This window comes from Benincasa hispida, chromosome 3 (assembly GCF_027475165.1).
Source record: "Benincasa hispida cultivar pf3 chromosome 3, pf3_genome.v1.1, whole genome shotgun sequence".
Lineage (NCBI taxonomy): Eukaryota > Viridiplantae > Streptophyta > Magnoliopsida > Cucurbitales > Cucurbitaceae > Benincasa > Benincasa hispida.
This window is the reverse complement of record NC_143480.1, coordinates 17,634,003-17,706,091: the sequence shown is the minus strand read 5'-3', so window position 1 is coordinate 17,706,091 and position 72,089 is coordinate 17,634,003. Positions and strand designations below refer to the sequence as shown.

Genomic DNA, 72,089 nt, shown 5'->3' with positions numbered 1-72,089 from the left:
ATGAGATAATGAATCTCCTTCTTTTTGCCACCGAACTTCCCAATCAAATTCGAGAGCGAGATTATGAGAGAGAGCGAGAGTTTGAGAGAGCGAGATTTTGAGCGTGAGCAATAGCGAGATAGCGAGATTTTGATAGAGAGCGAGAATACCGTACAAATTTCCCTTTTTTTCCTTTTTAATTAATACACATTCCACCTTCTTCTTTCTAATCCTTTCTTTTTTTAAAAAAAAATCCATTTTATAAAAACAATTTCTAAAAATATTTTATTATTTTATTTAAATTCTAAAAAGAATAAATTAAAAAAATAATAACTCATAAAAATAAAAAAAATGTAAATTAAATATCTCATTTATATAAAATAATTACAAAAATCAATGTGTCCCATAAGGCGGACGTCGTCGATTTTGAGCTGGTTGTCGTCGTCGGCTTCGAACTTGAGGTTGCTCGGATTCTTCTTAATGTTGCTCTAGTACCTCTGTAGGCGCTTCATAATATAAATATTCACTATGCTCTCCACGACCCCGACCATGTCCATGCACGTATGAAGACGAAGGACCAGCCTCTGAGTCATAATGTCCTGAACCAAATGCCGGCATCATCGTCATCGAACTAACATAATCAGTTTGACTCTGCGTCTGCATCATAGGGGGCAACTCTTCCACATTATGTGCAACCTTATCAAACTCATCCTCTTCCCGAACAGGTCCTCTACATCTAGGAGCTGGTGGAGGAACAATAGGTATATCGTACATATAATGAATTTCCTCCATATAGCTTTGGTTGTCACTACATATAGCAAGAACCTGGTTCGGATCATTCGCAACCTCACGGGGTCTACTGTTGTTCGATCTATGTGAATTATAAAACAATTAGACAATATTTAAAATAAATTTAAATTAAAAATAATTAGATAATATTCATTCATTTACCAGATGACCCACAACTGCTCTCGGACGAGTGACGTAGCGCCTTGTGATATTATTATACCAATGAATATATTCTTGAGTGACATCTGTATCAAACTGTTCAAGAGAAACTCCCACTGCAATAAACCTTGCACGATAGTGCCATGCACTACCAAATGTGCGACTTTTTCGAACCAATCTCCAGCCCTTAGGTCAATATCATACAGTACGGGTTCAGTATAACAAGGCGATGGGACATCCTGCTGAAAACCCAATTGTCTCATCACCTTGTTTGGAAGATGTCATTCACCAATGTGAAAACATATGAGAGGACTCACGTCCGCCATATGTTTTGACCATTCATACAAAAATTAGGCAAAGTATGCATAATAATTTTGTACGGCTCCCAAATAACCTGAAACACAAAATATTATATTAAAGAATATTAAAGACAAATACAATAAAAATGTGAATAAAATAATCAATTAGGTTTAGTGTAATGCACCTGTTCAGGTTGAAGCAAATCAAACATGTATCTATACTAGTTGACTACATGTGTGGCTGTCCTAGTCACACAAAATTTGTCTCTCCACCTAAATTTTTAAATTGATAATTTAGAATTTAAATTAACTAGATTAGTGATATAAAAATTAAATTGAATTAAAACAACATACCGAGAACCGTAGGCTCGTCCAACTAACTGAGCGTCATTAACATGATGTAGTTGTGGAGCCATTGTTGGAAATCACTCCCAAGCCCATAGTTGCAAAAGTATGAGAGGCCCAGCTATCTCTCGAACCTCAGGTCTTGTTACTTTGCATAGTTGTCTATACAACCATGCCAAGCATGCTCCACCCCACAAATATCGCCCCGCATCATGGAGGTTAGCTAACAGTGGCAGGAACATCAAGTGAACAAAATGACTTGATTTATCTGAAAACGGACTTTCACCCATCATTTGTAGTATATATGTTCTCGCATATCTTATGACGGTTTCCTCGTATGCATCATCTGTGAGTTCACGAAATTGTGTTCCTAACCATATTAAACTCAACCTCGATCCTTTAATCTTGTCGACAGGTGAGGTCGCACCGAGGTACAATTAACAAACTTTTAACCAGTCATCGTACATCACTTCGGTGATTGGCTCACCGTCAACAGGTAACCCTAACAACACTTCTATGTCTTGTAGAGTGATAGTACACTCTCCAACAGACATATGGAATGTATGTGTCTCGGGCCTCCATTTCTCGACCAAGGCTGTGATTAGATGCCAGTCCAACTGAATAAATCCTAATCTGGCAACCCCATAGAATCCAGATGTGCGCAGTGGCGGTGATATTCGAGGGTGGAGCGGGATACTGCACTGAAGAACTGCCTCTCGACGTCTGCAAGATATTTCTCTAGTAGTACGATCTCGCCATACAACATATGATCGATGAATGGACTGGTCATACAAAACATCGGGATTAACAGGTCCTGGGTTTAAAGCCATGATTTGAAAATATATATATATTAAAATTGACTATAATTGAATAGTAGAGAAAAATGTGAGGGTAAAGAATAATGTAAAAAACTCACGCATTGCTCTTTTCTCGAAAAACTCACGCTCCAATGCATCCCTTATTTCTTCTCTTCTTTTCTCGAAATAGTTCACGCATTTGAAGAATGTTATCTGAGTAAGAGCATTTATAGGCAACATTCGAGCTCCTTTGAGGACTTCATTTATGCACTCTGATAGATTTGTCGTCATCCACCCATATCTGAATCCTCCATCATGTGCTTAAGTCCATTGCTCTAAATTAATGTTGTAAAAAAAACTCAGACAGTTCCGATTTATTCCTTTGATATCTTCAATTGCTTTGTTGAACTTTCGAATTTGAAATTGACACCCGGCACGATAAACATAGTTTTTTAATGAATTAAATTTATAGTTTTTATTGAAGTTGCTGACGATATGTCGTAAGCAGAAACGATGGTGACATTTTGGTCCCGTCCAACCATTTGCTGGGTTGTTCACTGCTGCAATTATACAAGCATGTCGATCTAAAATTAAACACACCTCTTCATGTGTTACAATTTCTCTCAGGTGTTTCATACTTAGTGATCTCGAACAAGCAATCATACCGAGCGGTACTGTTCATGTAACAAGTGGCAAGCATTCGACATTCCATGCTCGCATTTTATGGCCGTTTGCTCACATTTTAACATGAACTACAAAGATTTTATTGAGGACTACTACAAATTGTCAACAAATGCTGAATGTTACTCTCCTCAATTTCAACCTGTACGCATGAAGATTACTGGATCACGCACCCTAATATGCCCGTCTTACATCCTGATCCATGAGAAGATCTGGTAGACCAAAAAGTTAACGTTATTACAACGAGATGGATTGAACAGAACCAGCCATTCGACAACGATGTGGATTTTGTAACCAGTTAGGACATAATTGAAGGAAGTGTCCTTCGTTACTAAGACGGGCTCCAGATAGTTAGGGATTGAATAATAAATAATTTTTTTTTATTATGTATTCATTTTATTGTATATTCAATTTTTTATTATAATTTAGTGTATATTCTTTTTTTTTTTTTGTAATCAATAAAGTTTTATATTATAATAATCTAATATATTCAATTTATAGTATAATAATCTAATATATTCAATTTATTCAATTTATTGTCTAAGGATTATTCAGTATAATAATCTAATTTATTCAATTTGTTGTCTAATGATTATTCAATTATAGTATAATAATGTAATATATTCAATTTATTGTCTAATGATTATTCAATTATAGTATGATTATTAGCTCTTTTTTCTCTATATATATATATATATATATATATATATATATATATTTCTACGAAAAGTTCAAATAAAGTGAAGACTCTCGCTCTCTTAGTCTCACTCTCTCCTAAGATCTCGCTCTCTCAATCTCGCTCTTTCCTAAGATCTTTCTCTCACTCTCACTCTCTCCTAAGATCTCGCTCTCTCAGTATCGCATTCTCCTAAGATCTCGCTCTCTCTCAATATCTCGCTCTCTCTGTTATTGTTGTTATTTTTCCATTAATGATTACTAGCTTTCATTTCTTCTGGAACAATCACAAACACTTTTTTTATTATGGATCTACTACCATAAACTCAATGCGTAATCTTAGCATTCAATGTGTGTTCTGAATAATCTCATTTTTCAATTATTCAACCATTTCATTTTACCAAGTTCAATGTTAGTCAGATTAGTCAATATAGACTACATCTCGCTCTCTTCAACATTCTCGCTTTGAATTTCGCTCTCTCCTAAAATCTCGCTTTGAATCTCGCCCTCTCTTAAAATCTCATTCAACATCTCGCTCTCTTCTACTATCTCGCTTTGAATCTCGCTCTCTCCTTAATCTGCTTCAGCCCACTTATCTCCTTAATCGCTTTGAAGTTTCGACGTGTGTGTAACCTTCTACAACCTAATATACAAAATTTTGTTCGTAGACAAAGCTAATTTGGAATTGTCTTTCATTCCAAGACATAACTTGTATCCATGCACTTCATATTCGCCTAGAGTTCACTCCCAGAAATATAGTCATCCCCACCCCCTCACGTCAATCCCACAAGCCTCCGTCTAATTCGAAATGTTAACAAAATGCATAGGTTATTAGAAACAGCTCGAGTACACAGATACATATAGTATACCATCTCATTACTTTATTTCCTCTATGAAGGAAAAAGAAAAGTAATAAACCTGCAATCTTGAGGATGGATGTGTGTCGAAACTTCAACCTTCGACAACCTAAGTGAGATTCGCGAGATTTCCCTTGTCGAGGGTTGAAGTTTCGGCCTATGTATTGTTTTCAAGTTTTTCTTTGTTCATCGAGTTCTCAACGTTCGACCTCCACATTAGTCGAGTTCTCAACGTTCGACCTCTAGCCTCGAACTCCCAAAACAACAATATTTTTCTAATAAGTTTCAAAACAACAATATTTTTCTAATAAGTTTTGAAAACAACAATATTAATATTAAAGCATAAACATCTAATAGGCATTTATTTTCTATAATATTTATAATACTCCCCTTTAAATGCCCATTATATATATATATGTGTGTGTGTGTGTGAAATATCTCTCATTAAAACTGAAAAAATCCAATGGAAAAAAAAACCCTAATGAAGAAAAAAGAGTACAAATTTCATATAATACATACTCCTAAAAAAACTACAATATATTTGTTTTCCCTCGTGAAAATATCACTTAAGATCTCTCTGAGTCGCCGCATTTCAATGTTGTACACCAATTTTTCAAAAGTTGCAGTCAGTAATACCTTTGTAAATAAGTCTGCCAGGTTATCCTTCAAACAAATTTGTTGTACAGTGATGTCGTCATTTTCTTCAAGATCATGAGTGTAGAAAAGCTTTGGTGAAATATACTTTGTTTTATCTCCTCTAATATATCGTTATTTGATTTGAGCTATACAAGTTGTAACGACCCGACCTTTTGAGTACTCTGATAAGCGTTGTTGCTCATAATTACACATTTACATTCAAAACATTTTGACCATTGAGGAAAATAAATTTCATTAAAATAATAAATACAGTTTTCCAAAATAAATAACAAATAAGTAAAACCTTTGTTCGGGGCCCCTAAAATAATGGAAAAAAAAACTTAAACAAATAAAATTTTGACCAACATCGAGTTTCAAATCAAAACTTTTAAATAGCTTGAAAACGTAAACTGAGTGGAAGCGATTTACATATCCCATATGACATGATCACAGGTTCCTCTCGTCACCCGTCAGTCCGTTCCTATCCTTATCTGAAAAACATAAATTAAGAAGGGTTGAGTATAAAAATACTCAGCAAGTGATCTCATTACTGTGATCAAGCTATGCATCCACGAGTCTCGTGGCTCATACAACTACATCGATTTTTTATGATGAAAAGAAACCAAAAGACGTACTGTCTTGCCTTGACACGTATGTCTAGTGGCTTGTAGGCACACTGTTAAACATGAAAATAACATGAACGTGAACTCATCGACTCACGCATGTCTAGCGGCTCGTAGGCACACCGTGAAACATGGAAATAACATGAACGTAAACCTGTCAGCTTATGCATGTCTAGTAGCCCAGGCACATCGTCAAACATGAATAATAACATGAATGTAAACTTGTCGGATCACGCATGTTTAGCGGGCCGTAGGCACACCATCAAACATGAAACATGAAAAAATAATAACATGAACGTAAACCTGTCGGCTCACGCATGTTTAACGGCCGGTAGGCATACCGTCAAACATGAAAAGTAACATGAACGTGAACCTGTTGATTCACGCATGTCTAGCGGCCTGTAGGCACACCGTTAAACATGAAAAATAACATTAACGTAAACTTGTCGGCTCACACATGTCTAGCGGCCCGTAAACATACCGTCAAACATGAAACTAAACTGTCGGTCCTCTGAAATAAAACATGCATCAAGCTGAGACAGTAAACTGCCCTATTGGTCTATTCATGCATTACATACATAATTTTAGTACTGATTAGAAATTCAAACATACTCATAACTGTCATGCAACAAGTATATCTCAACAACAAAATCATGCTTCCAGAGTCCATTAATTAACTTTATAAATCTAATCTAAGCCGCCTGACACGAAGACACCGGTAATAGTACCACTTACCTCAATTTGGTCACAAAAGTCCAGGCAAATAATTCCTTAAAACCTTTGGAATCTTGAATCAACCCAAAGTTGTGGCCTGGTCCAAGACAATTCCAAAACTTGATTCAATTAGCCAATCTGATCAAGAATTAAATCCAAAATCAAAATGGTCTCTAACTTTATGGTCAATGCCTCAAAACTTTCAAATCTTGAATCTAAATTTCAGGTTACTAATTTAACCCAAAATCAAATGGGTGAATTTCACCTCCTAAATTATAAGGAAAATAAGTCTTACCCAAGGTTTTTCTCAAGATTTCGGCAAAGATCGGGTAGTGGTGGCTGATAGTGCATCGGCTCGTGGCTACCATAGATGTTGTTATCGGACAACATAAATTGTTTAGGCTAGCGGCTGGTAGTGAGGGTTTTGCATAAGGAGTGTTTGTGAGAGTGAGAGAGAAGGGAAATTTCTAGTTTTGCATATTTTATTCAGTAGCTATTATGAACAAAAAAAGAGCATAAAACAATGATCCAACCGTTCAAAATGAAACTCTATATGTCTCGAATAGACTTAACAAATTTGAGTCCGATCCAACGGTTCAAACTCCAAAGATCAACAATTTTGTGGAAGCTGTCACTGAAAAACCGAACTGCTTTCTCCCCAATTTTTTTTTTGCTTCTTTTCACTCGCATTTAATTTCAAAAAAATCTCAATTCTTTTATTTTTTTTTTCAAATTTTGAAAATATTAATAAAATATTTTATTACAATATCTCCAAAATTTTCAAAGATTCTATTAAATTTATAAATCAACTAACTTTTCAATTTATCTTAATTTAGGCTTCAAAAGGAAGCAAAATTCAATATTGTCGAGATAATTAATTCGAATATCTAATTAATTAAATTCAATTTAACCAATAAATTTTTTTCAATTATTTCAATTTAATCCCAATTTTTCAAATGAAAGGGGAATTTAAACTCAATAATTTTAGATAATTAACTTAAACTTTCCTGAAATTGGGGATGTTATACAAGTTGTGTTGTTTTTGTATAATACTGTTGGGAGATTTTTATCAGAAGACAAACCATACGTTTCGTGAATGTGCTGAGTTATTGACCTTAGCCATATACATTCTCAACTAGCCTCGTGAATAGCAAGAATTTCAGCATGATTTGAGAAAGTGGTTGTTATTATCTGTTTCACCGATCACCATGATATAGCTTAGAATCTATATAACCAACTAGATCAAAATTTGATTTATTTGAATAAAACAAACTCATATCAATCGTTTCTCGGAGATAACGAAGTATATGCTTGATTCTGTTCCAATGTCTTTTTGTCGGAAAATAATTATATCTTGTTAATAACTTTACTGAAAATGCAATATCTGGTCTTGTATTATTAGCAAGATACGCACCAATTGCTAAGATATGATACTTCAGAACTTCTTCATTATCTTTTTGAGGTCGAAATATATCTTTCTTTATATCCAATGAATGGACTTCCATTGAAATATTTAATGGATGTGCTTTGTCTATATAAAATATTTTCAAATTTTTTTATGTATAAGTTGATTGGTGGATAAATATTTCATCTGCTAAATGCTTAATTTGCAAAACAAAGCAAAATTTTATTCTTCCGAGATCTTTCATCTCAAATTCTTGCTTAAAATATTCTATTGCCTTTGAAAGATCTTCAGGAATTCCAATTATATTCAAGCCATCAACTTATAATAGTAAATCCTGGTTGTGATTTGTTTATAAAATCAGATGAACATATTGGATTATTTTTATATCCTTCTTTCAATAAATATCCACTCAGACGATTGTACCACATCCGTTCTGATTGTTTCAATTCATATAGTGATCTCTGTAACTTTATTGAATCCATTTCTGGGAATTTGATGTATATGTTTCTGGTTATCTTAAATCCTTCTAGGATTTTCATATAAATATCAATATCAAGAGATCCATATAAATATGTTGTGACTACATTCATAAGATGCATATTCAGACTTTCATACACAATCAAGCCAAATAAATACGTCTCCTCAAAATTAATATAAGGTCTTTGTGAAAAACCTTGACCTTATGAAAAACCTTTTGCAACTAGTCTTGCTTTATATCTTGTGACCTCATTATTTTTATTTTTTCCCCTTACAAATGCTCATTTGTATCCCACAGATTTAACACATTCTGGTGTTTGGATTACTGGTCCAAAAACCTGACATTTTGAAAATGAGTTTAATTTTGGCTCGATTAGTTCTTTCCACTGAAGCCAATCTTTTCTATGTTGACATTCTTCAATGGATTTTGGATCAGGGTTCTCATTTTCAGATATAATATCAAGATGAACATTATACGCAAAAATGTTGTCAATAATTTAATTAGTTTGATTCCATCTTTTTTCTATCATGACATAGTTTATTGAAATCTCATTATTATTTTTAGGTATTTCACCTTCCTCACTAGTCATGTCGAGGATTTTTTTTTTCATGAGTATTTATATCCTCAACCAAGTCTTTTTTACAATTAATTATTTTTCATTTTCGATGATTTTTATCTTTGGAACCCACAGGTCTACCACGCTCTGGCGTGTTCCAGACTCATTAATGATAACTTGTTGTGTTGGGATATCAATTTTTTATCGAACATTTGCAGCTGATATATGTGACTTAGTTGCTTTCTTTGCATCTGATAATTGATTTGTTATATTTTGCAAATGAATTATTTTCTAAACTTCAAGTTCACAATTATCTGTATGGGGATCTAAATGAGACAATAACGATGCATTCCATGTAATTTCTTATTCTAATTTCTTAATTCTTCCCCTAATATTGGAAAATTTGTCTCATTAAAATGACAACAAATCGCGCAGTAAATACATCACTTGTCAAGGTCAAGATATTTAATAATTGATGGAGAATCATATCCAACATATATTCCTAACCTCCTTTGAGGACTCATGTTAATGCATTCTAGTGGAGCAATTAGAACATATACTGCACATCCAAAAATTCTCAAATGGAAAATATTTGGCTCATGACCATAAGCTAATTGTAATGACGAGTATTTATGATAAGCACTAGCCTAATGCGTACAAATGACGTTACATGCAAAATAGTGTGTCCCTATACAGATGAAGAAAACTCAGCTCTCATAAGTAATGTATTGCAATTAATTGCAAACGTTTTATAAATGATTATGCTAAACCATTTTGTATATGAACATAAGTTATAGGATGTTCAACACTTATCTCAATTGACATATAATAATTATCAAAAGTTTGGGATGTAAATATACCAACATTATCAAGACGAACGGTCTTAATTGTATAATCAGGAAATTGTGCTCTTAGCTTGATTATTTAAGCAAGTAATCTTGCAAATGCAGAATTTCAACTTGATAATAAGCACATTGTGACCATCTATGCATCTATTAATACAAAAAAAATATCTAAATAGTACATTTGGTGGGTTAATAGGTCCACATATATCACAATGAATTCGTTCTAAAAATGCAGGTGATCCAGTCCCTACTTTAACTGGTGATGGTCCAATTATCAATTTTCATTTAGAGCAAGCATCACATAATAGTTCATTAGATTGAAGAATCTTCTGGCTCTTCAATGGATGTCCATTTGAATTCTCAATAATTCTCCTCATCATTATAGGACATGGATGACCCAATTGATCATGCCCAATTGTAAATATGTCTAGATTCATAAATTTTAGGTTCATTATTGCATATGTTTCAATTACTCGTATATAAATATAATATAATTTTGAAGATAAAGTAGACAACTCTTCCAATATACGTTTTTTATTTGAGACAGTGGATATGATATATAGATATTCCACATTATTCTTCTCAATATGACAACTATTGCAATGTATATCTTTAAAACTTAGAAGATTTATCTTTGATTGACTAAAGAACAATTCATTGTCAATTGTAAATTTTGTCCCTCTAGGCAAAATAATATTTACTTTTCTAAAACATTTGATCAGGTTTGCAGAATATGATATCGTATTAACTTTTGCTTCCAACATTGTTAGTTGGGAAAAATACTTTTTATTTTTTTACTTGTAAGTAGTGTATGTGTAGTTGTACTGTCTGCCCGACATAGATATTCTTATTGATTTTTAGTCACCCAACATATAAAAATGACTCAGGTTTTTTCATTAAAAGAAAATAATTATAATAAGAAAAACAACTCTTAAAGTATACAAAAGTTACTAAAAAAAACACAAATATATATATATATATATAACAACAACAATATTAAATCTAAATATTCTCAAAATCAAAAGAAACACTTGATGTTTCATCAAATTACGCCAATATTCTCTTCAGGAGATTTAAAGAAGTCTGCCACATCCAAAATTTTTATATGGGAAGGGTCTAATAGATCATATCCCAATATATAAAATTTTCTTCCACATTTTCCTTTTTTCCTTCAAGGAGGCTTCATAGAGGTTAACTAAGTGTTTTGACATACGTCATGTATGTGACTAATGCCTATTCATTCCACATCATAACCATTTATTTTCAACACTATTTGAAATCTTATCTTATGAAATTTCCCTTTGTGATCATCGTTTTGCATAGTTCATTTGAAATTTGAATAATTAGAGCGACCACCACGAAAATAATAATTATTTCTTCCTCTATCACGGTCATGACCTCAACCACGACCACGACCACGATCACGACCTCGACTACGATTATTAACATTCACAGCATTCACTTCAAGGAATGGTGTCGTTCCAGTTGGTCGAGATTCATAATTTTTCATCAATAGCTCGTTATTTTATTCGGCCACAAGAAGATATGAAATTAATTTATAATATTATTTTAAACCTTTCTCTCGATATTGTTGCTGCAAGAGCATATTCGAGACATGAAATGTATAAAATGTCTTCTCTAACATATCAACATCAGTAATTTTTTCTTCGCATAACAACAATTTCGAACTAATTTTAAATAATATGGAGTTGTAATCATTTACTAATTTGAAATCTTATAGCCTCAAATGCATCCATTCAAAACGAGATTTAGGAAGTCTTTCAAAAATTTTCACAAGATACGAGAATTTTTTATTGTCAGATACTCAATTTTCAATCCCTCGTGGAGATGATGATGTAGGAAAATCATAGCTTTTGCTTTGTTTTGACTAGATGTCGTATTTCTTTCTTTAATAGTCTCCCCACATAGCATTCAAATGGATTTCGACATCAAGTACCCATGACAAATAAGTATTTCCGTTAATATCAAGGGCGAAAAATTCTAATTTTGTGAGATTTGTCATGATAGCACTATCATAAAATATTGTACTTATGTTAGAAATTTAATATCATAAAATATTGTACTTATGTTAGAAATTTAATAGATATTGAATATGCAAAATAACATTAAATTTATTAATTATAACGAAAAGGAAAAAAACCAACATACTTTTAGGACCTACCTTTAGCGGAAAAAATGAGAGGAGCTCATATTGATAACGTGTTGTCAATTTGAGAAGCACAATAGGAATACGGATGGGAATAAAATATAATATTAAAACAAATATAATATAATATAATAAATAAAATAAATTAACAAAATAAAAAATGAGAAAATTCTCAAATTTTCCCACTTCCTCGAATTTTTTTGGAATTTGTCCTGTATGCTTTTCAAAACCCACAAAATGCCAATATTTATAAGTAATTTGACAAGTAGGAGGTGGATTACATGGATATTAAGAATGAGTATTTACAAGATACATAGATAATATTTTAGAAAATGGGGGCATGACACATGGTTGTGGACATTAAACATAAACATCTAATGGACATTTATTTTCTATAATATTTATAATAAAAATGAATTTATGTTACATGCATGCCAAGATTTGCTTATTTCTAGGTTATACTTATATATTTATCAATGTCACAAATTATAAACTACATAGACTTTAACTTTTTTTTCTAAAGAAAAAAAAAAAGACAAATATCAATTTATAGAAACTTTTAGTGTTGTATCAATTTAAATTCTAAACTAATAATTGTATCAATTTATCTTAGATTATATTCTTCTTGTTAAACAATATATGATTTTCTATTTTCATAAAATAATAAGGAAGATATATAATAAATCTATGTAGTAATGATAACGTAATAAAGGCTAAAAATTTTCCATTAATTACCTTCTTTTGTAATAAATATTATAGATTCAAAGTAGCGTATAAATATCACACTTATCTTTCTATACACATAACGATATGCAAAAACATATTTCTCTCTCCTATTAATTTTATTCCTTTAATTCTTTTATGAACAAGTGGTCAAAGAAATGATGTTCTTCTTTGTTGAGTTTTGAGCTCAACATTTTAGTGAGAGTGATTTGAGCTACACAACATTCTGATTTGAGATGTTGTATTTTGGAGGGGATAAACTAAAAAATATTTGTAGCACCAACAGTTGATATAAAAAAATTTAATACATACCTTAGAATGCGTGAATCTCCTTAAAAAAGATTAGATTTTCGTGCTTAGCCTAATTACTTAGACTATGTTTGATAACTATTTGGTTTTTTATTTTTTATTTTTTAAAAAATAAGCATATTTCATTTATATTTCTTCATTTTTCGTAAGTACAATAGTTGAATTCTTAGCCAAATTTTATTGGTGAACAACAAACAACAAATGAAGAAATTTGGAAGTGAAAATAGTGTTCATAAGCTTAATTTTAAAAACAAAAATAAAAAATAAAATGGTTACCAAACAGACCTTAAATATTTCTTTCTCGATATTTACTCTACTTTCCTTTGTTATTTAAGATTCCTCCAATAATCTCCATTTTGACCTAAAGTAGTTAACTCATCACCTCGTACACTTTTTGTATAATAGTGGCCTAGTGGGAAGCTTACCTCTAATTCCCCTCCCTTAGAAGTGGAGAGCCAACTAGCCCGCAAATGCTCTATAAAAGGAGCCATCGGATCTGGACATGATTTCAATAATTTGTGCAAAAAAAATATGTTTTTAGTATAAATTATTTGAATAATTTAGATAACGAAAAGTAATTTTTTTAAAAAAAAAACAAAAAATCAAGAGCATTTAAAAGATAATTAGTCTAAACGTTACGTTATTTTTTTTAATAATTTATCTTTTGTCAAAATTAAAAAAATATATATATTTGTCGCAATTAAGAAAATAAAAGAGAAGAGAATTACACATTTTTTAAGAGTAACAAACTTTTAAAATGTCACTGTCATTATACTGAATATGTTAAATGTTTAATATAGATTTTCCTTCGACTCTATTTAAAATTTTAAACTAAAGTAAATATAACCTTTAATTTAATTGACATAAAATACATACATTACTCTACATATACTAAAAAAATTAGATATGAGTTGTCCACTCCTAATTTAATTATTTTATCCTTTCACATAATTTTTAAGTGGGTTTTTTAATACAATAATTACAGAGATAAGAATCGAACCTCCAACATCTAAGAAATAAAGTTATATCAATTAGTGTTTTCGAACCCTCTCTTTTAAATTAAGAGTGTATGTTCCCGCGCGAATCTCGGCAATCACTTGTTCTGATTCTACATATTGATCGTTTTGAACTAAAAGTAAACTTTTTGGTGGAATAGTGACGTTATGTATAATATCCTCACTCTCAATAGTTACATACAAGTCTATATAACATAAAAAAGCAGGATGCCCATGGCGTGTACGTGTGGGATGAACCAAATCCTCATTGAATTTGATTTTGCCATTAGAAGGAGCTCTGTTGGGCTAGCACCTTAATAATATGTAAATATGTTTTTTTAGATATTAGGTTTTTAATTTTAATGACTTAATTTGTATTAAACTTCAAGATCTAAAATTTTATTATAAATATCTCTCTAATCAACACCCTCAACACAAAATTTTTAATCTTTTCTACTCTTTACTTTCTCGCATTTCTCTTGCTCCATTAGCCAAAAGAAAGAGCTGCTATTTATTATAGAACTTTGAACTCAAACTTCAAGCACATATCTTTTAAAAGAAAGCGAGATATTATCCCTATCCAATCCTATTTTAAAAAGAAAATATTTGTAATTATTTTTTCATATATACTAAAATTATAGATTACAAATATTAATTTGATTATTCATTCAATTTTAAGTCATGCACTTTCAAATGGTCTAATTTTAATCCATGTACTCCTATGAAATCTTGAATATACTCTAACAAATTTATTGATGAATTTCTCAAAAAAAGAAAAATGTATATGAATATTTTAACAATAAATTTTAAAAACATATTCACGTATTTTTCTTACAAGAAAATTATTATTATTATTTAATTAATTTTGGTAAAAGGTTATGAACTAAAATTGAACATTTATAAATACGAAATCCCAATGAAAATCCAAAATAGTATTTTGACCAAATAATAATTAGGAGAAAATACATCCTTGATTCCTAGATTTTGGATCTAATTTCTATTTGGTTCTTAAGTTTCAAAATATCAAGTTTTGAATTTTGTTTCAATTTAGTCCATAGATTTTAAGATTTATTTTTATTTTTTATTTTTTACTAAAAACTCATTTTCCGTCTTTACTGTCAATGTATTTTAAGAAATTTAAAATAATTAAACGAATTATAATTACTTAAGTTTCATTATTTTTCATTCCATTTAAAACTAAATTAAAATTTCATCTCATAATTAATTTAAACTAATTAATAAATATCAACGTCTTTCTTCAACAATTGAAATATATTATTTAAAACAAAAACTCAAATCTCATAAACAAAAATCATAATATTTTAAAATTTAAGAAAATTATAATCGACATCAATTTAATGATTAAATATGTAAACTTTATAAACTTGGAAAACAAATAAAAGCTAGACTAAAAAATTTAGGGAAAAAATATTTTTCCATAATAATTATAATGAAAATGAATCCAAGATTTTCCATAGAAAACGATTAGACAGAGAGGCTCAATCGACATGGACTTCGAAGTCGACACCGTCATCGTTCACATCCACTCCTTTAGAACCTTCTCTTTTATTTTAAGTTTTTAAATTATTATTTTTATTATTTTTTTAAAGACTTTTAACAGCCTGCATCTACAAGAACGGAAAAGCAATAAAATTGGATAAGCCAATTGCTGAGTCACCATCTTGTAGCGTGGGCCCACACCTAAAAGCCAAGGGCTTTGTATTTAACCCAGACAATGACAACTTTTAACTATGGTTAAATTTCTGACCCAACCCCGGTCCCACTCATTCCTCCACCCTTCTTTTATATAATCCCCATTCGCTCCTTCCTTCTCCATCCAAATATCCATCCCCAAATCGAAAAATGTTATCTGCCTCTTCTCCTCTTACTCTTCCGCCTCTTCCGCTCCGATCCTCCCCCCGGGAATTTACACGTGTCAGATTCCGGCCACCGCAGGCCTTCTCCTCCACCGCCACTGCTTCTTCCACTGCCTACGCCTCCAGAGAAGACACTGCCTCACCGTATCTTAACCTTCAAAGAATGGCTTCCTGCACTTCGCTTTACGAGGTCCTTGGAATCCCTTCCGGAGCTTCTTTTCAGGAGATCAAATCCGCGTACCGACGTCTTGCCAGAGTTTGTCACCCGGACGTGGCGGCCGTCGACAGGAAAGACTCCTCGGCCACCGATTTCATGAAGATCCACGCCGCGTATTCCACTCTGTCCGATCCTGAGAAACGCGCTGATTACGATCGGAAGCTTCTCCGTCGGTTTCGTCCTGTGGCGTCGGTGCGGATGGCTTCTGGTTTCACTGGATACACTCGCCGGAATTGGGAGACAGATCAGTGCTGGTAATGAGTTGACTCGCTGAGTGATTGAAGTCGAAACTGAAACGATCGGAGTTTGTGAAAAGCTTGAAGCAAATATGTGATCAGCGAAAATTAGGGCTACATATCAGAGAGCGCCGGAATCGGAATCGGAATCGCTGCTTTGATTTGTACATATAACGAAATAATCGAACCGGCGCGAATGATTTGAGAGACTTACTAGGATGTTGATGATCCATGGAGGGCGGAGGGATCGAAGCTTTTCTGCAACTCACTGGAACTGAACTAGTGACCATTCCCTTGATTACCTTGAAAACGAGGGAGATTTACTTCCAGATCTTCAAGAAGAAAATTCTAGTTCTCGAAAAATCAAAATCACCAAGTAAAAATCAGAGGAAAATTCATATATCTTTTCCTAGTTTTCCTTTGGTTATCTGTGTTTTTCTTGGCCGTGTACAGTTCCGATTTCAACGAAATAAAATAAAAAAACTCAAAAACAACATTCAGTTCTTTCTCTGCTTTTTTTCTTTGCTTTGCTTATCTGATTAAACAGATAAACGGATAATCAATCATGATTAAAAAAATTCTCTGTTTGATCCACATCTTGTTATATTTTCATCTACATATAAAATTCTCAACCGTGTCAGAAATCAGAAGAAATTTAGAGGAGAAACAGGACAAATTATTCTCTCTTATCATTAATAATCTTTGTTAATCAATCATTAAATTAGGAAATTAGAAGATAGAGTCCCCCATTTCCCTTACCAAAAAAGTTGAGGACAGAACAAATGGGTAAAAAAAAAGGAATCTTCCAATTTTGAAAGACAACTCTGAAAAGAAACCCATTAAGCAAACTGATTAGCAGACAATATTTTCTTAAAAAATTTGCTTTGTCTGATGTTGTGTTTTTTTTTTTTTTTCTCTAAAAAAGATAAGACAGAATATTAGGTTCATAGATTGAAATTGGGATTTTAAAAAAAAGTTAATTCCTGTTTGCTGGAATATAAATTGAAATTGAAATCCAAAGCTGGGGACAAAAATGAACAAGTTCACGTTCATACTTCGGTTTCAGGAAATCTTTCAATTGTTTAAGCACACAGTTTTTCTCTTCTTTCCCACCCCCCGTAAAATGCTTGCGTTAAAGTTCACATTTTTAAGGCTAAGTTCCCTGAATCATAGCTTAGTTTATGAACCTTATTATAATAACGTTTCAGAATTATTTTAATTTAATTCTTCTGAGACTTGTTAATTTGATCTTTATATAATTTTAAGAGCATTGGTTTTCGATTTTATGACTTGATCAACCTATACAGTTATTTTCGATTTTATAAATGATTTATTATTGTATAATACTGATTATATAAGCACATTAAACAATATAAAGTAAACAACAAGAAAAGGGACGCAGAGTCCCTTATATATGAAACCGTCATTCATCAGAGGCGAGCATGTCCACTGTGAAAGTTCGAATGACTTCTTTCTGTAATTTTGTGACAGTTTTAATGTTATAGATTCTTAATGATTATAGTCTTATAATCATTCGACGGTTATAGATCTAATGTTTTAAAATCATACAACTGTTATAGATCAAAAATAATTTTAGATTTAATACATTTTTCAAATTTCTCGATCATCTTGGTCTTATCTAATATGTTTACGGTTGCTTTTCTTCCTTTTGAATTTGCATTTGATCTCTGTTTTGTTGTTATCCTAGTTGTGAGTTTTGGTTTCTCTTCTCTGGCTTTCTTCTCGGTGTTTTGGGGTTTTATACATTTATGTTTTAATAATATCATCTATTCTAAAAAAAAAATTCTCGATCATTCTAAGCTCATGTCGGCAACATAATATCATCTATTCTAAAAAAAATTCTCAATCATTCTAAGCTTAGGTTAACAACATAAGATTTTTCATAACCACCTAAATAGAGATTTTTCTTTCTCTCTCTTACTTTTTATCTTTTCATTTTATTTCTTTTTCTTCTTTGTTGATATTGATTAATTTATTTAATTTTTATAAATATGTTTAAATTAAATCTGTAATTGACATATATAATTAATTTTATTAATAATAATGCTAATATAATAATTTATTCTATTACTATGAAAAAACTATAATATTTTTTAAAAGAATATGAATAACCATAATTATATTTGCTTAAATTATTTTTTACTGATAATATATATTAACATCATAAATTATTTATTAAAATTAGTAATTAGACTTTAAAAATATTAATTAATTAATTAATAATAAAATAAGTTAGTTTTTTCAATTAAACAATCTGGTACATTTGTAATTTCTAACCTGATTTAAAATCAATTAATTTATCTCAAAAGAAAGTAGATAAATTAGGCTGAAAATTGAATGGCTGTCTAAGATAGAAGTAGAAGAGATAGAGTAGCACAGAATTAATAATGTAGGCCAAACAGGAAAAGCAAATGACGAGTAAGATTAGATGATTTGATTTGGTTACGGAAAATGAAAAATCCAATGACCAATCAAATCAAGCCATGTGGACAGGCCGGTGTTCTTGTCAAATACACAATACACAATTGACCTAAAAAAGTCAACTTTAAAGGCTCCATGCTTTGGAATCAAACAATAGGACTAGGAGTAGAGCAGTAGTGGGCTCCACCCTCCACGTCGGAACACAGTGATTTATGGAAGAAAATAGTTGCCATGAGTTCGGAGGAGCTTACGGTGGGGCCGCCGCCTCCGCCTCCCCCTCCGGCCAGTTTGGCGGAAAAAAATGAGCCATAGGATTTTCAAATTTGATTTTGGATTGTTCTAAATTGGAATCCATCACTTTGGTTATTTATGATTATTGAATGAGTCACCGACACTTGGAGATGAGAGGCTTTATCTTCTTATCCTTATTCTAGAATCAAACCCCATCGGCGTCGCGTCGGCCATCCACATCCATATCTATACGTTCAAACTCTTCTTTTCTTCTTCTGTCCTGTTATTTCTAGAAATTCAACTTTTACTAATAAATATAATACAATGTAAATAAATTTACAAATATAGTAAAATTTAGATTTTAGATCATCTTCTCACAATTTTTTTTAGTACAATAATTGTGAAGATAAAGATCAAACCTCACATCTCTAGGATGAAAATTTATGCTAATTAGCGCTAAATTAAACTCACTTTGGTCTTTTGGAGGATTTTTTTTTTTAAACCTTCCATTTCTATTTCATGCATAAATATTTTCCTAAATATCTCTCTCTCTTTTATCAAACTTAAAAATCAGTTTTAAAAAATTAATTCTATATTTAATTTTCTCAAATATAAATACACATACAAATATATAAATAATTAATCTTTAATAAATTTTTTAGGAAAATTAATTGTTTTTAACTTTAGTTTTATTTATATTTATATAAATATAAATACATCACTAGCCTCAAACACCCCATAAAGGTCAATCTATAACAGAAAAATTGAAATCTAATAGTCGATATCAATGTTAATATTTGATTAATATTTGAGTGTATCTCAAAATATATTTTTTTATGCAATATTTACTAAAAGGAAAAAAAAAAAAAAGAATTTACTCAAATTATAATAGAACATTTTGTAAGGATGGACCAACATAAATGTTGTCGAAATTTTTTCTTTTTCTTCATATTTTATTTATTGGTTGTCCTACAACGACAACTTGGACCTTCGGAGTCTAGATTTCTTAGGCCAACTAATCAAGCTTCTACTATGTCTCAAAATTAAGAGGAAAGAAAAAAAAAACAAAATATCTAAATGAAATCCTTAATCTTACTAATTATAGATATTTGAGGAAGTTATAAGTTATAGAAATTGAAATTTGTTTTTTCTCAAAAAAAGAGAGAAAAATGAAATTTCGTTAAAACTTATTATTAAAAATTAAGTCTATAAATATTTCGTATCCTTATTTTTTTTAAGAGAAAATTATTTACCATCTACTTTTTATAATATTTACAAAAATTAAGTCAAATTTTCAAAACTAAAAAAGTATTTTTTAAAAATTTGTGTTTTTAAAATTTGATTAAGAATTCAACTATATTTAAGAAACATATAAATGATTATAAAAAAAATAAGAGAAAATGTGTTCATATTAAAAAACTAAAAACAAAATCATTACCAAACCAAACCTAAAATATGGAGAATCTCTTATAAGTTAAATGTTAATCTCCATGACATTTTGAATAAATAAACATGTTTGCAATTTTCTTTAAACAATGGGATAATAACAAGCTGCATATGAAAATGACAGTTTAAAAAAATAATTCTTGGATTTTTTGAAATTATTTCAAGACTTGACAAAGGAGCAGCCTCAGATTATACATTTAGCCACATAAATATTTTTATTTTTATTTATTTATTATTATTATTTTAAAGCTAACCACAGAAGTAAGGCACTCTGTTTTTTGTGGAAATTTTGCCAAAACACACACCCACAAGGTTGCTCTAATTGGACAACTTATTCCATTTTGTTCATTTGGGTCTACAACTACAACTCATACTAGACTTTATTGCTTCCTTCCAAAATTATATGATTCACTCAAATCATTAAAAATTTTCCTCTAAATTGGACAATTCAACATCTATCTTCTGTATTCCTTATAAATATCTATAGAAAATTTTAAAAATATATATATCATCAATTAATTACTCATATAAATATAAATACTAATGGTAAGATCTATAAATTAGTTAGAGAGCGAAACGAACTTGCTTATCAATTTTAAATATTTTATAGATTAATTGATTTACATGCATATGTCGTTATCGATATTTTATTGATATATCCATTAATATGTAGTAAAATTTATTTCAATATCATTATTGATATTTTAATTCTTATAAATAACTAATTATTATTATTTTCATCAATGGGAAAATCTAATCTATTATTTTCTAAAATTCGGAATTCAATGCTATTTTATTACTTATAAGTAACATCTCTTTCATCTATTTTATTAAGAGAGAAAACTATAGTTTTGGTTTCTGTTCTATTTTTCCTTTGAATTTAGTCATCTCTCGTAAAAAGATGAGTCTAAAATATTTTTTTAGTTCAATATTATGTGGAGTGGGATATTCAGACCTTTGACCTTTTAATAAATCGTTTATACTTTATATTAATTGAGTTACGATGATGTTGGAAAAATATTTCTTTTTTTATTAGGGAGAGATATATAGATTATCCATCAGGAATAATCATAATTTATTATAATTTTCATCTCTCTTAGCTCTTAGGAGATTGGGATAATTATTGATGCTACCTATTCTCTTGTTTTGTTTCTTCTTTTCTTTTTTTTCCATAATAAAAAAATAAGGCTTATGACCTTTTATATATATATATATATATATATATATATATATTATAAATAGGTAGGACGAACAAAAATTAAGTGCCCTTTTCAACAAGACGACAAACAAGAGATGAAAAACATCCAAATTTCAACTAAACATTTGTTCGTAGCGTACTTAGCAAGACAATCAACAATAGAATTACATTCTCAATAGATGAATTTAAAGGAAATAGGTTCAAATTTTGCACTCAGCCTCGAGACTTCCTCAATACAACATTCAATTTCATTAATCTGTCATATGCTTTCTATCGAAGAGATTGAATGTTGGAGATAGTCTGATTCCACAATAAGATGAGAAATTTGGAGGGAAATTGCTAATTTCAATCCTTAATCACTACAATGATTTATTATGCAGGAAGAGAACAAATCGATTCGATATTTTGAACAAACATAGCAACAATATCACCAAGAGAATTTCGAATTGTAGCGTCTAAACTGATCGGGGAAGACGAAGAGATCCACGCAACATCGACACATAAAGAATATTTTTCAAATGAAGGAATGACCTTAAATATCTGTGACATGAGATTAAAGTCAGTATTAACTCATAAGTTAATAATTGACCCCTGAAAATTTATATCTTTCCCACTCTTGTGTTTTATTTATTAAAGAAAATTGTGAAATGGGCCTTTTCATTGTTTCGTTGGGCCTTTTCTAATTTTGAAATGGGCCGTCGCAAAAAGAAAAAGGCCCAACGAAACAATGGAAAGACATAAGTGGGCTGAAAAAACTGAGCCCAAATCTGAAAATCCAACCGTCCCATCCCAACAAATGCAGCGTGACAGGAAAAAGAAATCCGACACCACCTCCTTCTTTCTCTAACATCATTATTAATAATATTATATTATGAGTGACACAAATAAATCAATGTCGTCAATAAATCCCAAATATTAATTTTAATGTTTCTAAAAATTAATTGCCAGAAAAAAAAAAAAAAAAAGAGCAAAAGGGGGTTTTGTAGGGAGCACGAAGCAATAATGAAAATGCCAGGTTGGTGATTAGCATCAGAATCCAATCAGCTACGCAATTATCGGGCAACTTTGTCCCTCTTTTGCTAGCTTGCATTCCTACCAAACACCCCTTTACGTGTGGAAGTTGGGAATTTATTATTATTTTTTTAAAAAAATAATAATAATTATGATTATCATTTTCATAATTTAAAGTAAAAAACAACTTTGTTCATAGTTGCAAGTTGAATTGTTATCTAATTTTGAGATGTTTACTTATCTAATATTAACCTATATTAATCGAAAGACTTTTCTGATAAATTGGATTATACAATTGTTTAATAAAATTATATGAAATATACTAGAGAATATCGAACATACAAAATATTGACATGTTTACATTTTTTATGGTAAGACGTTAGTTTTTATTTTTAGTGTTGGCGTCCTTGCCACTTTAATTGTAGGTCTGGACATTTGTGACCATTTTTTGTATAAATTAGTGGGTTGAATCTTTACATTTTTGTTAGGAAAAAAAATTAATTAAAAAATTAATCCCATTAGTTATAAAATACTAGAGTATTCATAGTTAAAAATATATTTTTAGGAGTTACTACGTAAAAAAATTGATTTAATTATTTTTATATATTGAATTAAAATTAACAATTTAATTTCGATTTATATCTTAGAAATTTTATTTCCATAGTGTTAAAAAAATATTTTTAGGAGTTGTTTAGAATAAATTATTCAAAACAATAATGAAATTAAATAAATCAATATAAATATGTGTATAATAGTTGTAACATAAAATTTAAAGTTAATAATAAGTTCGGATTGGTTCAGATTATTTTAGGTGAACCCATGAACCAACTCAACCCACAAAATTTTTATTTATTTGAAACCAACCAAACCCAAACTACACGAATTGGGTCAGGTTGATCAGTTTTTTGGAATCATCGGATTTTTTTTAACACCCCTATAAAATACTATGATTATTTGATTAGAATGGTTTTTTTAGAATGGGAGCATATGACAAAATTTAGGGTTTAGTTCTGAAAAATGGCAAAATAAGTCAATAATAAGATTTATGGCAACTCATACATGCACATAACCACAAATTTCTAAATACATGATTTGTCATTGTTTTATAGTTGTTATTGATGAAACTACAAATACATGGTAAATATAGAATCATAAACAAGGTCGAGTTCTATATACAGCGTAGTGGCTGATTTTAACTGCCCTCTTGATCTTCTTCATATAGTTAACATAATCTACATATTTTATTATTAATTTAGATTATGTTTAACTATTTTCGAATTAATCTCACTTTAATTAAATATCCAAATTTTTCTACCAAATTTTATATTTTAAATTTTCATAAATTATCAAATTTCATTTTATCTAATCAAATTTTAAATTTATCATAATCTTTAAATTATTTTTCATAATTTTATACATATCCTTAATAAATTAGCTGAATATTTATCATATTCTTGAAGGTTTAATTTGTTTTATATTATTTTAACGATTTGGGAAAAAAAACATTCATCACTATCGTAAAGAAAATACCCATAACTTTTATTATTCACACAAAGTGTTTATCGATTTAGGTTTTCTTATGATTTTTTTCACAAGCTATTGTTTTTGCTATGACTTTACAATTAATTAGACTTATCTTTTCCTTTTTTCCTCTTTATTTGTTCTTGTACGATGATTCAATCTTCTTTTGTTTCATTATTATAATCAACTTTCTTTTTTTTTTTTTTGCCAAATAAGATGAAATATTGTTCATTTGAGATAATCAAAATTAGACACTACAATAAATCAAAACTTCCACGATTGCGGGAATGCCGGAGAATTGAAGTTATGATTTTTGTGTGGTCGTTGACTATTTTCTAATGTAACATTGCAAATACACCACATTGAATAATAATTCAGTAGAAACAGAACTTCTCTCCAACCTTATGACCACATTATTATCAATTTTGGTTTATCTAACTCTTTTTCAATTGGTTTAACTTTTTGTTGCCAGATTTAGTTATATAATATTTTTTCATTAGTTTAAACATCAATTTAAAAATGTAATATAAAGTTAAACGTATTTCCAGTTTGTCCTCGATGAGTTATGAAAATTAACTACACATACAATGTAATTGTAATATGAAGATATGCGATTTTAATATTCATTTTTCGTATTTACAGATTTAAATTATAGATTCTCCTAATTTTTCTTCAACAATATCTATTTGAATCTATATTTTGTTATCAGATTATGTTTTAACTTTTTTTTAAATTATTTATTTATACATTTTGTTATTATATTAATTTTTTGTGTATATTATTCATATTTATATATCTATTTATTATTTTGATAAGATTTGATTTATATTATATTTTTTTTTTAGAAAAAAAAAGCCTAACCCTTATTTCCAAAATTTCAATATATTTATAATTTTTGTGAAAAAAAAATTAAGCACTTTCTTCCGTCCATATTTAAAAATATATATTTTTTAAATAATTATAATTCTACTTTACCTCCGTTTATTCCATCATTTTACTTCTCTTTTTCATATTTCTCATTTGCAGCAAGCTTGTAGTCATGACATCTCCACAAACTCTCTTTAAAATCTATGCTAGTATATCCTCCTCACCACAATCGCATTTTGGGTCATCTTCTTTAGAACATTCCATTATTTCTTCTCTCACCATCACCCTCTTTGCTACATTTCGGTTTGTATGACTGTCAAATCTTCTTTTGCTCATTATTGATCAGTTTTCTAAGTAGCTGCATGCGTACAGACATACCATCGTGGTCATCCATTGAAGAAGCAGTCGCCAATTGTTTCTCGGTGAGACCCATATTGGTGAGTTTTTAGATTTTCAAACCGTTTATAAGATTGACGGTGCTATTTGTTTCTTAGTTTTTGGTTGAGATTGTAATTTTTTTTTTGCTTTTAGAAGTTTAAATGGAGTGTTTTTGAGTTGTTTTTGAAGCATTGTCTATTTGTACCCAATTTGTTAGTCTTTGGGGTAGTTTGGTCATTTTCCAATTTGTATTTTCTATTATTTAATTTCATTTTGCTATTTTTAAAATTTTGAAACTTTTTTGATATTTTTTCAAATGAAACTTTAAATTTTGCTATTTCTCTTGTCGGTTTTTTTTTCAATATTTTGTAGGTATGGTAGTAAAAGTAGGCCTTAATCAAATGGTATAGCGCCGATCTTGGACTATGTATGGGCCTATCGGGACAAACGCAGGCCCAATAACAATGTTTGGGCTTAGTATTGTCATCGTGGCTCATGAACAGTTTCCAAATTTCTAGCAACGTGCACGTGCGCACGTGGAGGCTCTCACCAAATGAATTTAAAAACAAAGCAGAGTGGGGCCCAGGGGTGTAGTTAGGTAGACAAGAATGCTTCTTCTGTGCAAGATGCTGACGTCAATAATAAAATTGGGGAAAAATTAGTAACGACCGATACCGAAGTTATGACTTTTTATTTCTTGATGGCTTTGCGTTTGAGGCATTGATTCTTTCAAAATTCCAGTCCATTATAATTATAATAATAATTTTTTTTTTTTAATAAAAAAAAACCACTTTGTTTTTTAAAATTTTATTTTAATAGCCATCAGCGGCCAAAATGCTAGATTACAGTAATAAATAGCAAGCTATTTGATTATAGTTTAATGCTGAATAATAAAAAAGGAAAAGAGAACAAGTTTTTATGTAGGGTGAAAGTACATATTGACTCAATTTTTTATTTTTATTTCAGAAAAGATTGACTCAATTTTAATATATAAAATCGAAAAATAACACCTCAAATGATACGTTTGGAGTACAAATAACTCAATTGAAAAGACCAATTGATTTAAAATATAAATCCTAATCTTTACTTGGAATTTTATATCTAAAAAAAAAATCTCAATCAACTCAAATTTCTAATTAGTAGCCAGCTCGATTTGTTTTTTTTCCAATAACGAAGAAAAAACAAAAGTAAACTCATTATGTATAGCTTTGTAAAAACCATGCATAAAGTCAAAATTTAAGCTCGTGTCTTTTTCTTTTTTTGAATTTTTAAATGAGTTCAACAAAAACCATTTTAATTGTCTAATAAAATTTCAAAATTTCAAAATATTTAATAAATCTTAGAATGTTTAAATTTATTAGACTTATTCAATTTTTATAACCATATTAAACACACAATCAAAAGACTAAAAAACCATGAAACATCTAAAAAGCTAAAGTCTATAACTTACTACCCATAAAACTAAATCTTCATGCATGTACTAACACTTCTAAAAGCTTGAAAATTTATCAGATTATTTCACACAATCTATCTAAGAAAAAAAAGGTAAATATCAATTTATACTCATGAACTTTAGATGTTGTATCAATTTAAACTATAAACTAATAATTATATCAATTAAAACCTTGAACTTTTATAAGCATACCAATTTAATTCTTAAACTCTACATACATAAATTCATGGTTTAAATCGATACACTTAATAGTTTGAGGTTTAAATTGACACACTTATAAAAGTTTATTAGTTTATGATTTAAATCGAAACAACTCCTGATTTTTTAAGGGTATAAATTGGTATTAATAAAATAAAATGAGGTTTGCAAAATTTACTGGGGTTTGTTGCAACTTACAACTAATTAGGTACACTACACTCCTACCAAACATAAATGTCAAGGGATTTATAGTGAATAAAAATTAAAAAAAAAAGAAAAGAAAAACAAAAAAATGGTAATTTAAAGCAAGTAAGAGAGGTGTGTGTTAAGAGTTGACGTGACATTGACGAAGGGTAGGAACATGGGGGCGGGTTTTGAGAGCCAACGGCGATGGCTCGGCGGAAAAAAGGTAGCCCACGGGACCCATAATCCCCCTTGTTTAGCTACTAAAACATGACACCATTTTCTGTTCACTTCAATTATTTTGCCCTTTTGCTTTTTCTTCTCTTTTATTTTTGTACCAAAACAAAAGTTTTTAAAGCCACAAAAAGCCATTTCCTTTCCTTAAAGCCTCTCCACTCTCTCCTTAGTAAAGGCAAAGACATCGAATAAAAATATATAAACCCATAAAAATGGGTTCCAATTAAATGTTCTCTTAATAAAACACAAAATAAAAATAAAAATGAAGAGACAACCGCGTTTGACCTTTCTCAAATTCTTCTAACATTGCCTGCCCTGCCCTAGCAATTTTTCTTCACTTCTTCCACCCAAAGCGTCAAACAAATCCTTCTGAACTTCTTCTTCTTCTTCTTCTTCTTCTTCCGTTTTTTGGGTTGAATTTCTATCCCTACCCATCTCTTCTGTTTTTTCTTTGCTCGATCTGATTTGGGTTTTCTTTGTTTTGCTTCCATGGCGGAGATCAAGCTAATCTTGGCTCGGCCGATTCAATTGGCTGACCAAGTTACTAAGGCGGCCGATGAGGCTACCAGTTGCAAGCAGGAGTGCGCCGACCTCAAGGGCAAGACGGAAAAGCTTGCTACTCTTCTCCGTCAGGCGGCTCGAGCGAGTTCCGATCTCTACGAGCGACCGGCTACTCGGATCATCAACGAAACTGCACAAGCTTTAGATAAAGCTCTTTCGCTGGTGCTCAAATGCAGTGGCAATGGTCTTATGAAGCGTGTTTTTACAATCATCCCTGCTGCCGCCTTCCGTAAATCCTGCTCCCAACTCGAGAATTCTATCGGTGACGTCTCGTGGTTGCTTCGAGTTTCTGCCTCCGCCGAGGATCGTGGCGATGAGTATTTGGGTCTTCCCCCTATCGCCGCTAACGAACCCATTCTAGGTCTTATCTGGGAACAGATTGCTATTCTATCAACTGGGTCGCCGGAAGATCGAGCTGACGCCGCAGCGTCGTTGGTTTCTTTGGCGAAAGACAGCGAGAGGTATGGGAAACGGATAATTGAAGAAGGCGGCGTTGGGGCGCTGCTGAAATTGCTGAAAGAAGGTAAGGTCGAAGGTCAAGAAAACGCTGCAAATGCAATTGGGCTTTTAGGGCGTGACCCGGAGAATGTTGAGGCCATGATTCAAGCTGGTGTCTGCCAGGTGTTTGCGAAAATTCTCAAAGAAGGTCCGATGAAAGTTCAAGCTGTGGTTGCTTGGGCTGTATCAGAACTCGTTTCTAGTTACCCAAAATGCCAAGATCTCTTTGAACAACACTATATTATTCGCTCCCTTGTTAGCCATCTTGCGTTTGAGACTGTTCAAGAACATAGCAAATACAATATCACTGCCAATAAAACCACATCGATCCATGCTCTGGTAATGGCGAGCAACCAAAAAACGAATAATCTGTATAAAGCTGCGGATGATGATGATCGACAGCTCCATAGTCGGATTCTTCATCCGATGGGAAATCGAACCCCAAATCAGATGCACGCAGTGGTTACTAACACTATGAACATGCTCTCTTCGGTGCCGGCCACAACAGCAACTCCTCCACAGGCAAGCCATAGCGAAGGCCACAGCGTTAGCAGCAATGGAAAGCATATTCTTCCACATCATTCCCCTTATCTTCACCATGCTCATTCCGGCCCCAGCACGAAGGGCAGGGAACTTGAGGACCCGGCAACGAAAGCCAAGATGAAAGCCATGGCAGCTAGAGCCCTTTGGCAGCTTGCCAAAGGGAATTTGACAATCTGCCGTAGTATTACAGAGTCAAGAGCTTTGTTGTGTTTTGCTGTTCTACTTGAGAAGGGGGAACAGAATGTGCGGCATAACTCTGCAATGGCATTGATGGAGATCACCGCCATGGCGGAGCACGATCCTGACTTGAGAAGATCCGCCTTCAAGCCGACTTCGCCCGCTTGTAGAGCTGTTGTGGAACAGTTGCTGAAGATCATTGAAAAAGAAGATGCCGATCTCCTCATCCCGTGTATCAAATCCATTGGACATTTAGCGAGGACGTTCCGAGCAACCGAGAAGAGAATGATCATCCCATTGGTGCAGCTTCTCGACGATAGAGAGCCCGAGGTCTCGAAGGAGGCCTGCATTGCTCTCATCAAATTTGCCTGCACAGAAAACTTCCTCCACATCAACCACTGCGAGGAAATTATAGCTGCAGGAGGGGCAAAACACTTGGTCCAACTAGTGTACTTTGGGGATCAAAGTGTTAAACTTGATGCCGTAACTCTATTGTGCTACATTGCCCTGCATTTGCCAGATAGAGAGGAGCTTGCTCGGGCCGAGACGCTTCCCGTGATAGAATGGGCGTCAAAACAATCTCATTTGACGCAGGACGAAACACATGAAAGACTCTTACATGAAGCTGCAAATAAGCTAGAGCTGTTTCAATCTAGAGGTCCAAGAGGATACCATTGATTTCAATCATTCCAGGCAAGGTTCTAATCTCTTCCACAGGTTGAAAATTTTCCATTTTCACATATTATTTTCATTCGAGTGTACGTATTAGATTCGTTTTCCATCCATAATTTGTTCAAAAAGTAATGTAATAATTTAGTAAAGTTGGTTGCTTGCTTCTTTGTGTCCTTCATCTGCCTGTCATGGAGACAAAGTTTACAGGTTTCTCCATGGTTGATTTCAAATGATCATATACCCCTTTTTTTACTGTTTCTTGTCTCTTTTTCCTTCTGGTTTGTATATAGAATTAGATTGTATCATTGGAACAGCTTGGTGAAAGGATGCTGCTGTCCAGCACAAAAAGGTTGAATCGAGAATGACTTTAACAAAGCTCATCCGAAAGTGAAGACATCCCTTTCCTTTCTAAAACTTCATCACAACCATTCAAATTTGAACGCTAATATGAATTGCTTCCAAATTCTTTACTTCATAAAGATTAAAATATAGTGTTTTTCATAAGGTTTATAATGGAAATAATTCACTTTTGAGTTGGTAGAAGATACTGTAGAAATAATTTGAGAGGTTTAATCAAATTTAAGAGGACCAATTTGGGAACCAAATTAGATTTAGGTATCTAAAATAGCAATTTAACCAATGATAACAATTGCTTTCCTAAATTAGTAATTTAATCAAAGTAAAATACAATGACAATCTCTATCCGTCAAAGCAATCATTTCGACAAAGCTTCATCACTATTAAATTCATATCATCACTTTATTAACTTCTTTTATTTTTATTTTTATTTTATTTTATTTATTTATTATTATTATTTTTAAATTTATATCATCCAAAGCTTCACCACTACTTTGGATGTACATGTCAAGTAATTATTACTATTTGTCTTTTGTCAATTTATTTCTTCTATGTTTCACTTTTTTTTCACTTTGTTAAAAAGAGAACGATAGTCCAACAAAAAAAAAAAAAAAAAAAAAATCCAATTCGTTTTCACACCTAATTGTATTTGTAAAAAGTAAAATTAAAAGGAAGTCTTACTCAGTCAAGTCAACGACTAACTTGTTATAAACTTATAACAATCTCATTTGACCACATATAAGGTTACGTGTGCGGAGGAGTAAATCTTGGATGTAACATCATACAACTCCTTCAATCATAAAGAGAAAAAGATTTATCTTGTTTTAGAAGAAAATGGTCGCCACATGACTTGTGATTGAACATTTGAATGGACGACATACAAATGGGTGTATCTCGGAATATATCAAGTATTTTTCTTTACCTAAAAGATAGAGATTTTGAGGAAAATTGGAGCCGAAAAGGGGTATGGAATTGGAAACCCCACCTTTACCAATAATAATAAATTGAAGACAAAGGAACAAGTCATGTGGAATGATTTGAAGCCAAAATTGGTTTAAGACAGTATGGTCCCTTGACATTTCACTGTGTTTGTGTGTTTTTGCCACTGTACTTTTATAATTGTTAAAGTTTAATATTTTCATTGAGTCTTCACTCATAATGCACATTGTTTTGTGTAATGAGTGAGAGTAAGGGTAAAAATTCCTCATCTATTAAACAACTCAGTTTTATAGTATTGTGGTACAAATTTGAGCACAAGTATGAGAAGGAAATCATTTGGAATAATTTCTCGTTATTTTCGTTGTACTATCATTTATGATTTAACTATTCTTTGTCACATATATGTTTTCCACGCAAAAGAAACAAAAAACATTCAATTAAAAGACTTCATTTTTCATGAAATAGATGATAAAACTTATTGTCAACAGTAACTGTCTTTTAGTCGTTGTTATAAATAAATACAAAACCAAATTAAATAATCTTTGTAAGATATTTTGTCATTTAAAAAATTATGCCTATCAAACCAAAGTTGCATCCAACTCTACCAATACATTTTTTTTTTTTTTTTAAATATTTTAAATATCAATTATAATCATTACATCACATCTTGATGGTGGATTCAATATAGTACCCTTCCAAATTTTATTGTTTTTAGAGAATTTATAATTGTGAGCTTTGTAACTAGCCCCCACTTCACATATAACAAAAGCAATAATTTTGACATTTCAAGGGAACAAGTGTGTATATAAATTATATATCTTTGAAAGTGAGAGAAGAGTGAATCCCATGGAATTGTTTTAGTTGCTATTGCCCACAACAGTTCACTATTATTGAACTAAAAGAGAAGGTTTCATAACTATCACGTAGACGGAGTTTCTTTAATGTGGTTATCGATGTCTTTTACTCATTTCACTCTGTTTTCTTAACTATTTTTTACTCAAATATCTTTTGACAATAAAATGACATTTTAGATTTTATATCGTTGTTCTGTGTGTAGATTTAACTTTCTCCTTTTAAATCATAAAGTAGTAAGTCAGATGCTCAAATCTTCTCTCGTATTGAACTAATAAAGAAAGAAAGAATTTTTTCTGATATATTTGGTTTTATTTCATTTTGAATTAATGGAGCTTTATTTCCTAAAGGTTTCAAGATTTGTTTTTTTTTTTAAAAAGGGTAACAAGAAAAATAACATATTTTAACTTTTCATTTGGACAATTAGCATACCTACTTTTCATTTGTAAAAATAACAAATCGGAATAAAAAATAATAAATAAAAATTTAAAAGCCCAAACTACCCCAAGACATAGATACAATCCTCAATAAGACAAAAGTTTAAATACACTCTAATTATATACATCCAAAAGCACCAACATGCCTTTAAAACCCACTACAGATTTATCTTCCCCAAAAAGCTAACCCTACACTCTCTTACCTGTCATTTCCTCTTCCCCATTCTTCCATCTTCAAGCTTCTGCACCATAGGAAGTCCACAGGTGCTCTGACCGTTCTTCATACAATTATTATCTTGAAGTTGGTCTTTCTCTGACCATCGATAAGAGGTGCTCCGACCGTATACATTCGAGCTGAACAAATTAATGGATTAGGGTTTCGACGACAACTCTCTGTTCTTGAAATCTTCAAAATTTGGAAGATCACTAAAACAAAGGTTCGACATACATACTCTTCTCTTTAAATGTACATGTAGGATTTTTTATATTCAAAATACCTAATATTTGTTATTATATATATTTTTTAAAAAACCAGATCCAGTTCAATTTTTAAGGGATCACAAACCGAAATTGAATTCATTTTAAAAAAACATCTTGTTTATGTTATTAAAAGGGATAGTAAAAGAGAAGGCAAAACATAATACGAGAAGCAGTGACCGATTGTGTGCTACAGGGATAATCACTACAGGAAATCTGACTTCTCCCAACGTCACATTTTGTCGGAAAAGTGTGAAAAATTCGTCGGGAGAGGATCTCCCGATGCAAAAACGGTCATCGGGAGTTTAGTCGGAAGAAACCCGTCGAGAGAGGATCTCCCGACGCACTTTTAAATGGCGTCGGGAGTTAGGGGGGAACTCCCGATGCATTGTAGTGCGTCGGGAGTTCCTAGAACTGCTGACGCCTAATATATGGCATCGGCAGTTCCAAGAACTCCCGACGCACTACAATGCATTGGGAGTTCCCCCCTAACTCCCGACGCCATGTAGGCGTTCGGAGTTCCACCATAACTCCCGACACCGTTTTAAAGTGCGTCGGGAGTATTAAAATTTAATATATCGTTTGTAATTTTTTAAAATTTGATATGAAAACCTGTAAAACATATTATACCAAATAAAAATTCACATAACTAAAAAATGAAAATGAAGTCCATTTTATAACAAGTAAAAAATTACAATATCCAAACGAATCGATACTAGAAATTACAATATCCAAACGAAGTCGATAAACATTCATATCACAAACACATAAAAGAAGTAAAATAAAAACAACATCTAGAACACTTCTCGAACACAACATCTTCAACAATTGTCCCAACTCATCTCCGAACAACATTCTACAATAAAACAAAAACATTGAAATGTTATATCGATAAACATCCACAACACGTTCCAACTCCAATACGGGTGGTAATGAACATCAAAACGAGTAAACAATGACCAACACACATAAAACTCAAATTTATCCCTAAAATGGTTTAACCCAAATTTTAACCCCCCCCCCCCAAATTAAACTTCGTAAAAATTCATAAATACAAAAAAAGTTAAGATAATGAAAAACATAAGAGAAGAGGAAACTCACAGAAAGCGAGAGGCAAAGAGATTCAGGGAGAGAGCGAAAGGAAAGAAGAGAGCAAGAGGCAAGGAGAGAGCGAGATACAGTTGAATAAAAAGTAAAAAAAAAAAAAAAAGAAGTTATGATCCCAGGGAAGGTGAATATGCAGTGTGTCAAGAGTAGGTTAGTCTTCCATTAGGGAATCATGGAGGAAGAGAAGCGAAGACAGACTCAAAACAATAATGATAAGACTCAAAGCTCCCTCTTGACCAACCAACTCTTTCATTAAGGAGAGGCGAGACTTGAACCAAGGCCTTACCCATTTAGTGGATCATGCCTTCGTCTCCGTAGTTTTTGGTATTGAAGCCTTCCATTTCTGCTTCGCCTGCCTTTCTTCAATCTGATTCACAACAGAGAAGATTATCACTGCTAGCATACAAGAAGAGAGCGAGAGGCAAGAAGAGAGTGAGATACAGGGAGAGAACGAGAGGCAAGGAGAGAGCAAGATACAGGGAGAGAGCGAGAGACAAGGAGAGAGCGAGATACAGGGAGAGAGCGAGATACAGTTGAATAAAAAGTAAAAAAAAAGAAGTTCTGATCCCAGGGAACGTGAATATGCAGTGTGTCAAGAGTAGGCCGGTCTTCCATTAGGGAATCATGGAGGAAAAGAAGCGAAGACAGACTTAAAACAATAATGATAAGACTCAAAGCTCTCTCTTGACCAACCAGCTATTTCATTAAGGAGAGGCGAGACTTAAACCAAGGGCTTACCCATTTAGTGGATCATGCCTCCGTCTCCGTAGTTTTTGGTATTGAAGCCTTCCATTTCTGCTTCGGCTGCCTTTCTTCAATCTTATTCACAACAAAGGAGATTATCATTGCTAGCATGCAAGAAGAGAGCGAGAGGCAGAGAGAGAGCGAGATACAGGGAGAGAGCGAGAGGCAAGGAGAGAGCGAGATACAGAGAGAGAGCGAGATATATCACTCTTCAATAGGAGGCCCTTCTATAGAATTGGTTGGCTGGGATAAGGCCACATCACCTGTTGACATGGGTTGGTTGGGCTTGTTTTTCTCTGTCCTTAATACAAAATAGCCAAGTTCAAGGACAAGACGGCTGCAATGAAACTCTACCCACCCCCCACGACAAACATGGAACCTCTTGAACATAAAAAACATACAAAACGAGTAAACAATGACCAACACACATAAAACTCAAATTTGTCCCCAAAATGGTTTAACCCAAAATGGTTTAAGACATAACTAAACTTTGCTACCATAACCGCAGGATAGCAATATATTAGACAACTAAATAATGTAGTAATCATACCTAATTTGATGGGTCTCTTCTATGTGATCGTACCATGTCTTCAATCATTTTTTTCATTTCTTCCATTTGTCTTGCATGATCCTCTTGCATTCTTTTCTGAAAGTCTTCAAGTTCCTTAATCCTCGACTGAGACTGTTGGAAATTGGCTCTCAATTCCTCTATTCCTGCCTCCGTTCCTTGAGTAGATGACGAGCTTGATGAGATGCTACTCCTTCTTGACTTAGGCTTAGGGCCCTAACCTAGACCTTTTGAATATCCGAGTCGTCTACCCAAAACCGTCTCACAGATTTCATCCCCTGTTAGTGGTTGAGAACCTTCTAGAGTGGGGCTGGATTGTAATTCCAACATTTGATGCAAGACATAATAATTAAATGGGTAAGAATGAGCGACTAAAGTTAAAAGTGAAAAAAAAAACACGATAGTAAAGCAAAAAATGTTACATGTGCATTTTCAGCTGCCTCGTTCACAAACTTGCCACCTTTAGAGTGTGTTTCCCTAAATAGGTCAACACGTCCTATTTCTCGACCCTCCTTTGCCTGCAATTGTGCCTGAATTGCAGAAATGACTTCGATCCACCTACATGGTCGAACGGTAATTTCTCTCTATTCTTCCTGTTCGTCACAGACATTTCCTATATTTGAAGAAAAAAAATATGTCAATAGTGTGATGTATTAGTAAATGCAGCAAATGATACACGCCATAAATATTGTACCTAAAATGCTTCACTCTCGAAGCGGTCACACAAAAAGTACCAATCTTCTGACCTATTTTAAAGCTAACTAGGCAAACTGGCACGTGCTTGCTGAGGATCTCCACATTTTCTGTAATGTATGTGCAAACCTTCTCTAAATTCTTTGAAGGAGTTTTGCATTTGATGTTCTATAAAACGGTTAAGTCGTTGACTGGACAGATCAAGTTCGAAATGAGCCTACAAAAGAGGGAGGGAAGAATTAGCATAGATGATGTCCATGACTGTAAAAGAATAAACTTATAATTACTTACCAATAATTGACTTTTAGCCAATTCTATGAACTCGTTTGGAACCTCAGCAAAAGTACGACAACGTACTGAAAATGTAGATCTCACAGCGACGTCGATCGCATTACTAAATCGTATCGAATGTTGAGATATCAATTTCGTCTTCCCCTCATTTATCACGATTGTAATTCTCCCATGTATTTGGACGTATCTTTCCAACTCGATGTTCCACGAATGCTCTCATTTCTTCCGATTGGATGCTGAGCTACTATTTGAAGAATAAAAAATTTAAAACAGTTTATGATGTATTTCAGTTAACAGAATATATTTCAAAATATACTAACATGAAGTATCACCCACAGAAGATACCGTGTTGTCTAGATACAACTCTTGGAATTCTTCATCAGCCTCTCGTTACCTATTAGGGGTTGACATCGTATCTATACAAACACAAAAAAGAGAAAACAATATTAAATTAACAATAAATACGTGTAAGCTAGAGAAAAAGAGAATTGAGTAGATACATCATTAGTCATCATCGTAATCTAATTCAAATTATTCATCAACACATGAACTGTTATTGGGAGATAATTATTCTTCATCAACATCGTTTATGAAATCATGATCGCCATGTACAATAATTGGTCTTTCCACAACTGTAGGATCAACGTCAACTCTGCATAAAGTAACCTCCTCAATGGTTTCATCCACTCGGATGCCACCAACAATTTCTAGTAAATTTAGTTGTGCGTTTTCAACATCATCCACTTCCGGTACATCCCATATTCGTTTATTTTGGACTACTTGAACAAATTTTCAATTGCTACCATGTTTGATGTCATCAATGTAAAAGACTTGTCGTGCTTGGATAGCAAAGATGAAAGGCTTGTCGACATACCAAAAGTGTGATATATTGATCGATTTGTATCCTAAATCCACATGTGTCCTATTACTTTTGTTGTTATCTGTGTCAAACCATCTACACTCTAACAAGAAAATGCGTCTTCTATTCGCATATTGGAATCTAATACTTTGTCTACAACACCGTAGAAATTATTATCCACTTGTGTTCTCACTGATCTCCCCGGCCACTAGGACTCCACTATTTTGTGTAGCTCGACGATTATCACGCTCTATAATGTGAAATCATACCCCATTAATAATGCATCCATTGTAAGAGTGCACCTCAGACGAAGGTCCCATTGCAAGTGAAAAGAAATCATCAGAGATATCTTCTCTCTCGCACTGTTGTAGAACCTGATAATTACTTATACATTAAAAATGAATACGAAAAATGAATCATCCCTCAACTGTTGCCTACAAAATGACTATGTATACCTAAGATTTGAACCAATCGGAAAATTTGTGTTGATGTTTTATATATAAGTCAAAGGCGTTTTGAGCTTCACGACGAATTAACCTCAAATGTTGCCTACAAAATTGATCATTTAAATGTTATATCAAAGGAGATACCCTAAAATTTAGAAAAGGAAAAAGTTTGAAACGTACTTCCGATAGTCTGTTATTTCTTTACAGTTGTTGAGAATGTACCAATGTGCAATATGTTTTTCCTCCACTGATAGCGTCCGTAAAGTTGATACCCCTAATGGTCGTACCCTCTGCCTAAATAATTCAAATTCACCAAATATCTCATGATCGGGAATGTTATCATCATTTCGTTCATCTCTATTGAATCTCTTTCAATCCCACTTAGATATCGCGAACAGAAGTTCCATGATTCATTCATTGTATATGCTTCCGCTATAGACTCCTCAGGACGTGCTTTGTTCCGTACAAATTGTTTTAATGTTCGTAAACTTATTTCAATAGGATACATCCAACTGTAACTAACTGGACCCACCACTTTGGTTTCATATGGTAGATGAATTGCAAGATGTACCATTGCATCGAAAAAGGCAGATGGGAATATTTTCTCCAATTTACAACCTCTTATCCCGAAGGACGAGTTATCTTCTTTGCATATTGGACATGCTTGATAACCTTTGTACTCCACCCAGATAAGTTACCGTACGCAGGGAAGTCATTAATCATCCATAATAAGGTAATATATAGTTGAAAAAACTCACCAGCAACAGAATCATAAGTTCACACACTAATTGTCCACAACTCTTTCAACTCTTCAATCAACGGTTGCAAGTAAACATCAATTTCCTTTCTAGGAGATTTTGGACCAGGTATGAGCAAAGACATGAAGAAGTTTGTTTCCTTCATGCATTTCCAAGGGGGCAAATTATAAGAAATTATCACCACAGGCCACATACTATAAGAAGTGCTCATATTTCCAAACGAATTGAAGCCATCTGAAGCTAATCCCAAATGAACATTTCGAGGATCTAAAGCGAAATGAGGGAATTCTCGATCAAAATCCACCCCTCTGCATCAGCTGGATGTCGCAATACATCCTCCGTTTCAACTTGCTTATCTTTATGCCATCTCATGTCATAAGCGCATTCTTTTGATGCAAACAATCGTTTTAATCTCGGTATCAATGGAAAATGACCCAATACCTTATGTGGTATTTTTTTAACTTTGCCACCATTATCTTTGTATCGAGACTCACCACAAACAAGGCATTGTTGCAAATCTGCAAACTCTTTCCAATACAATACACAATCATATTTGCACGCATGAATAGACTCATAACCTAGGCCTAAATCACGCAATTTTCGCTTGGCTTCATAAAAGGAAGTAGGTATAGAGGTGCCAGTTGGAAACGCTGCATTTAACAATTCCAGCAACATTTCAAACGATTTGTTACTCCAACTGTTCAGAACTTTGATATGCATCAACTTCACTAAAAAGTTTAAGGACGAAACTTGCGAACACCCAGGGTATAATTCATTACGTGCTTCGGTCATTAAATCCTCGAATAAGTTCATGGTATCTCTTTCTTGACCATTAAAGGACATTTCATTATTCTCAATCTTTCCTTCATTTGTATTTTCGTTTTCAATTGGAACTTGTAAATCGTTTATAAGATTCAACATCTCATTTTCTTCGACAGCATTACTCTCTATACTATCTACTTCAACATCCTGTATTGAATGACTTGTATGACTTCGAGATAAGTTTGCTGGCTCTCCATGATATACCCATTCACAATATGAGGGAGATATTCCATATGTTAATAGATGTCGTTCCACAATATCTATCTTTTTCCAAATTGAATTCATACAATTCTTGCATGGACATCTTATTCGTCTGGAATCATTAACATGAAACCTTGCCATATCTAAGAACTGCGATACTCCTTATCTATACTCCACTGATAACTTATTCCTTAGTTTAATCCATTCTTTATTCATCCTTAAAAATAAATATTTTCTGACCAACTTGTAATCCAAAACAATAACCTGGATTAGAGGACAAAGTACAAAGTATTATTAAGCATTGAGTTCCTAATTTTCATTTCTTAAGGTAAAATAAACACATAGGTCCCTAGACCGCTTAAATTGTCTTAACAACTTTCAAATTTTTTATTTAGTACGTCTCCAAGCTTTTAATTTTGTGTCTAATATAGGCTTTTCATCTATTCAACATCTTCTAAAATTTACAAGCCTATTGGACACAAAATTTAAAGTTCAATTTTCAATTAGACACAAAATTTAGTTTTATGTCTAGTAGATTCTTTAAACTTTTTTAAAATATTAAATGTGTTAAGTACCAAATTGGAGGTTTAAAGATTTATTTTATATTTTTTAGATTAATATAGGTCTTTCATTTATTCAACATCTTCGAAATGTTAAATCATGCATGCTTAGGTTCCAAATAACCAACATCATATGACATGTTCGTTATAAAATTACTCTAAAAAATTTCAGAGAATTGTAAAACAAATATATTCTACAAAATTGACGAGATATTAATGGGCATGATTTGTACAAAAAAATTTCAAATAAGATTTTAATGGGCATAATATTGATGGGCATGATTTGTACAGCAATTTCAGAAAATTAACAAAAGAGAATACAATATTTAACACATTTTAATGGACATTTCACATATGATTTAAATAAATATACGAGATAAAATAAAATGAGAAAATTACCGGCGAGGAGACGACAGCGGTGGCGGGCAGTTGATTGCAGCGGCGGCAACAAAAATTGATGGAAGAAAAGGAAGAAATGGAAGAAAAATTTGATGGAAAAAATGGAAAGTGTAAAAGGATGGAAGAAAAGGGAGAAATGGAAGAAAATTTTGATGGAAAAAAATGGAAGAAAAGTTGGAAGGGAAAAATGGAGAAAATGGGAGTTAAAGTGTAAAATGATGGGAAAAATGAGGAAAATGGGAGAAAGAGGGAAAAAATTGAGAGGGAGAGGAAGAAAAAATGGGGGAGTGGGAAAGAAGAAAGGGTATGGTTTAAACTCGACGCTGCCCGACAGGAGTCGGGAGATCCGTCGGGAGTTTTCGGGAACTCCCGACGGTCAACACCCCACATCGGGAGTTCCTGGGGAACTCCCCACGCCGGTTTGATGCATCGGGAGTTCCCCGGGAACTTCCGACGAACCTTTATGGCGTCGAGATTTCCCCGAGAAACTCCCGACGGTCCTTTACTTTGTCGGGAGAGACGACCTAACCCCCGATGCTTTATTTACGCATCGGGAGAACTCCTTTTTCTTGTAGTGAATTAGAAGTAAGCCCAAGAAAATCGAATAAGTACACTCTTTAAGCAGTGATGGGGAGGTACATTTGTCTTTTCAATAAGAAGGTTGTTTTATGTACATTATATGCAATAGATTATAGAAGGAATTTTATATAACCAAAGCGTAAGTATTTAGTTGTAAGTTGTATAAATAGAACTATGTATTGATTGTTTGCATTGATATAAAGACCAAATAACACAATTGTAAATCTTTCAGTTAAAAGAAACAGCCAGAAAAGACAAGCTAAGAGAAGAGAAGCAAGTGAATCGAACCTTGATGTAAGCAAAACACCTAAAAGGACAAAAACAAATTCAAAGGTAACTGAAGTTTCATATTTCTTCATATAACAATTGTTAAATAGATGTCTTGAAATCATGTCTACATTGTTTTGCAAAATGTAAAAGTGCCAAAAAAGGATAAAAGAAAGATAAGATTAAGTGATATCGATAAACATGAAGAAGATATTGAAGAGAAAAAAGTATGAAATAATAGATTAACCCATAATTATGTTCAAATCGAATCATTTTAATATGAAAGTAACACAAGGAAAGACAATGGAGGAAACAAAAAATAAAAAAAGACACAGAAGAATATGTTGAAAATGATAGCAATGAGGAGATTAAAGGGCTGTCAAATAGCCACGTAAAAATAACATCACAGCCAGAAGACTCCCCCATTGAAGAAAACAAATAAAAAAAAAGTAGTGTTTCCCAAGTAAATTTATAAAATAGTTGGATGTATACAAAATTATAATAGAATGTTAATCCTTGAAGGCATCGTTAAGAAGGAGAATGAAAAAGGAAATAAGACAAAACGGGAAGCTCGAAAAGTTATTACAGTTGAAGAAAGTAGTGAGGTTTGTACTATATTCAATAATTTTTATAATAACAAATAATTTTGTTAACTGTATGTTGGAGACCACATATAAACTGCAAATATGGTGTAATGTGACTGCAGATGCATATAAATTTAAGTTATGATTTGATATGACTAGTTATAATGAAATATAAGTAAGGATAACATAGTATTGTTGTATGTTTTATGATGAGAACAATATAATTATACCTTAATTAATCTGTCAGATTAGCACATTCTTATAAGAAAACCAATATACTGTTGAATGATATATTTATGAAATCTCTAATTGAATATAATAGCATTATAATTTTATAACACAGGTTTTTATTATGAGTTTTTTTAGGATGCATTGTATTTAATGCTAAAACCAAAGCGGGATGAACCCTTTGGGATAAACCTACTAGGAAGATCAAAGGTAATTGAGGTACTCAAGGAGAGACTTGTAGGACCCCTTCTAGAAAAATTTAAGGAAACTTCATTTGGTCACTTCCTTGACTTCTCTATAACAAATTAGTCTTCCCAATTATTGATACACTTGATTCAAAGACAATGCAAGCTTATATCTTCCTCATTAAACTTCTTAATAGGAGGTAGGGTGTTAAATTTTGGCCTTAGAGAATTTGCTCTAATTGTAGGCCTAAATTGTGGACCTTTGCCTAACATAGATATGGAAAAGATTAAAGGGAATGACATATTAGAGACTTGTATTTTGAGGGAGAAAAGATAGTTATGAGAAGGTTTGTCAATCTAGTTTTAAGTTAGCAAGGGTGGTTTTGAGAGTGACCAACTAAAAATAGCCCAACTATATTTTTTGAGGAGGTTCCTTCTACCACAATAGGATACTGTACATTTAGACATCAACCATATCTTGATGTGGATGATGAGGAGCTTTTTAGAAATTATCCTTGGGGTAGGTTGACCTTTGACGTTCTGATTGATGTGATGCATAATGTCGTATCTGCTAAGTGTACTACAGGATTGACATTAGGAGGGTTTGTATTCCTGATTCTAGCATGGGCATACAAAATCATACCTACCCTTAGTACTAGACAAAACTGCTTTGCAAGGAGAGATAATATGAATATGCCAAGAATAATAAATTGGGCTGCTGGTAGCCAACCAAAATGGAAGGACTTGAAGAAGGAGGTTTTCGATTCACCCAAGATAACATCGAATTACATACATATTGCATAACAATCTAATAATAAAATGTTTATTAACAGTTTTTATCTCTTCATTGTGTTTTGTAGCTCAAAATTTGTCCACTCTTAGCCACTCAAGAAGAAATGAAAATGCCATGGTTTAAGCCATTTCTGGAAGAAGAGAAAAAAGTAATTCAAGAAGTTGAACTGGAACTTCAAAAGAAAAAATAAAAAACGCATGTAGTGGACCTCACAATTAATAGAAGCCTACACAAATCAATAGACACCGAACTTATTACAGGGTGGCTAGAGAGGATGGAGAAACATCAAGACACGATGAATCAAACAATCAATGAAAATAAACAGGTTGTGATGAAGAACCAAGATTCCTTGAGGCAACAAATGGTTGAATTGATAGAAAAAATGAACCTAATATTGGAACAAATGAAAACAAACACTTATACCTTTTTGTATGTTGTTATGACCATCAAACACAATCGCAAGATCATTTCGTTCACCAAAAACAACTTATAAATTTCGAAAAAACCAACACCATGAATCATCATTCTCTTAATCAACAATAGAAAATTCAAGGGGAACAATTTGTGAGTTACCATCCAATGTACACGCAGATAGTAGAGTACAAAAAAAATTGTTCTTCAAAGTTGCACCATCAACTGATATGATCAGAAAGCAATACTCCCATGCATGAATTGAAGCAACAAGAGCCATAAAATAGTACTTGAATATGCCATCATCATTTACTTCTTGTGCTATATAAGTTCCTACTAAAAAACTAAAGACAAGAGTGAGCATAGGTCATTAATTGCATTTTACATTATATAAGTATAATGTATCATTAAATTTAATTACATTGTAACTGTTATTCAAAACCCACTTGGATTCTTTTCAATCAAAGCATTAGAGAATGTAGGCAGCAGGGCATATGATGACTCCAGAGTACCTCGAATTGAATTCGATGCAAGCTCACGACCTCTCCATGCTTTATTATAACTCACATTAACACCATGTTTTCTTTTCATGAAACTTATGACATCATATAGACGACATGGAGTCATGGAATTCATATTTAAAAAAGACTTCATACACTCAGATACTATCCACGAAGTCGGCTATCTATGAGCATTCTTAACAATGTCAATAGAAAATTTATGAATATCGTTAAACTTGCGAATAATACATAAACCACTTTTTTTATAAACAGACAACCTAAAATACCAACTACAAGAAGGGTCTTTGCAACAAAGTTCAAGAGAAGTTTGATTTGAACTAGCAATCCTAAGTTCAAAACTATGTTTAATAGCAAACAAGTATATAGCTTTCTTTAATGCATCCTTGATGTTAAAAATAGAACCTTCTTTAATGGTGATGTCTACAACACGTGAATCCAAATCTACTAGGTCAATGGTATCAGTCGTGTTATTGGAAGTTTGGACAAGGAAGCTATTTCATTGTTGCTGGACCCAGTATACAATGCAATTGCAGAATTTGATTGACAGAATGGAACATGGTCAACTACAACACAAACATCATTGAAGGAGAAATCTGAAACAAAGGCCAACAACCATAGCACATCTTTGTCTTCCACGATTCTAATCACATTAGGATTTCTTCAACCATCTCGATATATTGTTAACCGAGAAATAATATATTCAGAAGTTGGAAAAACTTTAGATTGGATTAGATCGACAAAATGTTTAAAAGATGTTTTTAAAGCAACAGAAACTTCAATAAATCGGAAGTGATGATAGTAGTTATTTTCATCCCACTTAACATTAAACTAAACTCTTAATTGTTTAACAACCATAAGAAGAAAACGTTCAAAGGATGAAGAAAGCTAAGACTACGTGTTGTATTCTAATATTTTATGTTTGAAACAAAAGGAATGAATATAATGTTCAAACTAATTTTAAAACCATGAATTTTGGTTAAGATTAATAGAAAGTATAATAAAAATAATAAATCTCAGTGGATAATTAATATAATATGATATTTTAAATTTCAAACCAAGATTTGAAAATTAGTTGTTGAGGAAGATTCGAAAATTCAAAATAACTATTAAATTTGATATAGAAATTTAAAACATACCGTTAAATCGCGAGATTTAAAAAAATTATCCATTTGAAATAATGATGTTAGTTGGCGTTGAAAGTCTGTTGAAATATATAGTTGAACAATTAATTGACTCATATGATGTCCATATATTTTACTATAATTCAAAAGTACTCCACCTTTTGCTATTTTCCCAATGAAGAGTGTAATTACTATAGAAGATGCCCATGTTGAAATACAAAGGGCATCCACAACCCACAAATTGGTCCATATAATATTTTATTAATGGGCCTAAAACAAAATTAGGCCCATAAAATGGGCTACAAACTGGGCCCTCATCTTAAACTCGACGAGCTGGCCTTCTTTTTAGGCTCATTGACTTCAGTTCGGCCATCATGTGTTCGTGGCAACGCCCAACCCTTTTGACCATTTGAATAAAATATACTACTATATTTTCGTTCATTATTTGACACGTCATTAAATGATTTTATTTCATAGAGTCCACATAATTTTTAAATACTACTTATGTGACATGTAATGAATGAAGGTAGTTTAAAATTTTTTCCATATTATCGTAGTAATAATTTTTTTTTTAATGAAGCGAACAAGTTGATTAGTTGCTTACTTGTACAATTGGATCAAATATTTCTGAAAATTTTAAATGGGTTTCGTATAATTCAGTAATTCACCAAGTGCACATAAAAATGTTCATTTTTCTTCCAAAGACGGGACACTGTAGGTACATGTCTTTAACGGGTTGGAAAGTCTCAATTTAGAAAGAGAATGGTGGAGGGAGTGAGAATTTTATTTTTATTTTTTATGAGGACAAAGATGGAAAACATTCCCTACCTTTGCCCCTTCATTTGCCACTTTTTAATTTATTTTGATAATTATTGTTCAATTATATTTAAAATTTAAGTTTTATTTTCTAGTAGCCTAGATAATAAATATGTTTGAATTGAACATTTATATTTAGATTATATATATGAATAGTTTGATAGGTAATTATTTCTTTATACTATAAATTTGAATCATTTCTATTTAAATTCAAATTTTTCATGTAGAGTTAATCATATAAAAAATTTAATGAGAAACTTAATTATTTAATCAAATCTTTCCAATAGTAATTATTTAAGTTAACTATTTTTTTTTAAAAAAAAATTCAAAATGAGAAATATTCATGGGAAAATCAATTCTGCGAATTTTTCATGGAAAATCTTCGCTTTGATCTATACAAAATTAAATAAAAAATTTTGCGGGATGGAGAATGAAATGGAGAGCAGAAATGGAAAACAAGAAGCCATCCTCACATCTGTCCCATGAATTTGTACATTTACATTTTATTTTATATATACATTGTCTCTTCTACTCATTTAAGGGACAATTTTTTCCCCTTAATAGCATAACAGACAATTCTCAATTTGATAATTGCCTGCGTTTTGTTTTTTGGAATGGTCTCATCGACGGATAGGAAAAAAGTGTAAAAAAAAGGGTTGTTTTCAAATATAGAAAAATGAACGAAAATATTTACAAAATATAGCAAAATTTTAGAATTATCAATGATAGATGTTGATAGATACTGATAGACTTCTATCAGTGTCTATCATTGATAGTTTAAAAATTTTGCTATATATTGTAAATATTTTCAATAGTTTTATCATTTGAAATAATTTTCCTAAAAGAAATTGCCACAATAAAAAAGCAACTAAAAACTAAAATTATTTGAGATTATGGTTACCACTTTAGGAGGCTACAACTATTTTTTCTTTTCAAGTTATACTATTTAAAATTAGTGATTCCCGTCGACTACTTTGGGAAATTTGGGTCAATGATCTAATATTTCGGCTTATAATGTCAAATGATCCATTTTTTTTAAAAAGAATTGTCAATTGACCCTCTGCTTATGTCATCACAGTATGAGATTACAAAAATGTCCCTCTAGTCTATATGATACTTGTGCACTTAAACTCAACGGTTGTCCCACTCCGCTCAAAATTATCGTGCAAGTGTCGTTCAATCTCGTTTTGCAAAACCATCGTCCATCTACTGCCATAATCGAAGTTCTCTACTGCCGTAATCGAAGTTCTCTACTGGGTTGGTGAATTTAATTTTTGTTTTCCATGTTGTGTTGCGCCTGTTTAGATTGGTTTCATTTAATCGGTCGTCACGTTCATAACTGTTTTTGGGGTTTAATTGGTCGCTTCTGTTTTTTATTTTGGGTTTCGATGTGTTCTGCATTGGTTGAGAACGAAAAAGATGTAGTTAGCGTCAGACAAGGTAGTGGACGAGTTTTGTGAGAGCGAGACGGGCTAGAGCGAGATGTGATAGAGCGAGACGAGCGAAAGCGAGATGAGCTAAAGCGAGATAAGAGAGAGTGAGACTTTAACAGTATGTTTTGTTAGTGATTTTTTAGTACGAACCTGTTAACTGATAAATTGAATGTTCATACGATGCAGGAGTAATTTAAAATGTCAAAATCTTTGAAAATTCGTGAAGTTGATAGGTTTCCCGGGCAAGTAACATTCCTGGCCCATGTTGCCAATGGCAACAAGATTGTAAAGTAGAAGCTTACCGGAAGGCAGTTAGAGATGTTCATGAAATGAGTTTTTGGTTGCTTTATAGATACTGAACTTGTATTCAACAACCCACTAATCCACCATATGTTATTGAGGGAAGTGAAGAAGTCAGAAGTGGACTCGATTAGTTTCTTTATCAGAGGAAAGGTCGTCACATTTTCGAAGGATGACTTTTTATTGATCATTGGTTTGTGGCGGTCTTCTACACGAGTTTTACAGAGTGAAGAGTCCTCAAAAGAAATTTGACGAGGTATTTTGGTAATCGGTCAACCTCAGACACATTCCACTTGAATTTACTTGAAGAAGAATACAAAAATTTTGTATTTGAAAATGATGATGATGCTGTTAAAATTACCCTAGTATATTACACAAAGGTTGCAATGATGGATAAAAACAAGTAAAAGAATGTTGTTGATCGTACTCTATTTGACGATGTTGAAGACATAGATTACTATAACAATCTTGATACATTTGAAGAGATTTGTGAACAGACAAGTAGCACATAGAAAATTACAGTTTTTAGGATTAAAGTGGCACATAGAAAGTTACAGTTTTGAGGATTCGTGAATAGACAAGTGGCGCATAGACAATTACATAGACAAGTGGCACATAGACAATTACAATCGACCGATATTTGAATCATTTGGATTAGAATCAGTAGGTCGCCTGGACGTGAACGGTTCACTGCAGTTTTGTCGATCATGCCCGTAGTTTCCACACCTACCACATTTTATTTGTCTGCGTTGTTTTTCTCTTGATGGTATTCTTTGTAATCTTCATTGTCAGACCTGTACCACTCTTCTAAGAGGTGTAATATGCTTTTCTACATATCTCGGAGGTCTCTTCCATTCAGATATATGACCGAATGGATTTATGGGCTCTGCATAAGTAGTCATGAGAGAGTAAATGCTATAGAATGGACTGCACAAACCATGGATGGGGATGTTTTGTTCTCGCGCAACCACAATCACATGCGAACATGGGATACCGAGTGAGTCAAATTCCTTGTATGTGCATTCCTTCGTATGGAGGTTCACAATACCGTCCAATCGATTGTCCCGCACATGGATCCTATAACAATCAATCGGCTCAACTCGATATCGTCTGCTCTTGTCACACTCAGTTGCTAATCGGTTTTCATAGTAGTCCGAGTGTGACGTCGTTCGAGATGCCTAATAATTTCTTCGTTCATAAAACCATGATTGGATGGGGCCTTAAACATGTTCCAACAAGCACATTAAGGGCAGCTGTCGATATTCTTTGGTCAATGAATTGGAACACTTTGCACTATTGGACGTCATATTATCGTATTTTCGTTCTGTTTGGTAAACACCCATCCACCTTTCAAGACCAATATCCTTCAAATGTTTCGATACTGAACCATTTCGAAAAGTACGTAGTTGGTTCTAGTGTGCTTGGAACTCTGACATGCGAAATACCCTGGCTGCATCCTTGAACATCCCAACAATTGTACTGTCCTTGAAGTTGGAAAGAATATTATTTTCTAGGTAGTATGTGCACAATCCATGAAATGTTGTGGGAAAAGCTGCATGAATGGCATTCAATAGATACCGCTCGATCGGATACGAACACCAAGTTAGGGGGTTCTCCAATGGCACACTTCAAGTTCGACATAAACCACTTCCAAGATCGATCAGTTTCATTGTCCACTATGATATATGCTAGTGGGTAAACTTGGATGTTGCCATCCATGGAAATGTCAACCAACATGGTCCCTTTGTATTTTCCTTTCAGATGCGATCCATCAACAATTATCACAGGCCGACAACTTGAAAAACCTTTAATACAAGACCCTAATGCCATAAACATGTACTTGAAATGGACATCATTTTCAAGTTCGATTTCAAACCTTGTACCTGGATTCTCCATTTTTAACGCCTTACCATATGCATGTAAAACAACGTATGACTCTTTTGGAGTACCCCTAGTGAGAGCATAAGCGGCTTCCCTTGCATGCCATGCCTTATCGTAACTTATGTTTACGTCGTACTCTTTCCTCACATCCTCAATGATGTGACGAGGTTTATAAACACGTCTTATGCTTGTAAACTTGCCTTTGATTAGTTCACTAACTACCGCAGTTGTTGCTTATCTATGGTCATGATTTAAGATTCCAAGAAAACATGTGTGCGACCGCATATACTTCGTGATCTTAAATATGTCATACCCTGGAATTTTCACTGCACGAAGGCTCCACTTACAATTATCCTCTATACATTTGATAGTAAACAAAGACTAAGTTGACTTCTTTACCTTATATTCAATATTATTAGTTATGGACAGAATAGACAATCTCATTTTTAAATCACTCTTACTCAAAAAAATTTGACAAACTTTAACATCTGTCTCAGATGAGGAAGTACCAGCATAATCAATTCCTCTCTACGACATAAAGACATGAAATTCAATCCTGCTGATCTCTCAGTAACAGCCATTGCAGGTCTATGCACCTCTAAGGGACCACAGTCCATAGAATTCAATCCTACTGATCTTTCATTATCAACCACGAAAGGATCACGCTCTTCTGAAGGACCACAATCCATAAAATTCAAGCTTGTTGATCTCTCATTACCAAGCACAGGTCCGTTACATTGAGTTCTCTTTCCAAGTCCACTGCATGAATGTTATCTCTCAATCTCGCTCTCACTCTCACGCTGTCGCTCAATCTCACTCTCTCATTGTCTTCAATGTCGCTCTCTCCACCTTTCTCGTTGTCACTCTCTCTTTCCACCTTTCTCGTTATTGCTCTTTCTCACACCCCTTTCGTTATGCTATTTACAGTGTCTATTTACATACCTTTTTTGAGACCACGTTTCTACAAACACCAACGAAACCAAGTTCAAGAAAAGTTTGTTCCATTCTGAAAACTCCGTTTGGTTCCGAAAATCTCTGTTTTGGAAAACCTCGTTCAATAAATCTTCGTTCAACAAAATGACAGTTCAAATGAAGTTTAGATTTTAAAGAATTCACCCTTACATATTTTGCCGCGTGTTAACGATTGTAAGTTGTAGACAGATTTTGTGAAAATTGTCAAATCAATCGTATAGTGACAAACAATCACATCACGACGGAAGATAGACAGACAGCGAGAGCGAAATCCAAGTAGCGAGAGTGAGACGGTTATCAGGGGCAATTCTTGTAACCTCATACTGTGATAACGTTAGCAAAAGGTCAATTGACAGTTTTTTTTTAAAAAAAATTGGTCATTTGACATTATGAGCCTAGATATTAGATCATTGGCCCAAATTTCCCGACTACTTTTTTTAATAATTTTTCTTAATATTTACATTTTAAGTGTCTGTTTGAATTGATTAGAAAAAAAATATTTTTTAAAAAAAATATTTTTATTATCTTTCGATAAAAACTATTTAAAATACATTTTGAAAATATTTTAAAATTTATTTTGAATAATTGTCATACACTTCAATTTTTTAATTAAAAAAATTGATTTATTTTTAAAATTAAATACTTAAAAAATTAAATTAAACACACCAATCAAATTGAGGAGACAAGAATATAGCATGTGCTGACGCCTCGTTCTTCTTTGGTTGTATATTGGTATGTCTTCTCTGTATAGTTGGTTTCAACCATTTTTTTATAAATTAAAAAATAAGTCAAGTGTACCATTTTTAACCGAATAAAAACATGTTTAATTTAGATCTATTTTCATTCTCATTGGTCCCAAAACTTTTAACCACCATACTCACTCTTAAACCCTAAGTTCTGCATTAAAAGAATTTAGGAAAAAAAATATCAAATTTTCATCTCTAAAGTCCCGTTTGGTAACTTATTTGGTTTTTGGTTTTTATTTTTTAAAATTAAATCTATTTCATCCACATTTCTTACAATAATTTGCATATTTCTTAAATACAATGGTTGAATTCTTAGCCAAATTTCAAAAACAAAAACTATTTTTTGAAAGCTATTTCTTTTAGTTCTCAAAATTTAGCTTGGGTTTTTTAAATCATGATAACAATGGAAGAAATTTGAAAGTAGAAGTAGTATTCATAGACTTAATTTTAAAAAACAAAAATAAAAAGCAAAATGATTATCAAACAAGGCCTAAATTTTAGGATTTGTATCAATTTAAATTATGAACTTTTGTAAGTGTATTAATATATACTTTCCATTACATTCTGTTTGGAAAAACATCATTTAAAATTTATAAATTTATCGTTTAAACTTTTATACTGTTTTAAATGAATTAATTTAGACTTTAAGTCAGATTTTCCTTTGAGAATCATCCATGCATTTACTTTAAAGGTTTGGTTTGTAAAACCGATATTTGAAGAAATCTAGACACGTTTGAGAATTAATGCATGAGTGATTTTCAAAGGCAATCATAATGGAGGGGTCTAAATTGATTGGCTTATAAAAATTTAGGAGTTTAATCGACTCAATTATAAGTTTCACACAATATTAGTGGAACAAAATCTAGAGGAGAGTGTAATCACGGACATTATGTGACTCAACATGATCGATCTAGGCGTAATAGAGGATCTTCTTCTAGTCGTGAATAAAGAAAATTGTACATATAATTAAATTTATTAATGAAATTCAAATACGAAAATGCACTTGCAGTCTACAACACTTCCTCGAATATTATTTACATTAGTCAAAAGTTAATATCTATATTTTTGCATAAGTTTCTAACAACTTTAAACAAAAACAACGATTTGAAATTAAACTAATTGAATGCTATTAAGATTAATATTGAGTATATCAAATAAATCATAGAAATTTCTTAATCTCAAAGTAACATTATTGTTTATATTAAAAAATTATAATATTACTATTAAAATAAAAAATAAATTTAGTGAGATAGTTGATTTTAGGTAACAATGATTTAGAATTAAACAAATGAAATATTTTTAAAAACATAAGTAGTTAATTTTAGGGTTGTTAAAAGAAAAAAAATAAAAACAATTTTTTTTTACCCAAATTGTATGCATCTCTTTCTTAATTTTATTTTTATTATTATATATGAATGCATCCCTTCAAATACACATTCTTAATTTTTTTTTTTTTTTTTAATGAATACGTCTCTTGAAGATACACATTTTTATTTATTTTTTATGAATACGTCTCTAAGAGACGCATTCAAACTTGAAAAAAATAATAAAATATTCCAGAATGCGTCTCTTGAAGAGATGCATTCAGATAAGGACAAAAAAATCAACCCCATTTATCTAAATAAGTTGAAAAATACCCTTTTTACCTAATTAAAATAAAATTTAACCCTACAAATCTAATTAACCCCAATTTCAAGCTTCCCATAATTATCGCTTAATCTTGACCATGAAATCATCTAATTTCATATTATGATTTTCATACCTTATGTAAATCCTTTTGGTCATCTCATTCCGTCTATTTATTTGAATTGCTATACCAATTGTTTGAATAGAAGACAAAAAATTCATTTTCACTCTATAGATTGTGTTATTCACAATTGCCTCAGTCTCTCTGTTTACTCAAGTATTTGAACCTAATTTATTAAACGACCTTCTTCTCTGAAGTACATGAAATAGTGGGCTTCCAATGTTCTTGGTGTTTGTTGAAATTTATATTCTTCATTTAATACCTAAATAAATTCTAGTTTGGATTTCAGAATTCTATATTACTAAGAATAGTAGTTAGTCGAACATATTAATCCTCTCTATATTTTCTAGTCTATGAAGTACCAAATCTTAGAAATTATAAGTATATATGCCTTCTTATTCATTACACTTCCCTTCGAGTTTTTTTATGATTCTTTTTCCTTTGTCCCATATGACTATGATCTTCACGTTCACAATCACAAATGATTTAGATTTAACGATCAAGTACAATTCAAGAATTAAGAGAGGCTGTATGCTCGAAGCTTGAAACTCTTCTGTCGTTTATTGGATGACAGCTCAATCATATAGACGAAGCTCCAAGAACTAAACGATAGTTCAATTATGTAAACGAAAAGACGAAGCGCTAGACGATCATGTAGACGATAGTTGACTGGAGCTAAACGATCGTATAGATGACAATTAAAGAGTTAGACGATCATATAGACGATTGGACCCAGAGCTAAACGATTGAGTACACGATGTGATAGGAACTACACAATCGTGTAAACAATACTTTAGTAAATACTAAATGATGGTAGAGTTAGAAAGAAAGAACACAGGAGTTTAAGTGGTTTGACCAAAGGCCTAAGTCTACTGTGCAAATCGGGAGAGCTCTTTTATTACTTCTTCTTCAAAGTTATTACAGAACGGATGCTTTGCTCTCGTTATCTTACTATGATATTCTCACATTTGTTTTTCTTTATATACATAGGTGCAATGGTCAACGATGAAGCTTTGATGGTTACAACACATAACAAAAAAAAAAGTCGACAACGATTCAACTATCTGTAATCTTATTTTTTTTTTGTCTTCGATTCTTTCTGTAACATCCTTGTTTGAAGAAAAATGTTATTAATATGCTAGAGGAATGGCTCTTAGCCTCTTTATCCCTTTCTTCTCATTATTTGTTTATCTAATGCCCCATTGAAATGCTCTAAAATTGGTTTCAGTCTTGGTAAATGTCTTCATATCTACCTGTCACGAGTTCTTAAGGTGAGGTTTATAAAATTTCAAACTTCTCATTTTCAAATCTCAAATATGAACTCAAGTTTCTATCTTAAAATACACTACAACAGATAATACTTGACTGGATCATTAAGTATTTTTTTTTTGGGGTAAAATTTACAGTTCTGGATGAATGCACTACAAAGGACAACTACTTGGATGAACTTTTAAACTAATTCCAATTTTAGTATAGCTTTAAATCATATAAATTCTTGAATATAATTTCGATTTCTTGTAGGCTAAGAAGCACATATACTTCTAATTGTGCAGAGAATCGGTATCAGATACGGATACGTCCAGATACGTGGTAGATACGTGTCTGATACGTGATTTGAAGTATCTGATTATTTTTATTTTTATTTTTAATTTTCAGATACGCGTATATACTTCCAAATATGTGAAGGGGATACGTGGAGACTTCTTTGATTTTTTATTTTTATTTTTAATTTTCAAATACGCGTATTTGATATATTTAACCTACTCATATGACAAATTTGGATGTAACAAACTTCTTTGAATCTCCTGAAGAGAAGATTGACGTAGTTGATGGAACATCAAGTGTTTCTTTTGATTTCGAGAATATCTAGACTTAATTTTTTTTAAAAAAAAAAATTATCTTCATGTTATTTTTAGTAAATTTTGTATATTTTAAGTATTGTTTTTTTTATTGTAATTATTTTCTTTTAATGTAGAAACCTGAATCATTTTCATATGTTGGATGACTAAAAAATGAGTAAAAAAGATATATGTCTGGCAGACAACTACACATACAATAATTACAAGTAATTTTTTTTCCAAATTGATAATGCTCAGGTTCTACAAACCTGATCGAAGGTTTTGGAAAAGCAAATATTATTTTTTCTAGAGGAACAAAATTTACAATTGACAATGCATTATTTCTAGTTAATCAAAGAGAAATCTTCTAAGTTTTAAAGATATACGTTGCAATGATTATCATATAGATACTGATAGTAAGAATAATGTGGAATATCTATATATCATATCCACTGTCTCAAATGAAAAACGCATATTGGAAGAGTTGCCTGCTTTATTTTCTAGATTATATTATACTCATATACGAGTAATTGAAATATATACATACAACAATGAACCTGAAGTTCATATATCTAGACATATTTACAATTTGGCATGACCGATTGGGTCATCCAGGTTCTATAATGATGAGGAGAATTATTGAGAATTCAAATAGACATCCATTGAAGAGCCAGAAGGTTCTTCAATCTAATGAATTATCGTGCAATGCTTGCTCTCAAGGAAAATTGATAATTGGACAATCACCAACTAAAGTGGGGACTGAATCACCTGCATTTTTATAACGAATTCATGGTGTATATATGAACCTATTAACCCACCAAGTGGACCATTTAAATATTTTATGGTATTAATAGATGTATCCAGTAGATGAACACACGTGTGCTTATTATCAAGTCGAAATCTTGCATTTTCAAGATTACATGCTCAAATAATTAAGTTAAGAGCACAATTTCTTGATTATATAATTAAGACCATTCATCTTGAAAATGCTGGTGAATTTACATCCCAAGCTTTTGATAATTATTGTATGTTAATTGGGATAAGTATTGAACAACTTGTAGCTCATGTTCATACACAAAATTGTTTAGTAGAATCATTTATAAAATGTTTGCAATTAAGACCATTACTTATGAGAGTTAAGCTTCCTTCATCTATATGGGGACATGCTATTTTGCATGCAGCATCACTTGTACGCGTTAGGCTAGTAACTTATCATAAGTACTTGCCACTACAATTAGCTTATGGTCATGAGCCAAATATTTCCTATCTGAGAATTTTTGGATGTGCAGTATATGTTCCAAATTGATCCACCATAACGCAGTAAGATGAGTCTTCAAAGGAGGCTAGGAATATATGTTGGATATGATTCCCCATCAATTATTAAATATCTTGAACCCCTGACAGGTGATGTATTTACTACATGATTTGCTGATTATCACTTTAATGAGACAAATTTTCCAACATTAGGGGGGAGGAATTAGGAAATTAGAAAAAGAAATTACATGAAGTGCATTGTTATTGTCTCATTTAGATCCTCGTACAGATCATTGTGAACTTGAAGTTCAGAAATAATTCATTTGTAAAATATAGTAAATCAATTATCAGATGCATTTATAGATGCAAAGAAAGTAACTAAGACACATATACCAGCTGCAAATGTTCCATAATAAATTGATATCCCAACACAACAAGTTGTCACTAATGAGTCTGGAACACGCTAGAAGCGTGGTAGACTAGTAGGTTCTAAAGACAAAAATCCTTGAAAAAGAAAAATAATTAATATTGAAAAAGACTTGGTTGAAGATGTAAATACCCATGAACTATGAAGCATGGACACAGATACGGCTACACGCTACGGATACGATTGAATACGACGATTCGTCAATTTTAAAAAACTAAGATACAGATACGTCTAAGGATACGTTATTTTTTTATATATTTTTTATTTTAATATATATATTTCTAAAAAATGAGGATACTGATACATTGAAAATACATTTTTTTTCTTAAAAAAAATATAGGATATAGATAAATTTAGCATACAAGTTAATAACAATAACACAAAATAGAATACAAACACTGAAATACAATATAAAAAAAGCAACATCTAAGATGCTGAAGTACAATAGTTAATCAAATGTAATAGAAAAGTGACTTATATTGCAAAGAAGAAGAAGAAGATTAGAGAGAGAAGTATGAAAATAAACAAAGAACTTATTGTTGAAGATATCCAAATGGTTTATATTCTGGTGGACTTTATGGGGACTCAAATGTGAAGATGGAGATTAGATGATTCTAATCTAGGGTTTGGTCTGTTATTATTATTTTTTTCCTTTTAGTTTGGACTCGAGTAGTGAGCTTTTTAAATAGGTTGCCTAATTTTAGATTGAGAAAGATTAGATGAGTTACTTGTTTTTTTTCTTTAAAAAAAAAACTACGCATAGATACGTCAAATCGCATATCAGATACGTGTCAGAAAAGTATTTGAAAGTACAGATACGTCAAATCGCATGTCAGATACGTATCTGAGAAGTATCTGGAATTATCGGTATCCGATACGTGTCTGATACTGATTCTTTGCCTCACATGAAGTATCTGTGCTTCATAGTCCATGAAGAAATTCTCGACATGACTAGTGAAGAAGGTGAAATACCTAAAGATAATTATGAGATTTCAATAAACTAAGTCTGGAAAAAGATGGAATTGAACTAATGTAATTATTGATAACATTTTTTGCGTAATAATGTTGCTATTGATATTATATCTGAAAATGAGAATCTTGAGCCAAAATCTATTGAAGAATGTTGACATAGAAAAGATTGACTTTAGTGGAAAGAAGCAATCGAGGCAAAATTAAACTCACTTTCAAAACGTCAGGTTTTTGGATCAATAGTCCGAACACCAGAAGGTGTTAAACCTGTGGGATACAAATAGGTATTTATGAGGAAAAGAAATGAAAATAATGAGGTCATAAGATATAAAGCAAGACTAGTTGCACAAGGTTTTTCACAAAGACCTGGTATTAATTTTGAGGAGATATATTCTTCGGCGGTGGTTGTAATTACATTAATATATTTAATTGGCTTGATTGTGTATGAAAGTCTGGATATGTATCTTATGGATGTAGTAACAACATATTTATATAGATCTCTAGATAATGATATTTATATGAGAATATCAGAAGGATTTAAGGTACTTGAAACATATATATCAAAATTTTTAGAATGGTATTCAATAAAGTTATAGAGATCATTATATGGATTGAAATCCCCTAAGTGGATATTTATTGAAAGAAGGATATCAAAATAATCCAATATGTTCTTGTGTTTTATAAAGAAATCACAATCAGGATTTTCTATTATAACTGTATATGTTGATGACTTGAATATAATTGGAACTCCTGAAGAGATTTCAAAGGCAATAAAATATCTTAAGAAAGAATTTAAGATGAAGATCTCGGAAAAACAAAATTTTGTCTTGGTTTACAAATTGAGCGTTTAGTAGCTTATACAGTAAAATTTTTAGAAGGATTTCTTGGTCTTGAAGTACATATCTTAGTGCAATTGGTGAACTTATGTATCTTGCTAATAATACAAGACCAGATATTGCATTTTCAGTAAATTTATTAGTAGTTCTTCTCCAACAAAAAGACATTGGAACGAAATCAAGCGTATACTTCGTTATCTCCGAGGAACAATTGATATGAGTTTGTTTTATTCAAATAAATCAAAATATGATATAGTTGGTTATGCAAATTCTGGATATTTATCTGACCCACACAAAGCTAGATCTCAAACAGATTATCTGTTCACATATAGAGAAACTGTTATATTATGGTGATCGGTGAAATAGACCATAACTGTCACTTCTTCAAATCATGCTAAAATTCTTGCAATTCAAGAGGTTAGTCGAGAATGTGTATGGCTAAGGTCAATAACTCAGCACATTCGTAAAACATGTGACTTGTCTTCTAATAAAAATCTCCCAACAATATTGTACGAAGACAACACAGCTTGTAAAGCTCAAATTAAAGGAGGATATATTAAAAGAGATAGAACAAAACATATTTCACCAAAGCTTTTCTACACTTAAGATCTTGAAGAAAATTGCGACATCATTGTACAACAAATTTGTTCAAAGAATAACCTGATAGACTTATTTACAAAGGCATTACCAACTGCAACTTTTGAAAAATTGGTGCACAACATTGGAATACGACGACTCAGAGATCTTAAGTGATATTTTCGTGATGGGGAGCAAATATATTGTATTTTTTGAAGGAGTATGTATTATATGGAATATGTACTCTTTTTCTTTCACTAGGCTTTTTTCCCATTAGGTTTTTTCCTATTAAGGTTTTTAACGAGACATATTATATATATATATATATATATAATGAGCATCTAAGGAGGAGTATTATAAATATTATAGAAAATAGATGCCCATTAGATGCTCATGCTTAGTGTCCATTAACCATGTGTCATGCCCTCATTTTCCAAAGTATTATCCATGTGTCTTGTAAATACTCATTCTTATTGCCCATGTAATCCACTTCCTACTTACCAAATTCCCTATAAATAATAACCTTTGGTGGGTTTTGAAAGATACACATTGGGCAAAATCCATACAAATTGGAGAAAGTGGAGAAATTTGAAAATTTTCTCATTTCTTATTTTGTTGATTTAATTTAATTTAATTAATTACATATTATGTTTTATTTATATATTATATTTTATTATCATCCGTGTTCCCGTTATGCTCTTCAAATTCAATTCACAACAGTTTTAAGGAAATAATATTTTTTGATCTCTAGATTTTGGTTCTAGTTTTTTTCGTCCTTAAGTTTAAAATATTATATATTTAGTCCTTTAAGTTTGAAATTTTGTTTCAGTTTAATCTATAAGTTTCAAAATGTTAAACAATTTTACCCTTGAGATTTGAGTTTTATTTCAATTTGGTTCTTATGTTTCAAGATTTTACATTATTAATTTTTTATTAAATACTCACTTTCAATCATTGACATCAATTCCTATTAAATAATTAAAAATGATTATGAAATGAAATTTTAAATTTAATTTTAAAATGGATAAATTAGTGAAACATAATTAATTATTATTCTTTTAATGATTTTAATTTATTAACATAAATTAGCTCTAAAGACGAAAAGTGAGTATTTAGTGAAAAATTGAGCTTAAAAGTATAAATCTTGAAACATACGGACCAAATTGAAGCAAAACTCAAATGTCAAAGATAAAATTGTAAGATTTTGAAACTTAGAGACTTAATTGAAACTAAACTCAACACTTAAGAACTAAATGTGTAATATTTTGAAACTTAGTAAGTAAATATAAATTATTGAGAGAAAAGAAATAGTCTCTACCCAGCCATTGTCGTATTAAAAAAAAAAAAAAAAAAACAGTCATGTGCGATACAAACCTTGAGTTTGAGTCGCAGGTAGAGACAGCAAGGGGATATCGTCAGAGGAGGGAGTAAGAGGCAGTGGCGCGGTGAACCGAACTTCTCTGGTTGTTTAAATTTTCTCCTTTTTCTCCTTTTTTGTTTTTGAATCCATTTTTTCCCTCTTCTTTTCTTTTCTCTCTCTCTCTCTCTCTCTCTTTTTTCTTTTTTTAATTTTCATTTTGTTCATTTTCCCTTTTTTCCCATTTTTGTTTTAAAATTTTGTTGATTGTCTAGAGAGGAAACTGTGGTTATTTTTTGGATTTTTTGTACGGATGACCTCATTTGGGAGGTCTAAATGAAAAATAGCCTTTATAGAGAAAGTAATGGAAAATGACCTGCTTACGTCATAAGCATGTGATTTTATCGATTCGCCCCTGAGATGCACCACTCGCGCTTGTCAATATGAATTTATTTGATCCTCGACGACTCGTCACACGTTCCTCGATGCACGGTCACTTGATACCTAGCTTCATGGTCACTCAATACAGCTGCAATCGACACGTGTATACTCGATCATATCAATGTTATACTTGATGCTCGATTACTTTATACTCGATTATTCTGAATTATAACCCATTTGAAGGTTATTCGATACTCAGCTTCATGGTCACTCGATACGGCTACAATCGACACGTGTTTACTCGATCATATCAACGACATACTTGATGCTCAATTATTTTATATTCGATTATTTTGAATTCAAAACCAGTTTTTGAAGGCGTTTGAAGTCCATTATTTCATCACTTCCCACGAGCTCAGACTATTCTCTATGTTCATCCGATTGTATATCCTTCAACGATAACACCTTTACACTTGAAACTCCACTATCTCTGCATCAGGTAACATTCTTCTCCTTGTTTATAGTTTAACTTATTAAACTACAAATGATGATGGTGGAAGATGAGGAGGACAGAGGAGAGGGGATGGGAGAGAGAGAAGATAAATGACTTTTATCTTTATAATTTAAAAATGTTTTTAAATAATATAAAAATACCCAATTAATATGATAGGGACCTTTTAAACCTATTTTACAAAACTGAGAGATTAAATCGGCCAAATTGAAACTTTAGGGACCAAATGCATCTATACCTAAATACCGAGGGACCAAAAAGGTATTTTTCAAGTAATTTCTCACTCTTTTATAATTAAGGGCAAAACACACTTGTGATCTTTCAATTTTAAAGCTCTAGTATATTTGGTCTTTGGGATTTCAAAATCTACATTTCAATCCAAGAGATTCGAAGAATAATTCTAAATGGTCCATAAGTTAAATTTGACCGTCATTTGATGAATACGAATTTGAGGTGGCAAAATTTAAATGAGTGAAATTTTTTTATTATTATAATAGATAACTGTTTGATGAGATTTCTAGAAAACTCTAATTCATTGAATTTGAACTTTGTATTTGTATTAATTTCAGTATAGTGAATACAATCTCTAATATTTTATCCTTTAATACTTTCTCTTGAAAAATAAATTTTAATTCTTAACATTGTTGATCTTCTTAGAGGATCGACCTTTGTAGTTGTTGATTAGGTTGAAATGGCCTCTGGCTTGTGAGGCTTGGATCGGCCTTTGACTTATTTATTGACTTTGATTGGCCTCTAGCTTGTTGATAAGGCTCTTGCTTGTTGATAAGCTTGGATCGGTCTCTGGTTTGTTGATCGGTCTCTTGCTTGTTGATCTGTTTGAATTGATCTCTAGCTTGTTGTTCTACTTAGATTGGTCTTTGATCTGTTGATCGGTTTGGATCAGCCTCTAGTTTGTTGATCGACTTGGATTGGTCTTTAGCTTGTTAATTGATCTGTGAGTTTTTTCTTGAGTTTGAGGAGAATGAATCTTCAATTTGTAAGTTCTGAAGATATAGTCAATTTGTTGAAGTATTTTAATATTTGAAGCTTCTAATAGTTTCGATTTTAGTTCTTCATAACTTGAGTATACTTCAGTCTTCAGAACTTGAGAAGTTTCCATCTTTAATTCTTCCAATCTCCTTTAAAGGAGGGGGTAAGGCGTCTATTAGGATTTTCATGGGCCTTGTATAGGTTTGGACTAGAGTTGGGCTTGGGTCCAAGTCCAAGCTTTCCTTTGGCCTAAGTTTCTTTCATGGATTGAATTGGGTTTGATTTTAAACTCGAGTAACTTTAGTTACTTGACCCGATCTAATTTATAATTTTCATAATAGATTTAGACTCTCGTTATGATGAAGTGGCACATGTGATCCATCGAAATTTCTCATTCAATACTTACATGATACTTTTTTTAATTATGTTTCATTCTTTTCTTTCTCCCCCTCCATTCCTCTTCTTCTTTCTCCAATCTCCCTCCTCATCTACTCCAATGGGCTTCTCGCTTTCCCCTCCCTTTCTCTCCCTAATTAATTACTTTGTTAAAATTTTACATTTTAAAAATTTAGTATAATCATACAAGTAGAAGAATACAAATTAAAGAGACAAGAATATATATAGTGCATGTGCTGAGTACTCCCTTGTTCTAGTCTGTCTTCATCACAAGGCAGAGTTTCACCATCTGCACATGTCACCAACTCACCAACTCTTGTAAATGGAATATACTACTATACTTTTACTTTATCTTCTCTATATACTTACTTTCTACTATTTTTATAACTCCATAAATAAGCAAATTGTACCATTTTTATTCAATAAAAAGAATTTTTGTTTATTTATTTTTTTTCTCAAAACTTTTAACCACCATACTCTTTGACCCTTAAACCCTAAGTTTTGCATTAAAAAATAATTTTAATACTAATCTAATTTTTAATCAATAGATTAATTAATAGAAACTTTTACATACATGATACGACATACATTTTTTATTTAATTTCTTTGATCGATATTTGGTTGCACAAATAATTACGTATTTGAAATTAGGTATAGCAAGTTCCTTAACAAGTTTCTAAATGTATTTACACTTAAGTATAGTTTATTTTCTCAAATATAGAGATTAGAGGTTCAAAAATAATTTTCTACTCCCATTCGTTGTTAAAATAAAAGAAAAAAGAACAGCCTCCAAATGTTTAAATACTTAAAAATGATTGATGAAAATTAATAACAATAATTAATTTTTTTAAAGAGAAGGGGTTAGAATTAACTATAATATATGGAAGTTAAGAAAGTAAAATTGAAAAATTTATCAAAAAATTTTACAACAAAAATTAGATGAATGAATCTAAGGCTATGTTTACCAATCCGTAATGAAATTATCGCAATTGTAATGGATTTACATTTATGTATCAATTGTAATGAACCTTAATTATTACAAAGAGAATGATATTATTTTGATTGTATTTATTACACATTGATGCAATAATAATTAAGAAAAATCTTAGTATTACTTACTACCATATGGAAACATAATGAAAATGGTAAATAATGAAAATTTAGTATTAAAGATGGTGTGAAACCCACCTAATAATCAAACCTAATTGAATTGATGACCCTCTCCTCCTCACTAAAATTACGTTTATTGATTAATGATATCATAGTAGGGCCCACAATTATTACAAAACATTGGTAAAGAATAACAAATACAATCAAATAGGGTCCAGTAGATTACATTTACCAAGAAAGTAAACATGACTTAAGTAAACAACTAGAGTATCATCTTTAGGGAGCATTTGGGGCAAAAAATTGAATATTACAGTCCTAGGTTATTATAATTAGATTATGATAGTTTGTGTTTTGAGGTGTAGATTATTTTAATTTGTGTTTGAGGTGTAAACTATTGTAGTTTGAGAGAAAATAGTAAACACTGTAATAAAAAATAAAAAATTGATGAATGTAAAAAATAATAAAACCTGTAGTAAGAGGTGGTTATTATAATCTTAGGATAGTCCTTGCCCAAACGCCCCTTAATTTTTCTTGGACTACATCTCTTCTTAATGGAGAATAATGTTGATTTGACTAAAACTCGAAATTTGTGATTATTTGGTCATTAAATTATTAAAATTACTTAATAAGTTGTCAATTTTGTGTCTAATTAACTCATAAATTTTAAAAATTAAATTGATATATTAGATATAAAAAATTTAAATTTTATGTATAATAAAATTTTAAGCTTCCAATTTCATAGTTATTAGATTTGTTAATTTTTTTTGAATATATAGGTTATATTAGTGACTTTTTTTTTTATACAATAACCCTGATCATTTTGCTCGATATATTAATGACTATACGAAATTGAAAATTTTCAACCATCTATTAAATACAATATTAAAAGCTTAAGAATTTATTAATTTATTTTACGTTTCAGTATTCACAAATTAAAAATTGTATGAACTAAACTTGAAATATATATATACATATATATATATAACAAATTAATTTAGACATGGTCAATTTTATTTATTTTTAATTTTGGAATGGAATGTTGAATATGCATCTTGGCTTCTTTTAAACTGCCCCAAACAGAACCAAAGCATTTGGAGCCATTTTTGGAGTTCATTTCAAGCTCAGTTTCTTCACATGGCTATGGCTTCCATTAATTTCTTCTTCTTTTCATTCTCTCTCTTCTTCCACTTTCTTCCCCTCACTCACTCTGCAACCATCACACTCCAAAACAACTGCACTCACACCATTTGGCCCGGCATTTTATCCGGCGCCGGAACCGCCCCACTTTCCACCACCGGCTTCTCCCTCCTCCCCTCCGCCGCCTCCGTCCTCTCCGTCCCCGCCTCCTGGTCCGGCCGCATTTGGGCTCGCACTTACTGCTCCACCAACCCCTCCTCCAGCCGCTTCTCCTGCGCCACCGCCGACTGCGGCTCCGGCGCCGTCGAGTGCGGCGGCGCCTGCGCTGCCCCACCCGCCACTCTCGCCGAATTCACCCTTAATGGCGGCGGCGGCTTCGATTTCTACGACGTCAGCCTCGTCGATGGGTACAACATCGCGATGCAGATCGTGCCGGTGGGTGGGAAGTCCGGAAATTGTACGGCCACCGGTTGCATTGGGGATTTGAACGGGGATTGCCCACCGGAGCTTCGGGTGGTGATGGGGGGCGGAGAGGATGGGCGGAACCGGAGCGTGGCGTGTAAAAGCGCGTGTGTGGCGTTTGGGAAAGCGGAATATTGTTGCAGTGGGGCGTTTGCAAATCCGAACACGTGCAAGCCGAGTAATTACTCCAAATATTTCAAGGCCAATTGCCCTTTGGCTTACAGTTACGCTTTCGATGACGGTACCAGCACTTTCACCTGTGTGTCAGCCAATTATGTCATTACTTTTTGCCCTTCCTCTTTGCCAAGGTACCCCCCGTCTTCTTTTTTCACACATAATAACCAAATTATTACTGGGTTTAATTACTAATTTGATTGTTTGGACTTCTAATTATTAAAAAAGATTCTAATTATTATCAAGGATGTTTTGATTTCTCACCTGAACCAGAAAATAATGAGTTGGTTCCCTTTTTGTTAATAAACTTTTTGTTTAAATACTAAGTCCTCAATTTTCATTTTTACTTTATTTTCTAAGATATCAAAATGATAATTTTTTTAAAATACAAGAACCAAAATGAAACACATTAAAAGTACAAGAATTGAAACGATCATTTGAAAATATAAAAACAAAATGAACCAAAATAGTATTTAAACTTTTTTGAAAGAGTTAAAATCATTTTAATTTTAAAAATTTTTAAATGTCTATTTCATGTTATTTTGCTAATTCATCACTAATATTTAGTACTTATCTTAGTCGATTTTTGAACTCTAAACTGACTCTAAAAGTTGTATAGTTTAAAGATAAAAGTTGAATAAAAAATAAGGACTAATAATAAATGTACCTAATTAAAATTTGAAGCTTAGAGATATAAAGAGATGCTTTTAAATTTTTTTGACAAAGAAATGAGATTTAAACCTACACTAATTAATTTTGCTTCTCTATAACTTTTACGTTTTTACTATTTTCATTCCATATTTAATTTTATTTAAAGAGAAAAAATACATCATAAAAATAAATGTAACTAGGATTTATTATTAATTTTGTAAAAATATTATATCATATGAGTAGGGTACTGAAAACTTAAACTTTCTATAACAATTTAACTGCCCATTCAAATATAGCTTAAAGAACAGCACCAATTACAATTTCAAAGTTTAGAATGAATGTGGTACCATATAAAAGGAAAAATATGACATTTATTAATCACAAAGAGGATTAAGCCTAATAAAGTATAAAATTAAAGAAGAGCATATTCTAAAATTATTTATTTTGCTTATTTATTAATAAAGGTAAATCAAATGGACAATGGTGAATCGATCCCAAATGATACAATGTATTCAACGTTGGACGATGAAGTTTTTATTTGCAATTAAAGGATGATAATTTGAAAATTGACATCTCGACCAATAAAAAAGAGAAGTCTTAAATAAATAAATTGCAAATATTTATGTATTAATCTAATTTTATTTTGTGTTTGGCTCAGTTTGAAGGAATCTAGTGAACCACAACCGCAAGCGGCTGACATTTCAGGTTGCCGGCGTCGCACTGCTCCGCCGTCCTTAGCTATTTTCACCGCTGTGTGGGTGGCCGTTTGGCGCCTGCGGCATCTTTTTCCACACTGCCAAAATCACTGAATATTTAAAAGGCTAATAATTTCTTATCTTTTTATGTCATTTTCAATGATTTTTTTTTAATGTAGTACAAATCTTCAATTAAATCATTCTATATCAAATGTGAAAATTCGTTTATATAAATTTGTGTCATTTATTAACATATTTGAAACACACACCAATTTTGCTTCAACATCTCATTAAACGAAAAGAATTTTCTTAATCAACAAATTGGATTTCAAAATATATATATATATATATATATATATATATATATATATATATATATCCAAATCTATAATAGATGAAGTTATAGAGAAGCTTTAGAATTTCTATTTTTTTTTCTTTTGTTACAACTATTCAGAGTGAAGTGACGTATTTTTTCGTGTATATTATGATATAGATCGTAGATATGAAATATCTCACGATGTAATGATGAAGATATATTTGAAAGAATCATTACATCTTTTGCTTTGTTACAACTATTTAGGTCGATATGGTTACACTCGACAAAATGGTGTATCATTCCACGTAGGGATATCTTCTAAACCATAGATTTTAACATCACGATATAATAGTAGACATGTGTATAAACATAATCACGTATCTTTTATCCTTTATAATTTCCTAAATTCATAATTTATCTTTTCCTTCAAATATTTACAACTATTTTTCCTTTTTTTTTTATTCGATCAAATCAAACTATAAATTTTAAGTGCAACACATCATGTTATAAGCTAGTATAGTAATAAAATGATAATCTATTATATACACCAATTTCTATTTTTTACCGAATTATCTCATTGCGAATTTTTATTATATTAAAGCTATAATTATTATTTTTTTTTTAAAGTTTAAAATAAAATTGAAAGTTAACTAAAATAATATATTTGAAACCATTTTATTTATTTTTCTTGTTTAAATAAATCGCCGTCAATCTCGCTATCGCTTTTGGAATAGTTTAGGGGTTAACGAGTGGGCCCAGCCCAATTATTTAATTGGGCCATATGCTGACATATTTGGGCGGCTGCAACTTGCCTTATGGCCCATATGTTTTTGATTACTCAATCAGCATTCAACTATTCCTTTTTCTGCATGGTTCATATTCTTAAGTTTAACGCGAGTACGACATGTCGGATGTGACACAAATCATTTGTATAACATAACATGCTTCCAAATGCAAATAGAAATCTTTTCATTCGTTTTTAATTTTCCTAATTTAAATACTAAGCACCAAATTTGATTACAAGGAATGGGATTTTTACTTATGAAAGATCTTTGTTGAGATTGATATTTTTCCATGTTCAAGATTCGGGTATAACACTCCATATCGAAAAGAAAAACGAGAAATATTCATCGTAAATAAGTCAAAAATGATATTTGTATTTGTATAGAATTATGTGGCCAAATCTCAAAGTAAAACCGTCTAAATATAGACTGATAAAGAGATTGTAGAATTATGTGGAGAGAGTTGTTCTAACATGTAATGCCTATACAAAATAATTTTGTCAACAATACTTATGTTAGAAAATATTTTTGGATCGGACAAAATTTCCATTTATAAAAATGATTTATCTTATTTGTCTTCATCAAGAAATTAACTTATTAAATTATTAGTGAAGAAATTAACTTATAATATAAAATAGATTGTGGAATTATGATATTAAACATTTTGGTTTGTTTGAAAATGTTAGAGGCTGAGATTTGAGAATGCCATACATTGGTTTCAACTTGCGGTAACATTTCTCAAGTTCAGATAATGATTAATAAAGTGATTGAAAAGGATGTTATACTTTGAAAATAATTAATTGCTATTAATATTTTTTTCTTTATTTTTTTTTTAAAAAAGATATGAGATTAGGAGAATTCTTTATTGATTAAATCAATATTAAAAACGGTATCTTTTGCTTGCATGCCTTACTTGTCTTGACATATTTCAATCATTTTTAAGAAATGAGATTCTCAGTTTGGTTATGTTTGACGTGTTTAATTAATTTAATTTTTCTTAAGAAAAAGAAATATGAAAGGACCAATAGAAGGTCCCTATTTTTTTAAAAAAATGAAAATTTCTCCAAAATATATTGAAACGAAACAGTTTTGAACTTTTTTTGAGTTATTGTAATCTGTTAAGAAAAAAAGTATTACTTTCTCTAACATTTTAAAAAAAGATAAATAAAAAACAAAATTATAATTTTTTTTTAAACAGATGTTGAGTTACTTATCATGACTTATACCCATAAATAAGCTATTTTTTATTTAAACTCACTATTTTTCAAGTGAAAGCAACTCTAATTATACCCATAAATAAGCTAATAGAGAATAAAAAATTGTAAACTCACTATTTTTCAAGTGAAAACACTTTAATTATACCCATAAATAAGCTAATAGAGAATAAAAAATTGTAAACTCACTATTTTTCAAGTGAAAGAACTTTAATTATACCCATAAATAAACAAATAGAGAATATAAAATTGTATGTTCACATGGCATAAAACTGAACTAATTATGGACCATATTTTATATTTAGTCTATTATTATCATGTTAGGTGGAATAATGTCAAGCAGAGAAGTTAACATGTCTAAGTCCGGCCATGCAAACTCTAATCAGTACATTTAACATGTAATCTAAGTATTAAACTAATGAAATTAATTATAAAGCAAAGATATATATATTCTCCACCAAAATATCAAATATTCGGATATTTTATATAATTATAGTATTCAAGAGTGATCATAGTTGTACTAATATTACAGATAAGTACTACTTTGTAATTATTTATTATTTATATTAGTGAAATTATTTCTCTTGGGCACATTGCTCCCTAGACATAGGTGATATTCACCAAACTAGGTTACAATCTTTGGTGTTCTTTATATACTATTTATTTATTGATAATTGTTCTGTAGAATACTAAAACACTGCTTGTAACATTGTCATCGTGCAGTAGATATCTCTATAGTTTTTCAATTGGTATCAGAATCGGTTACCATTGTTGGGAATATCCTTAACTCGCAGTTTGTAAATCATGTTGACATATTCTATTTATCAATAAAATATTATTGAGTATTTTATTCAATAAAATTATTGATATTGCATTCTATTATTAAAATCAGTAAACAAATTCATGACTATAGTATGAATACTTTAAACATTATGTGGTGACATAAGCAGGATCAAGTTATATTATATAGTCTAAATGGTCAATAAGTATATGGATGAAATTGGGTATCTCATCCTGGTAACACAATTGGATGTGGCCCATTTTGTATGCTGATACAAATGATGTGATCCACAAATCATTCATGTAGAGACATGTGAGTGGAGGCATCCTATGCAATGAGTTTGCATAAGACTAGACCTCGAAATAGTCACTTTTCTTTATAACGATCGTTTACTGTTAAAATTGACTATTTCAAATGTAAATGACCTAGGGTAACTCAATCTTAATCTTGAGCTAACTATGAAGTCCTGTTTATTCGGGATTATCTTTTGTGCATATGTGAGAGCAGTCCAACAACACTGCTCAATAAGCCTCCCATTTTGGAGATAAGATCGGATACATAGCTGGGGGCATATTTATGCAAGATGGAATTCATTCCTACCCGACTTAGGATTAGTAGATAGGTTGTTCACTTAAGTGCTGATGCCTAGTATTGAACAACAGGGCCCCGCCCTCTCTTGGTAGAGAGGGACATAATTTATAAGTTGTATTATAAATCAATTGTTCAATAGAGGATTAATGGGAGCTTAAGAAGGAAGATGTCTTTACAGGGATAAAACGACAATTTTAACCCAACTGTAGATATGAATGATCTATGAAGGATCACCTTACTGATTATGGTTAAAATGGACATAAATACATCTACAGTGAGAAGAGTGCAACTATCGAGTTATAGTGGTATGTCTTAATAGTTAACGAATAGTAATTAATACGGTTTAAAGAGTTCAACCAATTAATTCCAAATTGTTGGAGCTCGTGATCTGTAGGTCCATTAGGTCCCTCTATTAGATGAGATTTGAAATGTTCAAATTCAATTGGGGGTTTCAATTAATTGTATTCAATACAATTGAAATGTTTAATTTATCGAAATTAAACGAAATTGGAGAAACAATTACTATTTAAATTATGATTTACATGTTAATTACATGAAATTGAATTCATTATAGCGGAATTGATATTTTATTAATTTAATATTAAAATATTAAATTAATCAAATTAGTTTTATTAATTAATTGAATTAATTATAAAAACGAAAATTTAAATACATCAGTTATTTAAATACAAAATTATTTTAATCAATTTGATTGATTAAATTAAAATATTATTAAAAAAGGCCATAGTGGATTTTTCCAAAATTGGAAAAACCCACTATGGTGATTAAGGAGCTTAATAACCCAATTCCACTTTGATTTCAATAAATTTCTGAAGTAGGTGCTGGCTGCCATGCAACATCTTCTTGCATGTATTTGAGCTTATAAATTGAAGCTCAATGTTGAGGAATCAGCATGCAAGCTGAGACTTACACCAAAAGGCCGCTGATATAGAAACCCACTTGCCCTATCTCAAATTCACCTAAATCTACCTCAATTTGAGTGTTTCCACCACATAATCCTCACTTGAGATTACTAGAGAAGATCTTGGTGTGGTATTTGAAGATTCAAGCTCAAATTCGTGGATTTCTTGCTAAATTAATGGAGTTTTCATCAAAGGTAATGTATAACTCAAATCCCTTTGTAATATAGTTATGAGTAGCATGCTTTAAACTCAAATTAAGTGTAGTTAGAAGGCTTGATTCTGATTTCTTCCGTTTCATGTTATCTAACTCTATCAACTGGTCTAGAGCATGATTTAAGCACTCAATTATCGTTAATTTGAGTTTGATGGGTGAATTTCTAAGCATGTTTGTTTATGTGACTGATATGGTGTAAATTCAACTTTGGCATTAGATTTCTTTTTGATTCCTATGTTAAATTTGTAACTGGCTCTTGATTGATGAGCTTATATGTGTGCTCTAGACTCTGTAATTTATTTGGAGTCATTAGAGTTGAAATTAGACTGTAATTCGGAGATTGAAGTAAGCAAGGTCGAGCAACAAAATGGAGTTGAGGTTTCTGTCCAGGTAATGTCGTGATGCAGTTCATCGAGCGTTGCAACGCCACGG

At 31.7% G+C, this 72,089-nt stretch overlaps 3 protein-coding genes and 2 pseudogenes across 3 annotated transcripts; 3 read left to right on the top strand and 2 right to left on the bottom strand.

Annotated features, from left to right (window-relative positions):
• Positions 1-15,613: 15,613 nt before the first annotated feature.
• LOC120074699 (chaperone protein dnaJ 11, chloroplastic-like) lies at positions 15,614-16,866 on the top strand. The gene has a single exon (XM_039027913.2). It carries the CDS (start codon positions 15,896-15,898, stop codon positions 16,382-16,384), a length of 489 nt encoding a protein of 162 aa, XP_038883841.1. The 5' UTR covers positions 15,614-15,895; the 3' UTR covers positions 16,385-16,866.
• Positions 16,867-27,589: 10,723 nt separating this feature from the next.
• Positions 27,590-30,230, top strand: LOC120073845 (uncharacterized). The gene has a single exon (XM_039026727.2). It carries the CDS (start codon positions 28,017-28,019, stop codon positions 29,982-29,984), a length of 1,968 nt encoding a protein of 655 aa, XP_038882655.1. The 5' UTR covers positions 27,590-28,016; the 3' UTR covers positions 29,985-30,230.
• Positions 30,231-38,369: 8,139 nt separating this feature from the next.
• On the bottom strand, positions 38,370-38,947 carry LOC150037077 (uncharacterized; annotated as a pseudogene).
• A 2-nt stretch (positions 38,948-38,949) lies between these two features.
• Positions 38,950-39,745, bottom strand: LOC150037076 (uncharacterized; annotated as a pseudogene).
• A 25,001-nt stretch (positions 39,746-64,746) lies between these two features.
• LOC120074149 (Pathogenesis-related thaumatin superfamily protein) lies at positions 64,747-67,070 on the top strand. Its single transcript, XM_039027167.2, is given in 3 exon segments — positions 64,747-65,624; positions 66,800-66,917; positions 66,920-67,070. Coding segments are annotated over 3 exon segments (930 nt in total). The 5' UTR covers positions 64,747-64,851; the 3' UTR covers positions 66,959-67,070.
• The last annotated feature ends 5,019 nt before the right edge of the window (positions 67,071-72,089 follow it).

Bases quoted from the DNA above. Each gene is read 5' to 3' on its own strand.
- LOC120074699 (XM_039027913.2), top strand. From the start codon at position 15,896: ATGTTATCTGCCTCTTCTCCTCTTACTCTTCCGCCTCTTCCGCTCCGA.
- LOC120073845 (XM_039026727.2), top strand. From the start codon at position 28,017: ATGGCGGAGATCAAGCTAATCTTGGCTCGGCCGATTCAATTGGCTGAC.